This window comes from Montipora capricornis, chromosome 3 (assembly GCF_036669925.1).
Source record: "Montipora capricornis isolate CH-2021 chromosome 3, ASM3666992v2, whole genome shotgun sequence".
NCBI classification, from domain to species: domain Eukaryota; kingdom Metazoa; phylum Cnidaria; class Anthozoa; order Scleractinia; family Acroporidae; genus Montipora; species Montipora capricornis.
This window is the reverse complement of record NC_090885.1, coordinates 18,804,326-18,859,325: the sequence shown is the minus strand read 5'-3', so window position 1 is coordinate 18,859,325 and position 55,000 is coordinate 18,804,326. Positions and strand designations below refer to the sequence as shown.

At 40.3% G+C, this 55,000-nt stretch overlaps 6 protein-coding genes across 10 annotated transcripts; 2 read left to right on the top strand and 4 right to left on the bottom strand.

Moving 5' to 3' along the window:
* Positions 1 to 303: 303 nt before the first annotated feature.
* On the bottom strand, positions 304 to 6,276 carry LOC138040830 (uncharacterized). 4 transcript variants are annotated; one of them, XM_068886506.1, is made up of 6 exons: positions 6,058 to 6,274; positions 4,944 to 5,109; positions 2,390 to 2,508; positions 1,627 to 1,803; positions 1,373 to 1,505; positions 304 to 611 (listed from the first exon to the last, which is right to left on the bottom strand). In XM_068886506.1, the coding sequence occupies exons 3-6, from the start codon at positions 2,492 to 2,494 to the stop codon at positions 607 to 609; spliced, it is 420 nt and encodes a 139-aa protein (XP_068742607.1). In that variant the 5' UTR covers positions 2,495 to 2,508; positions 4,944 to 5,109; positions 6,058 to 6,274; the 3' UTR covers positions 304 to 606. The 4 variants fall into 4 exon arrangements, with proteins under 4 accessions (XP_068742607.1, XP_068742606.1, XP_068742608.1 ...); XM_068886505.1 differs by lacking the exon at positions 4,944 to 5,109 and having other exon boundaries at positions 6,058 to 6,273; XM_068886507.1 differs by lacking the exons at positions 4,944 to 5,109; positions 6,058 to 6,274 and adding an exon at positions 5,849 to 6,051.
* A 2,730-nt stretch (positions 6,277 to 9,006) lies between these two features.
* LOC138041179 (uncharacterized) lies at positions 9,007 to 14,102 on the top strand. Its single transcript, XM_068886948.1, has 4 exons — positions 9,007 to 9,173; positions 10,306 to 10,856; positions 12,331 to 12,468; positions 12,754 to 14,102. The coding sequence occupies exons 2-4, from the start codon at positions 10,320 to 10,322 to the stop codon at positions 12,883 to 12,885; spliced, it is 807 nt and encodes a 268-aa protein (XP_068743049.1). The 5' UTR covers positions 9,007 to 9,173; positions 10,306 to 10,319; the 3' UTR covers positions 12,886 to 14,102.
* A 2,412-nt stretch (positions 14,103 to 16,514) lies between these two features.
* On the top strand, positions 16,515 to 26,716 carry LOC138042500 (transmembrane protein 91-like). 2 transcript variants are annotated; one of them, XM_068888407.1, is made up of 5 exons: positions 16,515 to 16,722; positions 17,481 to 17,568; positions 20,417 to 20,565; positions 23,710 to 23,820; positions 24,202 to 26,716. In XM_068888407.1, the coding sequence occupies exons 2-5, from the start codon at positions 17,544 to 17,546 to the stop codon at positions 24,364 to 24,366; spliced, it is 450 nt and encodes a 149-aa protein (XP_068744508.1). In that variant the 5' UTR covers positions 16,515 to 16,722; positions 17,481 to 17,543; the 3' UTR covers positions 24,367 to 26,716. The 2 variants fall into 2 exon arrangements, with proteins under 2 accessions (XP_068744508.1, XP_068744507.1); XM_068888406.1 differs by having other exon boundaries at positions 16,516 to 16,717.
* A 1,460-nt stretch (positions 26,717 to 28,176) lies between these two features.
* LOC138042499 (uncharacterized) lies at positions 28,177 to 30,722 on the bottom strand. Its single transcript, XM_068888405.1, has 3 exons — positions 30,593 to 30,722; positions 29,414 to 29,787; positions 28,177 to 28,430 (listed from the first exon to the last, which is right to left on the bottom strand). Exons 2-3 carry the CDS (start codon positions 29,749 to 29,751, stop codon positions 28,256 to 28,258), a joined length of 513 nt encoding a protein of 170 aa, XP_068744506.1. The 5' UTR covers positions 29,752 to 29,787; positions 30,593 to 30,722; the 3' UTR covers positions 28,177 to 28,255.
* Positions 30,723 to 33,214: 2,492 nt separating this feature from the next.
* LOC138040824 (uncharacterized) lies at positions 33,215 to 43,530 on the bottom strand. Its single transcript, XM_068886492.1, has 6 exons — positions 43,279 to 43,530; positions 41,474 to 41,544; positions 40,597 to 40,671; positions 37,111 to 37,334; positions 35,006 to 35,158; positions 33,215 to 33,963 (listed from the first exon to the last, which is right to left on the bottom strand). Exons 2-6 carry the CDS (start codon positions 41,487 to 41,489, stop codon positions 33,805 to 33,807), a joined length of 627 nt encoding a protein of 208 aa, XP_068742593.1. The 5' UTR covers positions 41,490 to 41,544; positions 43,279 to 43,530; the 3' UTR covers positions 33,215 to 33,804.
* Positions 43,531 to 48,583: 5,053 nt separating this feature from the next.
* Positions 48,584 to 49,300, bottom strand: LOC138039917 (uncharacterized). Its single transcript, XM_068885743.1, has one exon. The coding sequence runs from the start codon at positions 49,298 to 49,300 to the stop codon at positions 48,584 to 48,586; it is 717 nt and encodes a 238-aa protein (XP_068741844.1).
* Positions 49,301 to 55,000: the final 5,700 nt, after the last annotated feature.

Here is a 55,000-nt window from a genome sequence, read left to right as displayed (position 1 = left end):
GATATTTTCACTGCACTGAATATCTCAGGTAGTCACTTTCTGGGCTCAATGATATGAAACGGGATCTAACATTTCACAGTCATCGAGTATGGCTAACTGCCGTGGGTCTTGGGTGGAAGTCGTGTGTCCCGAATGCCTTAGGCCCGACTTCACGATATCACAAACAAACTAGATTTTAGACGTACTCTCTCCAGTCCGACACGAACTCCGACACGTGAGTATGGGTGTGAGTAAAAGTCCTGGGTTAAAAAAAAATCCCCAAAAAAATTCTTTTGGAGAAAGATAATTAAAAAACAACACCAGTTCCCTATATCATTTAATGATGGTTAAAAAAATGCGTCACTGTATGACGGGACAAAAGGAAACATTGATACGAGTAATTCTGCTGACAACTGCACCACCCATCCAGCATCGCAAGCTCAAGTCTCAAATGTGCTCTATTGAATGTCTGTGAGACAATTTATGGGCCAACGCATAGGGCGAATAAGTCACGAGTCAGGTAAGCTATTTAAAGAATCCCGATCAAATACACAGCAACACCATACAGAGCTAGCCTTGTTCTAGTTCTTAACAGCATGCTTGTAATCTCCATTCCTGATAGACTCGTTAACCTGAGGAAAGAAGCACAAATTTAAAGTCATGCTGTTGCCACCAAATGTACGAGTCAAATTCTCTAGTTCGTAGGCTAAATTTGTCTGGAATCACCAGACACCACCTTCAAAGAGCAACTCTACAACCCGAGGTTCAATTAAGATATGATGATAATGATGGTGAACCCCAACCATAAATGTATTCTTAATTCCTTAATAAAAATGCCCACTGTATGTGATTGTGCATGATTAAACTAATTATGATAAACATATTTTTTTAATGGCAAACCGCTGGTCATTGACTAGTCAAACCTCGGACTCTTACATAAATTTGACACGGAGTTGACTCATAAAATAAGTATTTTCCCTGTTTGCCTGGATTCAATTAAGCCGTATGGAAAACTGGACTCTACCAAGCAATACAAAGCGCCCTAAAATGAACCAACTTTCACTCGAGTTGGCCATGGTTTACATCTCCGCTATTGCCATTTATTTTTATGTCGCTGCACGCGTCACCATTATGGACTGCTTCGACGATACGGCGGCCATTTTAAATTATATTGGTCGAATAGCTATTATGGCGTGCCGGTGGCATCCCATAGTATCTTTTTAAATGATACAAAATCAAAAAGGTTGCCGAATAGTCGAAAGAGTCTAATGTGTTCTCTACGCTGAAGAAGACACTCTTCCCCAATTTACGGACTGTTCCGTGACAGCGCTTAAAAAACATGCAAACAGGACCTCAGTGACGTAAGTGTAGAGCGATGCTAAAGGACCATTACCTAACAAGAGGCAAACAAAAACACCAAAAATCCAAAGAGCAGCGAAAAACCTATGAACAGAAAAAAAGGTCTTTGCCATCTCATCCGCAAAAGGATCCACACCACGGACAACAGGGACCGCTGCAGGTTGTGTCTGAAATCAGTTCAAGAGAACAAGAGAATGGCAATAAAAAGCCGCACTTGTGTCATTAACAGTTTAAAATACATAGTTCAAATGGTTAACTATACAGGACTGCAGATCATTTAAACAGTACCTTCACTGCAGGTGCGTCCACAGGGACAAATGTTGTGTTTGGTTGGGTGGGTTGGACCGTTAAGTTATCAAGGGACGTGTGCATTGTTTGTAAAGGCATTGCGTTTTGTGTTGGAATAAACGGAATTGCTCCAACAAGCGGTGGCTGAAACGTGACAGGGGGAGCTTGGGAAACAGTCTGCAATGGATATAAAAACGTGTGCTTGTCAGTTTCTAATAAGGGTTAATTCCGAGGATCCCAATCGTCCTCCTCACTTGACGCCAGTTTCGAGAAAGAAAGATTTTGAACCCTGAAAACTAGATTTTCTTTCATTATTCTAAATGATATTGCAGTGATGACTTCAAAAGGGGTGATCACGCTACTGGGTGAGTTTCTGCGATTTCGAGGCTTCTTAGGATTAATAAGCCTGTGGCTTTATCACTAAGTTAAGGTGAACTTGAAATGTGCGTATTGATGACGTCGAAAGCAAAATAATAATAATAATAATAATAATAATAATAATAATAATAATAATAATAATAATAAGGGTAACTAATGTGAAATAATAGGGTCTGTTCTTTTCTAGTTTGTAGGTTTCTCTTCTTATTGTCCTTTCTTTTTTTGCTTTCATTTGTGTTTTTTCTACGGTGCCTCAAACTTCAAAGTTTTTTCTTAGAACTGCGAAACATTTGCTTGTTCTCCTTATTGGGAAAGTCTGAAATTTTTGGAGGGCTAATGAAAATGGTGCACAGCCAGAGGTACCCCACAAATTATATGAACTCACACTGTAGACCGGCGCAGTTGGTGTATTGTCCATTTCATCCGCCGCAGAAATGTCAGAAGCAACTCCAAGGTCACACTGAAATCCGCCATTGTCAGCTTGATTCATCCCCACATCATAAGCTAGCGAAAAACATCAAAGAATGCAATACTATTAAATTGATATTTTGCGCGGAAACTGTGCCCTGAAGAATTTTACAACCACGAGGAGCGCATTCTAAAGCTTATGTTCATCAGGGATGGCGCAGTGAAAGCACTCGTCTTCCACCAGTGTGGCCCGGATTCGATTCCCAGACTTGGTGACATTTACACGTGGGTTGAGTTTGTTGGTTCTCTACTCTGCTCCGAGGTTTTTCTCTTGGCAATCCAGTTTTCTCCTGTCCTCAAACCAACATACGATTTTATAGAGGTTGATCTGATTTCTGTACATAGTCCTCAATTTGTGGCCCTGTTCTAAATGCAGTCATGTTAGTACATCTTGAAAAATGGGTATTTGTTCGTTGGGCAGTCATTTTGGACGTACGTCAGTTATTGGGGAATTCAGAGCGAGTCGTAAGAAGAAAAGGCCTTTTAAGTCCTTTTAATTATCAAAATAATTAACGGGCTTAATTCACACCCACTCCCTTTGGACTCTTTTCGTAGTCCAAAGATGCACAAGGATAATGAGATACTGTCATAAGGCTGGTTTACACGACATACGACGCAAGCATATTAAGCATAACCAGCATACGCGTGCGCATTAACTTGTTCTTAATTAGTGTCTTTTGTTCTAATGAAAGGTACCAATTATCAAAACGCTACTGCGTTTGCGTATGTTACTTGTGCTTATGCTTGCGTCGTATTTGTAAACCAGCCTTTATGGAATACATACATACAACTTATCCGATAAATTCCATTTGCACATCATAGGCCCACTCAACACACCTTCATTATCAACATGTCAAACAAAATTTTAATTAATTAAAACTCCTTTCCGGTCCACGTTCGGAAAAACAGGTCAAATTTTACCAACCTCGTTCCCAGGGTCTCTCTTCTCTGCCTCCTTTGTAGTTGAGGAGAAAGACCCCTATTCAGACTCGTTACATGGCACTCCTAGTCGACAAACATTTTCCCACTAGGGTTTTCGCTATATTTTGATCTCGTGACTGGACGAAAGCGTAATCGTTTAACAAAGCATTTTTTAGATAAATAGTCTTAGTTTAAGAAAAAAGTCAAAAGAGCTGGTCATATATTCTCACGGGAAATGAATTCCCAAAAAAGCGGTCAATCATTTGTGACTCTGACTCGTAATTAGTAGCTAATGTTGCTTGTACAAAACATACTCTATCATACAATACACCAAACACGACGTTTGCTAGACATAATGTCTCTTTTATTTTACCGTGACTAAACATATACTTCACGATTTGAGTTATAAATTAAACCCTAAACTGTGTGCAGTTGTAAAAAATATCTTAACAACAATTTGCACGAAGTTGTTGAAAAACTGTCTACTCCCTGTACAAGCTTGCGACTTATGAATCACTTTGTTTTACGTTCGAAAACAAACGAAAATCAAAGAACAATATATACTACCTGCACATGTTCATACTCTGAGTTGATTTGAAGTCGTTACGTGAGATGGTAATGTTTGTTGGGGTGCAGGGATGGCGCAGTGGTGAGAGCACTCGCCTTCCACCAATATGGCCCGGGTTCGATTCCCAGACACGGGCGTCACATGTGGGTTGAGTTTATTGGTTCTCTACTCTGCACCGAGAGCTTTTTCTCCTGGTACTCCGGTTTTCCCCTCTCCTCAAAAACCCAAATTTGATTTGATTTGCGTTAACTTGTTAATTTCAATTTACAGTGTCCACGAATCGTGCTCTACAGCGCGAGAAGATTAGACACTTAAATAAAGTTCCTTTACTGTCCTTTCCATGGATAAACGTTTCGCTTGCTTTCTTGAACGGCAAAACCTTCTTTTCTTTAAAAGTGTCGCAAACTATTAGCATCCTTCGTTATCAGTCAATTCGACTGCTCACTTGAGCTTCACACGGCAGAAAAGAGCGAAAATTCGAAGGATGCGAGTGCATTTTCTGCAGCTTCCGATCGATTTGACAACAACCTTTCAGTTGCCTTTCGCCTCGAATTCCATGAGGAGTACATAAAATACCTTGACGTGAAACGTTTTGTCGATGCTCGTCTGACCACAAATGTGTGCTGATTCTCTCAATCGTAACGATGATAGCCCTCATAGCCTCCCCTCCCCTAACACGTATTTGGTTTTACCTCCCACATTTTGGGAGACACGTAACCAGCCTACAGCAGGGTCTTTCTCTTCAACGACAAAGGAGGCAGAGAAGAGAGACCCTGGGAACGAGGTTAGAATTTTACCTGATAAATCCAGGGCCGTAGCCAGAAAAAAATTATGACTGAGGCAATGTCCATGATTAAATTCTCTTCGTAGGTGTTTATGATGAGTACATTTTAAAGAGAACGCTGGAATCACGCTTTATTTTAAAATATCACGAAAAAATGACTGAGGCAAGTGCCTCGGTTTGCCTCATACTGGCTACGGCCTTGAAATCCATGCCTTCCATGAAGAAATTTCAATGCCAAAGCAAGTTGTCAGCATAACATCGACGTTGACAAGCCAACTGTTATTTATTATTTAAATTCTTGATGGCCTGTAGTCCACTGATAGCGTTACAAGTGGAACTGTCCTAGCCAAGGAGCCGTGTGAACCTGTACCGAGAGAGAGTTCTTCAGACTGGAGTCCATTTTTATTCAATGTTCCACATGCTTTAATAAAACGTTTGTCTGATGATCAGTGCCTTTTCGTATCTTTAATCATAGAATGAATAACACAGAAACTAAATTATGCGACGATACTCTTATCTTGAACTTCGTCTTCGTGATATTCTTCCATTAAATGGACAGGCCATGGAAACATTCGCCAGAGAAATAAGCTCTGGGGCTCTAGGGCTGGTTGCTCGAAACTTGCTCGGTTGCTGGTTAGCGTTAACCGTTGGTTAAGACGTATCAAAACCTTTAAATTTCTGTGGTATTTTACTCTGGTTAACGCTAACCATGCTTCGAGGAACCCGGGCCTGTTCGTTAAATTATGCAGAGATTAAATTAGGATAAAAACGTTGCAAAATTCAACAATATATTTCAACGGTCTATCGGCAACGTTACTCCCAATGACCGGCTTCCATTCTCCCATCTGTCCAAGTAATCTGACTGTTTATATAATTAGGTTCATTCAAGTTCAGAAGGATTCAGCTTGTGAAATGTATTAAAAGTAAAATGAGAAAAAAAACCTCCGGTTGTGTACCGACTGGCAGTCAACTTTCATTTAATTTAGGGAATTTATCATGGACATTGTCAGTTCCAAATTTCAAGATAGTGAGCCGCCTGCATATCGTTTCTTTTCTTTCCTCTGGTATTGTGCAAACTCAACAAAGACAAAATAAAACCATACCTTGTGCAATAACACCTTATGAAGAAAGCAGACTCTGCGATAAAATTAACTGCCCGGCTGATTAAACTTCGCTTTTATGCACATTTTCATTATCGACAACCCTGAATCACAACTGGGTAATGTTATTGATTCTTGAGCTGTCATTAGGTGGTCGCACACATTTGCCGTAGAACGTTCAAATTGAAACAAATTCAAACCTAAACACTCACTGACATCAGAAGAACAGACCGACTGGAACTCAGGAGCTGTAGCGAGACACAGCTGAGCTCGTGCTATGTTGTTGCAGCTGAAGCTGGAGCTAATAAGAAGTTTTAAACTAGGTCACGGTGACGGGGAAGCGGAGGAGCCGAGTGTCATCATTTTGTCTTAGAAGCTGCTACGCGGGTGTACTTTCAAGATATTGAATGTCTTTTTTGAAGCCGGAAATGCGGCAAGTTGAACAAAATATTTCCATAAATTTAACGTTCTGAAGGTCAAGCCTTCAGTAAATGAGCCTCTTCAACGTCATGCACTCAATCATGCATCAGATATTTTCAGTCCATTGAAGATCACAGGTATATAGTTTGCCGCTTGGAGTAATGATTTCAAACGGTTTCTAATATTGCCCAGTCATCCAGACATGTTACCAATTTTGGCATCCTACCCACTCATGGTTGCTATTAGAAGTTTACTATGGATCAAAACCATCACACAAACAGCGGCTACAAACATAATGATTATAAAGCGGATTTGTGCGCTTTTTCATTATGTTTGTGTTACGTTTTTGATCCATAGTAAACTTCTAATAGCAAACTTCTAATAGCGACCATATTTCACTCTGAAGCTCCAGTCCAGGTCATAATAACACTTAACATCCTGGTATTCACTTCTAAACCGCCCCCACTGGCTTTTGAATGCACTACACAAGCCCCCATCTGCACACATTATGGGCCTGGGTCCAGTTTGTAAGGGTTGGCCCAAGTGTCCGTTTTCATTTTGCATTTTGTGTTATTATGAGGGACCACACTTTGGCTTGCTGAATTTATAATATTGATAGTCACTTCATAGCTTTCATCTATTAGAAAGGTAAGGGGAGACACTCACTGTTGGCAATTGGCTTATCTCAAACCAGAGAAAACGAATTGTCACCAAGACTTGTGCGTATATGTTGACCAAAAACGAATCCGAAAGCGTTGTTTTGAAAGTTCAATGACTCTTGAAAAGTTCCAATTTTATCTGTGAAATCTACGTTTTAGGACCAAAACTTGTACATTCCAGGAATGTGAAGCAATACGAACAAGAGTTACCAACTGTGGCGGTAATTGGTATGTTTTTCTCTTTAAAATTTGTTGCTTTGGAGCAACTAGTTATAAGATCGATGATTTCATAGGCCCACGTAATAACGATTTACCGAAAAACATGTTTACATATATATAGGAGCAATTTTCTGGAATTTAGATCTCTAACCAATGACAGTTCAAAAATCACATACTGAGTCCCTTTATAGTTCTTGTTGAAGCAAAGTCCACCTCAGAATGATCTCAAGTCGTAATTTCATTCAATCGTGCTTAAATTAAATCAAATTTATTTCGAGATTTTCAGTTTCGATGTCAACTGAAAACCAAGCACTGTACAAAGCATTTCGAGATGAGGAAATTTTGTTTGCATATTGCATTAAGGCGGCGAAATACGAGATACAAAAATCCTCAACTTGTCACGCAACATTGTAACAGTTTCGTTGCAAGTTTTGGTCGATGTTTCGCGTTTTTCACCTTGCGTGATCAACTTAACCCGCAACAAAAACATTTGTTGCGGGTTGAAGAAATGCAGGGCGCGAATTGGTTGATTTGGTAGTACACGAGCACACTTGTTGCGCGACAAGTTGTGAGCTTGATGAAAAACGAGCAACAAAGCGAAAATTTGTTGCTCAGAGTAGACCCGCGCTCTACTTTTGGCAACAACTTTCTTCAACCAGTAACAAATGTTTTTGTTGCGCGACAAGTTGATCATGCAAGGTGAAAAACGGGAAACATCGACCCAAACTTGCAACGAAACAATGTTGCGCGACAAGTTGAGGGTTTTTTAATCTCGTATTTCGCCGCCTTTATCGGTACCGACCACCAAACATTTTGCAGAACAACGAAAAAGATTCTCACTGAGTCAAAACTAGGTTCTTTGATGGGAAAACTCTCACCAGGCTTTTTCTTTATTATTTACAAACACGCTTTTTTCAAAAGCTGAATAGACCAATTTCGATATATTAAAATTCAGTCCTAAACAAAAGACATCATCTCGAGGCTCTGGGGAATAAATATAAGGATTTGTATGAGTTTCTTCCCCAGAGCCTAGAGATGACTGATGATGATGACTGAGACGAGGAAACATTGAACTCTCATTTAATTAGCTACACTGAAAACGGAATCCGTCTATTGTAATATTTTGTTTTTGAAAGAGAGAATGATCCTCGCACTTAGCTAGACAATTTAAGGACGGTGCCTACTAATTCAAAGGTATGTTTGCGCGGTTTACTGAATATGCGGGAAAAGTAGATCTTAACAAGTACTATTGAAATCCAAAAAGAGAATTAGGAGTAACCACGCATTTTTCAAAGAGAATTCATGAGCAATATTTGTAAAAAGCTTAAAATACAAAGCAATGCATGGCGTTTTTTCTCAAATTGAAGTTCAATTATCTCTAAAGAATGCATGGTTACCCCCAATTTTCTTTTTGAATACCAAGAGTACTTACGAAGATCTACTTTATCTGCATAGTTTTAAACCGCGCAAAAATATCCCTGTATTAATAAGCACCACCCATAGGAAATCCGAGTCTCTCGAGATGCGCAGAACGTATACGCAATAACAATAGTAGGTACCGTCCTTAAGCAATTGTCTCATATAATGATGGACACCTGAAAAATTCAATTGGCCCGAACGGGATTCAGTCGAACGCACAACCGCTGCGATGCCGGTGCAATTCGTTGATCTAGAAAAGAAAGGTTCAGTTCTTAACTCACTGAGGCAATTGTTCTTCTATTACCAATTCTCTTTACATTGCAAAATATCGCGAAATAATTCATTCGCAGTATTAATTAATTATGATATGGTCCGAGCTCTGATCGCAAACATCTGGTATTTTCAAAAGCTGGTAATTTGAAATTTACAGCTAGTTTTAAAAAGTCTGCTGCATCTTGCATGTGTACACCGAGTAATGCTGCTCAGTTCAGACGTTTAAAGAAATTTGTCAGTTGCTCAGTTTGAAGAAATAAGACAGCACAGGTATCAAAGTCATCTACTGGAGCTGCTGAGTTGAAAAAACCTAAACGAACCTGAGAATTCCATTAATAGTGAGTATCAGTATATTCTTCATTATCTCTAAATAAAAGAATTGTTCTCTGGCGTAAAATCACAATTGACCTTTTGAATAGGCTTCAAATTTATGTATAGAGGAACCGTTAGGGCCGATTTACACGATACGATTTTGTCGCATGCGACAAGCTCACGACAGGCCTACGACATGACTTAACATGTTTTAAAACGCTGCGACAATCGTAAGTCATGTCGTAGACCTGTCGTGAGCTTGTCGCATGCGACAAAATCGTATAGTGTAAATCGGCCCTTAGAGTTGCATGAGCCTAGTTTTCAAATGAATAGTAATTGTTATTTAGCGTTGCCTCTGCCAAATGCCAAATGTAAACTTTTATAGAAACGAAGATGGGTAAGGCGTTTTAAAACCTCGCTTATAAGCTTGGAATACAACAGTATAATCCTTAAATCAATGAAGAATTTCAATGTAGAAACAGTTGGGATGTAAGGTGTCTTAGTTTTTCGAAGGCTTGATAAAGACGATGCTTCGTCCTGTCCCGCCATCTTGATTCACATTTGTGTCAATCAAACAATCAATTAACTTTATTTCCTCACAGCTAAAATTTTAGTACAAATTATAGCATTCAAAAGAAAACAAACACACTCGATGCAAAGCCTGTAACTAGTCTATGTGCAAACGGTTGAGATTGGAGACCAAATCAACCATCCGGAGTTTGTAGATGGCCTCCATATTGCCTTTAATTAGAAGTGCAACATATACGAATGCAGCAGATGAAAACAAACGGATGACAGTTAAAAAGGGCGGGGTTCTGTCAAATTCGAGCCAAACTCGGTCTCCTCTGCATTCGTGATTTTGTTACAGGAGATAACTATTATTAAGAAAGATTGCTGAAAATGACACTAGTCCAGGTCTGAAATTCTTTAACTGAAAGTTCTTCCCAACTCAAACTTTAAACATGCGTGTCAATCCTTGTCCCGTTATAATGATCATAAAAGGTGATAAAACGTAAAAGACTGTTAAAAGAGCGTCACAATGACAACAAGTTTGTCAACATAAAAATACATGCAGCCTGCCTGAGGTTTGTTCAACAGATAAAATGGCTACAGATAATTGTTGGCAATCATTATTTGGGTCTCTCTTTCTTTCATTAGTTGTAGCTTACAAAATGGTTGACCAAAAGGAATCTGAGATCAGTATTTTGTTCTGTCACCTGGCACCATGTGATCTTCGGGTCGATCATCGGACAAAACCGTCAGATCAATTTCATCCTCAAGAACAAGCTCAAGCCGTCGTCAACCTCGTTCAACCTGATCTTAATTTTTGGCCGGGAAACCAATCAAAAGATCTTGAACTAGTTCCACGCGGTGATCACACTCATGGTGATCATAATCATCAAATTAATAATCAAACGCAGCTCTGTCACCAAACGCGATCTGGTTACCAAGCTCATTCTGGTTACCAAGCCCAGCCTTATTACCCAAATTCAGTTCAGGCTCATCTCCAGGCCACTAGCTCCAAGGAGGAACCCCCTCCTTACCAAGTTCACCCCAATAACGTTCCTGGACCTCCGCCCATTTATGAAGCCCAACCATTGCCTATTTGTTTGACACAAGACCTGTCGGCTCCAGCAAATTCAGTACCAGCAGATATCCCTGGCATTGTTCCTGACCCTGAGCATGAGCCCATCAATGTGGACCCTAATGTGAGCACACGTTTTGTTGCATTTATAGACAAAATCAGGTCTTGAGCAATTCTTATTCATAGGGCCGTACTTGGGAAGGGGTACGGGAAAGTACCCCATCCCACCTCCTCCATCCTCCACTATTGTTATTGCGCATACGTTCTGCGCATCTCCAGATACTCGGATTTCCTATCGCCGATGCTTACTAATGCAGGGATATTCAGTTTTGCGCGGTTTAAAACTATGCAGATAAAGTAGATCTTCGTAAGTACTCTTGGTATCCAAAAAGAAAATTGGGGGTAACCGTGCATTCTTTAGAGATAATTTAGCTTCAATTTGAGAAATAACGCCATGCATTGCTTTGTATTTTAAAGCTTTTTACAAATATTGCTCATGAATTATCTTTGAAAAATGCGCGGTTACCCCCAATTTTCTTTTTTGATTTCAATAACACATGTTAAGATTTGCCTTTCCTGCATAATCACAAATCGGGGCAAAAGTACCTTTGAATTAGTAGGCACCGTCCTTAAAATGATGAACAGTTTAAAGTGCCCCTGTGACCAAAAAATCAATTCATATTTTTCTTTGGATTTCAAAACTATGTTAACAAAACACTAAGTGACCCACGTTTTAAGCCTTGATTCCAAAAAGACACCTCTTTATTTTAACTGGAATTTTCCTATTTAATGGTCCGCCATTACTAACATTATGTTCTTGAGAGAGCTGGATCGAGGAGAAAATGACGTCAAAGGCTCACTAGTCTAAGAATGCAATACGTGTGTACGCTGCAAAATTAATATGCAGCACGGGGGTTTGGGGCTTTCAGACTTTTATACTCACGCTTTGCATATATAATAAGCTGCGTTCACACGCTGAAATTTTAAGCTAGTGAGCCTCTGACGTCAATTTTCCCTGGATCCAACCGTCTGAGGTCCAATCGGTCAGTTTTGAACGTGAGTAATGGCGGACCGTGAAATCCAAAACTTACACTCAAAGTAAACGGCCTTTGGATAAAAATCAAAGCTCAAAATTTTGCCAGTCAGGTGTTAAGCAAACACACTTTCAAAATATGAAAGAAAAAAGGAAGTAGTTTTTTCTATCACAGGGGCACTTTAAAAAGTAACAGTAACAGTTTGGTAAGCTTTGGTTAGATTCCTAAAGTTATTATTGTTTGTTTGGATGTTAGTTTGTTCTGTTTATGAGTGTCAGTAATTTACTTTAAGGTGAAGGCTACACGTCTAAATTCACAGTCACAGTGAGTGAGGTCTCGCCACCACTTTCCACAAAACAAACTTGGTTAAGTACTGCTCTTAGTGATCGACAAACAACAGGTGTTGAGAATCACAAGATATTCAGGCCATCTCCCAATTCGGAAACGTATTAGTAGTAGTGTTTGAAACTAAAATATATGTCATATTAGCAATAAATGGTCAGTTCCTGCTGTCTTCAGTTGCTTATTTCACGTTAAGTTTTCGTTCTGTTTCACAATTTGCAGGTCCAGCCTCGCCGTCCTAGAGCGCCTTCTTTGCCAGAGAGACCAGAACCTCGGCCCCCACCGTGGACTGGGTTTTCCATTTGTGTTCTAGTTTTCCTTTGTCCCGTCGGCTTAGTGGCTATTTTGTTCTCTTACCTGGTGAGAAACAGTAATTCTTGTCTAAGAATTAGTACGTTCATGCAGAAGACAAAAAAAAATGTTAAGTGGGGAGCTGGGTTGCGTAGAATAGTGAGAGCACAGAATATCAATGAGCTAGACCGTTATGGGGGTTATGGACACATGCCCGATGTATTTCTAGAGAAGAGACGAACGGGAACAACCCAGATTTGGATGGGAATAGAGAGTCAAGGGTACGGCGATTAGACCTCTGCCCTCCTCCCTCTTCCAATACGATGTCTCACTTGTGGTATCTTTAAATTTCAGACGAACACAACGTACGATAAGGGAAATTACCCCAGAGCCAGGTGCTTCTCTAAAATGGCCAGGTGGACAAGTGCATTTGGTATTACCAGTGTTTTTCTCGCGGCATTCTTCCTCGCTGTGTTCTTAATGTAGGGAGGATTGTTAATGACGTAATCTGTGCTTCTGGCCTTTAATAGAATAAGAACCAATCAAATCGCTAGTATCAAAAATTTATGAATAAAACTCTACTACATCAAAGTGTGGCTCAAACCTTTTGGGCGAATGGTCGTGACTGCTGAGACAGTGTTAAACTGGTAATTTATGGCATCACGAAAAAAGGGTTGTCAAGAAGAATTTTTGTCCACAATAAAATGGAAATATGGCTGATAATTTTACTTCCAAAAACCAAACGGTGAGGCTTGTCCCGACAACGCAGCGTCGCCTTGTCCAGCGGAATTCGCGTCAACGTTCGGGTGGCAGTTGATGTGGCTGCCGTAGCTAGCAACATGTCAAGTAGGTTTTTTCGCAATAAAATGGAATATGGTTGTAATTTTCGTTCAAAAAGAAGAAAACGGCGAGACCTGTCGCGACCAGGCGACATCACTTCCTCGTTCTTGTGAACCTGGCCCAAGAGGTTGGAGGGACAGATTGTGTTGTCCATGGGATAAATCACTAACTTAATTGGTGTGAAAAATACTAATCCAGTCGATATTGGTTTATCCTAGTGGATAACGCTTTCGACCGCGTCCCACTTTGCTCAAAGGCCGGAGATGACTTTATCCGTTGGTTGACTCACTATCCAACAGTTAAACTCCGTGCAAAGATTTAAGTATTTGCTTGTGCAACTTTGTATCTAAGTAAAGACGTGTTCGAAAACCTTTGTCAATGTTTAAGGCGAAGTACATTTTACACTCTGGATAGCGACTTCTTCACTGCATAAAGTTATCCAGCCTTTAAACAACTAGGGCGTGGTCGACGTCCCAGTTGTTCAAAGAGGCCAGATAACTTTACCGGGTGGATAAGTCACTATCTGATAGGTTCAGTTTGCGCAAAGATTTGATTATTTGCTCACTTAACTATGAATATGCACACTCTGAGCTCCTCTAAGTCTAAGAGGCGTGCACGAAAACCTTAGCCAAAATGTAACTTGGACAACATTTTATGCTCTCGATAGTGCCGGGTTTATCTACTGGATAACATTATGCCACCTTTGAGCCGCGACTAGGGCCTGACAAACAACTGAGGCCCGCACTGACTAAGACACCAATAAAGTAAGGCATTGAATCTTCAGTTACTTAGTCTTATTTATTAACTACATGCAATCTACAAATGTACTATAGTGCCTCATTAAAGAATATTGTTTAGCTCAATCAGAAGTCAGCCTGTTGACACTGACGGTCGCTTTTATGCAACAGTAGTCTCTGGGAGGCGCGGTGGCCTCATGGTTTGTGCGCTCGACTCCGGATCGAGTGGTTTGGGTTCGGGTCCTGGCTGGGGACATTGTGTTGTGTTCTTGGGCAAGACACTTTATTCTCACGGTGCCTCTCTCCACCCAGGTGGATAAATGGGTACCGGCGAAATGCAGGGGGGTAACCCTGCAATGGACTAGCATCCCATCCAGGGGGGAGTTGAAATACTCCTAGTCGCCTCGTACTAATGAAACCGGAGATAAGTGCCTGCCTGATGGGCCTTCTGGCTCGTAAGCATGAGACTTTACTTTTACTTTTTAGTCTCTCAAGGAAGTAACAGTTGAATTCTAGTACGTCGTTGTGGTTCGTGTAATCAAGTGTTGGCTGCACGAAAACGGAAAAGCCAGCTACGCAACCGAACAGGCGACGAAGTATGAGCGACTTCTAGGTAGGACTACGAGAATCATGACTTGAAGTAAGTGTTTTTGGATCTGAGCATGCGCATTGACAAAACTTGAGCACTTCAAACTTTATGCGCATGTTCAGGACGGAAAGCACAGCTTTCCTCCACCTTGAGGTTGAAGTAAGTTGGGGAGAGGCCTCCATTTCGTCCACTTGGCCGCGTCTCTGCTTTAGTGTCGAGGCTAAAGGTGATAAAAATCTTCTCACCCTCAAAAAATTACTGGGGCTATGCCATGGAACTGGTAATTGATCACTAGTTTCGAACTCGAAATGGCAATACAGAATTATTTTCCCAATAAAATTCCAGTTACATCACAAATACCCAATCGATCAAATTTTATTTGTGTAATAACTATTTCGCATTTATCCTGCTTGGGGATACTTGAAATGATTCTGAGCTAAACAAGCGTGCGTAGCAGGCGGTTTGGTGCGTTTTTCTATATAATGGCCGCGAGAAAACTGGACAGAGGTCAAAAGAAAATGCGCCGGGGTAGTATGGGAAAGGCAACAAACCGTGTTTACAGGCTAAAGCAAAAACGAGCTAATCCTTCGCCGAGATTTCAGCTCCAGGACACGGAGCACAAACATGGAAAAACCATTAGGTTTATTTTGGCGGTTTGGGCCGAGCACCGGGACCTGTAGCAGTAAGGTTAGCCATACAAGTACAACTGACCTCTTAGTACATCCAAGAACGCTACTAGTAACACAAAGCAGAGCTGAGTGACAGTTTACAAAAAAGGCCACTGTCAGACGGAGGCCAGAAAAAAACCTGCCATAAAAACCCCCGGTGGGGAAAAATAGGCAGGAAATCTGGGTAGCTGAGGAACTATGTCCCAAGCTCTAAGAAGCCCATCCTACGAGTCTTTACAGTCAAAACACTTTAAAATGCGAGTACAAACCGAAAATGAAAAATAACGCAATATATTGAAGGTATCGGCTTAGAATAATTTCCTACGTTATACACGTCTCTTATATATGCCTCTCTTCTACCCATGGTGTAATTCGCCTAAACTCTGGCCCACTCCCCACTGCTCTGATGCCGCAGAAATCATTTCTGGTTTATTCGTATAGACTCACACGTCAAAAATTCCTTATTAGTGTTGTACATCGAACCACTGATCACCCAAATTAAAGCTGTTTTAACCTCGGTGTCGTTTTCTCTTACTTTTCACTGTATTTCTTTTATGTTTCTCTACAGTTTGTGGAGTTTACTGCGATAATCCTCTCTCTTTTAGGAGCGTTTTGTGTGTCGAGAAATTATCGGGCTAAAATGACATGACATAGTTCTCTCAATAAAATAACAAGGCTAGACGAGAAGTTTTTTTTCCCAGCTCCCAACAGCTTACTAAATTCAAATTGTCTTTTCTAAATTCAATTTTCAATTTTTTGCAATTCTTTCTTCTTCAGCTTTCTTCCTTTTTTATCACGATGTGGTTCAGTCTATGCTGCTTTGACTCCCTTTTCCTTTTAAGTTTTTCACATGCTTCATGCTTTCGATAGACGTTACGTTCTTCAGTTACATAAAGGCATCATCTTCTGAGGTATCTCCGCTCGTGCAGTGATTCTAATGAAAGTCCTTCATATTCCGACAATGATCTGAATGATTACTCCTAGTTTTATTCTGTGTTTTCATCATTGCCTTTATTGATCTGTTGGTCGATGCATGGCATTTAGGATTCTATTTCCTCTTAAAAAGTTTTGTCATGCATATTCTGAATATATCACAGAGGTAGAGACAATTGCTCATATCAACCGAAAATCAACAGTTCAGCTGATCCATTCGCTTAATATATGCCTAATTATGTGCATCAGTTCAATGAGCGTCACGGTTGCAACATCACAATACACACACGTATCGCATGAGTTCAACTGAATAACTGATCTGTTTTTATTGTCATTACAAAGAACTGAGGAATTTGCATATGTGGATCATTAACGAGCTCGGTAGCGTTCTGGCACCGTGACTAGTTTCGCACCGGTCGAGAAACACGCGTTGCTACGAAAGCAAACAGAGTGTCTACGTTGAGATTTTATGACGATTACAATAGTGAAGGGATTTACTGTTGGCAGAGAAACGCTGCGTTCTACGAGGCGAAAGAAATTGAGAAACTGATGTAAGGTAATTTTATTTATCACTGAGACATGCGAGTGTTCTTATAATAAAATGCTACCCAGTGAAACACTTTAGAACTGGGTGGGTTTTTTTAAGCATTGTTGACAAATGCCACACAACTTTTTAGTGTAACTAAAACATCGACACAGTGCACTGGGTAAGATCTCTGATCACTTTTATGTGAATTATTTGAAAACTTCATAACCACTGAGCAAGATGGCGCAGAAGTACCAGAACGTACTAGAAACTTTAACTATTACAGCGTGATGGGAGATAAATACATACATGGGTATAAATTAGGACAGCATTCAGTGAAGAGTCCACCTTAAGTATACGGGTTATTAAATTTAATAATAATAAAATGTTCACTACTTGCTGTTATCACAAGTATTTGAAGTTGAGGTATGTTGTCGACAATACAGCAGCGAATAAATGAAGCCTAGCCATCGATCCCTTCTTCTACTCATCATAAAAAAAAAAAAAACATTCAAAAGACAAAGCAGAGTTTTACTTCGAAAATCTCTACTGCATTAAGAATTTCTGGAAGTGCCAGAGTTTAGAGACATTACGAGAGTTAACTGAAAAACAAATTACAAACATAAAAGGAAACTAAAAAAGGACCAAGTGTGGGGCAATTGTGGATATTGATCACGCATACATTTACGTCATCATTCGTCATCGCACTTAAATAGCGTCAATAAGTCAGTCGACCAAAGCAACGCTGCGCATGTCATAACAGGGCTGCTTTGTTGCTTTTTTTTCAGATTCTATCAATGCATTCCTCCTGTATCTGCTTGCGGTTGTTATAAAGATGTTGACACTATAAGATGGACAGAAATCCTCAGACTCATGGTAATATTTAACCAATTGCTTCTACCGCTGTTTTCTTAGAAAGGGTGGTCTTCAACAGGTCGTCAGTCACCTTTGAATAATGCCGTACTTATAGACTAATACCAACAACGCTGTCAAGACCAAGAATATTTCGTCAAAATGCTTGCTCATTTTAACTTTTGGTTACCATACTACGAAAACCATCGATATGTGGAACGGGCCCGAATTACTGAGTCACTGCCCCGCCCACTTTCGCTTGCAAATAGTTCAAATTCTTGAGAGGTGTTGTTTTCGACGCCACTCTTCAGGCTAAGGAACCTTTCTTTCTTTTCACTTGCACCCTCTGGACAAGAACAAATTTTGTCTCCACTTCACAACGAATGAAACACACAGCTAATAGGCAAATAAGGGGAGGGCCTGGCAAGAACCAACCCAAAACTTAGCGTGAATAAGAATCTACATAACTTGCTCAATAACTGTTTGTTGATGGGTGTAGACTCCTGTCGCCGACCACTTGTGCGAATTGTCCATGTGGAAACTTGTGAGGAGTCCATCCTCAAAGCAGATCTGAACATATTACAATAGGTATTTGACGAGTTTTTTGTTTTTGTTTTTTTTGGTCCACTACTCTGGACCAAAATCTCTCACGTATACAAATGCGAGTCAGAGAACAAAGAAACAAGCATGCAGCTAAAATATAGTCTGGTCAGTCCACAACTTTGGACCGATCCCTATATGCAAACACAATTGTGCCGTTTAGGCTGGGATATCCACTACTTTAGACGAAAATCATCCATCATGTACTGACACGTCACGCCAGTTAGGCAGGGGAGTCCACAACTTTGGACACAAATCCCCATACACAAATATATTAGGCCAAATAGGCTGGGGTGTCCACAACTTTGGACGAAAATCCCCGTACAAAACATATCAGGCCAGTTAGGCTGGGGTATCAACAGCTTTGGACCAAAATCCCCCTACGACGCATATCAGGCCAGTTAGGCTGGGGCGTCCACAACTTTGGACATAAATCCCCGTACAAAACTGATGTAGCCAGTTAGGCTAGGGTGTCCACAACTTTGGACGAAAAATCCCCGTACAAAAACATAACACGCCGGTTAGGCTGATGTGTCTGCTACTACGGACCCAACAACCCCATATACAAACATTATATCAGGCTAGTTAGGCTAGGGTGCCCACTACGTTGGACAAAAACCCTAAAAACGAGCACATTATGTCAGACAAGCTGAGTCGTTCACTAAACCTAAAATACAAAAATATCGTACAAGTAGACAACGCTAATTTAAAAGAGGATAATAATAATAATCTGAATAATAATACAGGAGCTGAGCAACCGCTTACAATAGACGTGCGATTAGAACGGAGGCCAGAAAAAACCTGCCATAAAAAACCCCTTGGGTAAAAAAAGCGGGAAATCTGGGTAGGAACCATGGCTCAAGCTCCGGCGGTTTGTAGCTTTTCCTACGCTGGCTTTACAAAGGTAAGACAGCCGATAGTGCAGTAAAAACAAAACATCTCTGAACTGGGTTGATTCAGAGGCCTAGATGACTATCACGTGCTACACTTCCCCTTATATACGGTTTTCTCTCTACCCATGATGCACCGGCCTGGAAGCCCAGGCCGCGTTGATTCCCGTGCCGACAAAATAGTTATTTCGGCCTTCTTCGCGAGTTCATTCGTCAGAAATAACATTCTTATCCATTTCCCCCCGGGACTCATGATTTTCGAAACGTATCTTTCTATTGTTGTAGTTGTTCCGGTACACCTTGACGGCGAAAGCTGGCCATGGCCACCGCTCACACCGTGGGAAAGGAATTTCATCAAAATGTTTAACTGAAGTGGGCGGGGCAGTCACTCAATAATTCGGGCCCATTCCACAGATGGGTGGTTTTCGTAGTAAATTGGCCTGGCGATAGATAGATGATAACAGCAGAGTGAAATAATGGAATGAGCCATTTACTATACGAAATAAAATCTCCAACTGTCACTTGTTACTGAAGATGACTTTTGCTCAGTTGTTGAAACGTCAGTCACTGTTAACAGCCCTTTTCGGGGCTCCTATTAGCCGGACGATCAAATTCTATCGAGGTATACAATCAATACGGGCGGCACTTTTCGCGGGAAAAAAAAAACACAAGTGATTTTTCTTTAGCCTCTAATTTGGTGTATGTGCGGCCAATCGATACGGAAAGTTGGATAACATTCAGGGAATTATTTTCGAGGCCGTTTGTTTGGGAACCACTCGAACAAATATCATTCATATTTTTACGTTTTTCAAGTCAAAGTGGCAACCGCGCAAATTTACTTTCGGCGCCCCAATAAATCACTCGTTTTGAATCTAATCAATTCACGTCATATGTACTTATTGACTGATTTTAGGTCGGGCCGGACGGGAAAATATTTGGCCCGAGGTCATGGCGTACGGACCGAACGCAGCGAGGTCCGTGCGCGATGACCGAGGGCTAAATATGTTTTCCTGTCCAGCCCGACCTTAACTCAGTCAATAAGCATTTTATCATGGGGCACTTTATACTATTCATGAGCAAGTATGGACAAAATAAATAACAAAGCTTTGCACAGAAATTTTATCTAACATGTTGTTTGCATTTGCTTTTCTGGCTGTAAATAACTTAATCATGGATGTTTAAATAGATGAAATCTTCTGAAATCGCATCGCACGGTGCAGTTCGTGTTCGTAGCAGGGTCGTACCGCTTTTTCTGGCCCTGCGCGCGCTAATGGATACGGCCCTTATAAATATCCACCATTAGCCATCTTCAGTTCAGTGAATAATTGTTAATTATTGGTCAGAAAATTCGTGACGTGACTGGTTTTTCTCTTCTCAACCAGAACCAGGTTCCCTCCAGTTTGATGGCGCAACAACAAGCCAACAAGAGCCCAATCAGAGAACGCCTCCGACAAGAAGTACAGTGTCATCTCTATACCCGACGGCACGACAGTCTGGGCATAACATGACACCTGAAATAACTCAACAAAATGTAATTCATTCAATGACTAATATAAAGGATGCATTGTATGGGGAATCTTTGCTGAGATCATTGACATACGGAGGAATTTCGTTCCAAGAAGGCGTCTTTCTCTACACATGTTGAGCTCAAAAGTTGATAGAACTTGTTAAACTAAACAATCTCCGTAATTTTAATTCGCTTTATGGTTTGATAGTCAGCAAAAAAATTGACATAAATACTGATAAATATTATGTGGGAAAAGCGCTTATGAGCCCGTACAATCTGCGTAAATTTTCAAATCATCAAAACAAACATTTTGCAAAGATTATCAATTGGCCTGTAATTTTCAAAGACAGCGGATTCTACAACACACTATCGGTATCCAGTTCTTGGTTTTTTGGTAATAACGAAATTTTCTTTCGGGAATTAAAGTTTCCCAGTTGAAGGCAGAAACCTTTCAACCTGAGACCCAAAGAGCCCATGAACTATTCTTTCCTCACTTGAATCCATAAATTATCTAATGCTTCTATGGTAAAAGAACTTAATAGGCCACTTGCACTAAGAGGTCACGTGACCAATGCTTCCCTTAAACAGTGAGTTGTAATCTTGCTGTTGCCAGAAATTGACAGAACACATAAAAATTATCTTACACGCGAAATTTGACAGGAAACGCATTTAAGGGAGATATTTTATGGTACTTTGATTTTTTAACAAAGTAGCATGATTTGTCTTGTCCGCCATGTTGGAGGGCATACTCTTGCCCTCCAACATGGCGGCCAAAACTACTTTTTGCTTATATCTTGTTAAATGTTTGATAGTTGAGTTCAGATGTGCCATAAACGTTACCACATCATCTTTTCAACATTTTCCTTGAAGTTCAAGTGCAAAATTTGTGTCAGAAAGCGGTAATTCATAATTTTTAAAAAAAAATCAAGTTTTGGTCACGTGACCAGCTACGGACTTTCTCATTTTATGTAAAGGGTGCGGGTTTGAAAACCCAAATCACCATTATTTTGTTTAAGAGATGACCCACTAATAGTGTTTCACACTTGCCTCTTAGTGCAAGTGGCCTATAGAACACTTTCATAAATGGCGACCTACTTTACATTCTTTTGTATTTATGTTAATTAGACCTACTGGCCTCATTTTGAAACAAATATTCTTTTGAAATTTGCTCGTTGTAGCGGGGCTAGAAAGGCTTATCAGCATTTAAACAAAAGAATATTTTATTTGGCCGCCATTATGAAAGAGGTCTATTTGCAACACTAAAAATGCATTTACAATCTCCTTCATTAGAGATTCGAGAATGCACTATTTGGAAAATCTCAGTTCCATGCTCCCAGCTGAAGTATTCTTGGTTTGCATTTCACGTGATGAGACGGTCATGTTGGTGTACAAAACCATACGGAAAGGAAAAACCTTAAAACCAGGTTTTCTGAGCCCGCGAAACTCAGTCCCACGAATTTTAGAAGAGTTTTTCCTCATACATTAGCATAGGGCTATCGTTTTCTAACCAGACAGCCGAGAATAAAGTACTGTATATTGAAAGTGCATTGCACAATTAGCTATACCTGAAAATTTGAACCCAATATATCAGATAATCTCTGAAAAATATTATGATGCTTTGAAAATTCGAAATTTTACCAAGAATGTGTTCGGTCATAAGCGCTTTGGCCACCCACGAATTTAAGCTGAATTTACCAGTTTTTGATGGCTAATAATTGGATCGTCATCAAAGTTAGTTTAACAAATCCTTTTACCTTTTAAAGTCAATTTGTAAATAGAAAGATGCCTTCTGTGCGCAACTGAAACAAAATGAATTGTAAACAGTGACGTCCGCAAAGATTCCCGGAAGCGGATTTAATCGAATCCTACAATGGAGCATTCGGATTTTTCTCGAGTATTCCCGAATCATCAGCGACAAATACATTTCTTCATTTCACTCACCGAGGTAAACATTTAAGTACATCCGCAAAAATGCTCCATTTTGATAATTTAGATCCTAGCAGCAGTTACGGCAGGACAGTTGTCTCATGAACCTTGTTTAATGTTCTACCATGGTTCAATGGTAGAGCATCCGCACTAGAAATCGAAAGGTCGTACGTTCGACTTCTGCAAATTAAAGGAGCACTCGAATTTATCCGAGTATCCCCGAGTCACCGCTGACGAGTCTCCTATAGGCTTAGCTCGGTGGTAGAGCATCCGAACTTGAAATCGCAAGGTCGCACCTTCGACTTCTGCAAAAGAGTACCTGGATTTTCTCCCGAATGTCTCCCATTTCCCAAGTGACATATTCGAACGAGAGAAGTGATCCTTGCACTTAGCTGGACAATAGACCATACTTTTATTCTCAGTATTCGACTGGAACTAGCTTGCAATGGAGGCTAACGCGGGGGAATATATTCAAAAGCATTTGCATGTGAAAAGATTCCCCCGCATTAGCCTCCTTTGCAAGCTAGTTCCAGTCCAATACTGAGAATGCGAACATGATGGTCTATTTAAGCAATTTTCTCTTAGATAAACAGCTGAAAAGTCAGGCGGCTCCAACAGGATATTGGAACCCATCACCTCCGCGATGCCGGTACAATGCTCTACTATCAACTGCGATACGAAGCCACACAGTCGCGAGCAGGGACTCATTTGTTTCTATTTATTTCATTCATCGAGTTCTTCACGGAAACAAATGCGCCCAGCAAATTGACTTGCTCCCAGCCGCGCGGCTTTGTAGCTCAGTTGGTAGATCATTGCACCGGCATCGCATAGCTCATGCCGTGGTTCGAATCTCGTTTGAGCCACCGAAATCTATTGGGTGTCTATAAGAGACAATTGCTTAAATTTTGTTGTCCTAAAGTCGCGAACAAAGAAGACACGTCTCTTCATGTCTTGCTTTCCGATTTATTTAAAGATTCCACTGCAAACAATGTAGAGAGCGGGTGAAATGTCAAAGGTAAATCGGATTTCCTGGCCCCAGTTGTTCGAAGGGTGGACAGCGCTATCCACTGGATAAATCACTATCCACTGGATAACTCAATTAGCTAGTGTTTATTCGGTAGATAGTGATTTATCAGATGGATAGCGTTATCCACCTTTTGAACATCTGGGGCCTGGACTATTCCTTTCGTCTTTTGTTTGTTTATTTTTGGATGATAATAATTTCTAATTTTCTTTTTTCAGGGAAGGATCATCGACAGCGATTTGCCTCCAAATCACATGGTATTAGCTGTGCTCAGTACCATATTATGCGTATGTCCGTGTGGGTTGGTATCCCTGTCTTATGCAGTTAAGGTAAAATAACTCTCCACCTAGTAGTGCCCTATACGATATTCGCAAATGAAGAGTACGCATTTAGAATATCAGTAATAATCCCCCTTATCTATATGGATTATGCATGTAGAAGATGCATAGTGAAGAAGATGGCATGAAATGCCGGAAAGTTAAAGTGGCTTTGGTTACCAGTTAGGGAATCTTCTTGAAATCCGACTGCTTCCCGAAGGCGAGCTCCTTCATGGAACAGTTTCGTTTCGCGCCTTGGCTTTTCTTGATTGCGAGATTTTGAAGGGTGGCGTAACGCCATTGGTGGGCTCGCGGTAACCGTGAAAAACAAGCTTGAAAAGTTGAATAAGAAGCCTTAGCTGAGTCCGTGGGATTTTTTCTTACTTTTGACAGGTAAATCCTGCATACGTTGCTGGAAATCCGGCAGGAGCCCACTACAACTCAAAGAAAGCTTGGAGATGGGGCATCGCATCGGTAGCATTTGGTTGCGTCATTATCTCGATTGTGATCTGCTATTTCCTTGTCCTGATTTCTCTTCGAGTTAATGATTACCGGTAACAATAAAAGACATTAACCACTTAGGACCATTTCAAACGCCGGATGTAATTAGAAATGAATATGTAATAACAATAATAATAATAATGATTGACCGTTTCCCTTGGGACCTTTCAGAGCTAATGAAGCAAGTATCACAAATATTAACACACCAAATCTTTAAGAATCGGCGAATGACACACAATATTGTCAAGCTTAGCCAAGACAACCTACGAGGTCGGAATAGGATTTGAACACAGGATCCTCACTACTCGGCTGTATCACCCCAAGAATTGGGAGGAGTCGAACAAAATTACGAAGATCTAGCCTTTCCAACGTAGATTTTCTTCTTAGAATTGCTTCATTTTAGGAGTTTGCTCAATTTACGCTTGAAAGTTCGAGTTATGAACAGTTGCGCTAACCGAAGCCTATACGCAAATGTGTCACAGTCGAAGTTTAACGGAGTGCTTTGATGGAAAGTACAGTACCACTGAGTTGTTTCACACTGATTCGGACAGAAGAGGAAGTCTTTTATCCTTGATTCAAGTGATTAAGTTGGGTTCACGAAAGCAAATTTGGAAGGCAGGTTGCGGAAAATCCTGTACTATATGCAGAACATTTTAGGTGGAGCAACTGAAGGTGTGAACACAGTAAAATGGGCAAATCAAGTTAAGCAGCGCAGCCAGACGAAATAACTTATTTTTTAAGTGGTACTATGATCAAATTTTTACTCCTTGATTTTTTGAGTGTATCACATAGAATTCCATGAAAGAACTAAATCGCCATTTACCGTTTGCAAATATCTGTATTGGTTCCGGAGATATTTAAGTTTGAAAAATGGGTAAAATATGCAAATGAGATGACTGATGATGTCATACACTCAACCCAATATTATCTTGAGTATATAAATAGAGCTGACTTGGCCAATTTGCAGCGCAGACATTAAAACTTGGTAGTCTAATAGTTCTACAGGAAACACACCTATGGCTATGAACAATTTTGTTCCCATGGCAACTCACTCTTTTCCAGTCCCCACCCACTTGATTTCAATATGTTACAGATTTTCAGCTTGAAAAATGTTAAACAAGGCCACAAACTCAAGCTAACATATCTATATGCTTGCTGGATCATGCATACGAAGTGCTGTTGGCAAATATCAAAATGAAATGCCAAAGGTGGCCAGGAAAGCTTTTAATATGGGGGAGGTCTGGAACCCAGTATGATGCCATGGTAACAGAACTGTTAAGCTCATATTGTGGAGGTTGTGGAGAACATTTAGTTGAATCTTACTGCAAAAAATCAAAAATTCTGATACAAATTGGCTGAGAAATCTCTTTTCATCAGATTTGAACAAAATTCGGTTGAGTGTATGACGTCATCACTTGGCTAATTTGCATAGTTTAAAAACTCGAATATCTCTGGAACGAAAAGAGATATTTGAAAAAAGTAAACAGCACTTTTCTTCTCACGCAGACTACTTGTTTATGTTACAAAATGGCTTAGATAGGAAAGATGTGATTTTCGTCATAGTACCACTTTTAACATACAAGAGTTTACGCAAAAGCCTCACAACAATTTACGAGCATTGATGCCTCAAATTTTGAAATAAATCGGAACACAACTTGCACGAGCATGTGTGTGACTAAAAGTATTGTGCGTGTGTATGCTGGAGGAGGGTGAAAAAGGAAAAGATATCATACCTTATTGGGAAGATATCTGTTTACAAACAATTACGTCAAATTTCTTTTGATATTCAAAATTGCCAGCCACCGAATAAACCCTATGTTTCGGCATCCAACAAGGCTCTGGTTGGCACATTAATATCAATAGGTGAACTCATGTGTTCAGTCACATAAAAATTAAAGATAATGACGGAGTTACCCTATAACATTTGGAGAGAACGGTAAAAATAAAGAATATTTTCTATGGAGCATTTTTTGAATGATGATTGAAAAACATATGCAAACAGGATCCTCTCTTTTACCTTTGTCTCGTTCTCAGCCATTTTGAAAAACTAAACCACGATGAATCCATGGTGTAACTTCGCCCCCCTAAACGCTACTACTCGTTCATTGTGCTTCACGCATTCACAAGTTACAAAGTAATTTCATGCCGTAAAACGTCGTATTTTGAAGATACAGAGAGTTTAATGGCTCCCCAAGGGTTTCTTTGAAAGAGACAATCCCATGATTAGGAGCGAACAACTTCAATATTCAGCCGAATGATGTCACGGCATTTTAACAGACCGATCTATTTTAAGACTAGCGCTGTTGTTCGCTCCAAGTCATGGGTTCCTTGTGTTAGATAAATGCCACTGCCTTCAAAGCTTTAGAATTGCAATATAATTTTTTAAATAAAACTGCCATTTAAAATCCTTCATTTTTGCCTTCATTTGGCAGAATTTCAATATCTTTTTATCAATATTATAATTTCTGTGCATATTGCACATTAATAGGCCATTTTAGAGTTCATGTCTGCCTCCTTTTCAAAGCGAGTCTAAGTGGGAATTTTTTTTTGTTATGAAAATTAGTTTTAATTCACAAAAACTTCGCACTTAGACTCGCTTTGAAGAGGAGGTAGACGTGAACTTGGAAATGGCCCATTAAAATGAGACTGCCACAATCATGCCTAACTCTTTAGTGTTATTACCCTCATTGCACTATCAGTGGTGACAACCCTTATGGGTTTCTGATTCAATAAGACATCCACCTGTACAATGTCAAAAAATTATCCTTGAATTCCTCCTTAGTGATAGACAGGATCTTTGAGTTTTCAAGTGGTATTCTTTTAACACTCCCACCCCTGAAGCAGCCGCCAGTGTCAAGTAAAATCGTCTAGCGTTAGACAGAGTAAAATCTATAAGTATCTCTCCAGGGTATTACACTTGAACTCACTGGCTACTTATCAATCCTTAGAAATTACCCAAAGTTTTATGTAAGTTTTACTGAATTTCCAAAAAAAATTAGAGTATTCATGAACCCTCTCTTAATAAAAAAAAAAAGCCAAAATTTAATGACATTAGTGTTCTATTCACATACCCTAATGCGTGCTCCAGAATGCAAGAAATGCATGAAGAGGCCCAAATTTCCAAATTTTCAAGGGGGATGCCCCCGACCCCCCTACAAGCTCTTGCCTTTGGCCCTGGAAAAGTGCCCCTTTGTGGTGCACTGTCCATTCTCCGCCTAAAACTGGTTTTGCTGCCTACTAAAATTCTAATTGAAAACCCTGATCTCTCTTAGGAGGGAAAGGGTTGACTGTTGTTACCAGGTAGAACGTTGCATGTAAATATGAAGCTGAAGATGGAAAAAATCCTTGAGGATGACAATCCTTTACAGATCTTTGAAAGTTCAAATAAAAAATGACAAAGGTTTTTGCAGCATCTTCAAAAGAACCTCAAAGGATCCTTCAAGATCTTAATAGATCTCCGTTTTCAAGAACTTTAAGGATATTAATACTAAAAAATGAGAATCCTTGAGGATATTGGCCAGGATCTGGGAGGTTTCTTAACTACTTTCTCCAGGGGCAGATCTAGGGGGAGGGGGAGGGTGCCCCCCCTCCCCCCTGAGATGACCTACAGCTTTCTTAATATACAACTGGTACTCTGTAAAAGAAAAACGTCACCAATCAGCTACGCCATTCCTTAGTAGTGCACTCCCTCCTAATAAAAATCCTGGATCCATCCCTGTTCTCAAGGATTTAAGTTAAGAAGACATGACTCAGATCTTCAAGATCGTAATGTTATGCAAACCTTCATACATCTTTTTACCAAGATCACACAGTAATACTCATGGAACTATTATCAAACTAAATGCAAGCAAAAATAATGATATCATATCACACAACACCCTGTTTTATTGAAGTCCAACCTAATACAGACAGGACCATCACAAGTAGTCTTTCCACAAGCTGTCTCTCAAATGTGCCTTTCAGCAGAAAATGCATTGTAGATCCCCATGGTAACTGTTCCACCAACAAGCCCCACCACAGCACCAGAAACAGCAGAGCCCCCTAACAACAGGGCCACACCAGCACCTCCTAACATCCCTGAAATGGAGGCTCGGTCCACTCGTACCTGGTTTCGGTTGTACCTGGCAGACATAATAAAAGATTTTATTAAAAACTGAACTATGGATGTCAGATTTCCAGCATTTTCATTGGCTCGGCGGGTACAGACCATCAGTGCATATACTTCTGTACCTGATATGGCCAAGGATCGCATCAGCAATAAAGCAAACTCAAAAGATTTCTGTAGCTCTGAGGCAGAAATCAATGCATTAGTCAACAATACTACCCCCAGGAACACCAACGAAACAATCTTATTATTCTTCTCAGGTTTGCTGAATACGAAATGATTATAACCAACTTGGCGCTACATATAGTACCTTGTTAGAAATCTATCACTTCATATCCAGCACGCCCTCTTAGAATAATAATTATTGTTAAATATTATTTAGCTATTATTAACCGAGCAGGAGGTCTGTATGGGAGAATCTTGACCGAGGTGGTGAGTACAGACCGAACGCAGTGAGGTCTGTACACACGACCGAGGTCAGTTAATAAGATGTTTATTATATGGCAAACAAGAACAATTTAATTTGTTTAATGTAACTGGTTTGTACTAACTGACATTTTGCTTGCGAACGGCGATGAGTGGCGATGAGCTGAACTTAATTCTGTCAAAGTTTGCTCGTCATCCTCTCTTTTGTCATCATGCTGTTTGGCACTTCCATAAATAAATATTGCTAGAAGAGAATATTCAATGTTTTTACATTTTAGTTTGCATCTGATCACCGCAAAACATTGCCGGTCTAGATGCAGGTCTAGATGGGAAAATCTAGACCGCGGTCAATTTCGTTTTTACCCAATCAAATTCGTGAATTTTGTAGTTCCCAGTCCTCGTGAGACAGAACCATATAACAATTTAGGATATTAACCTTTCACCCAGTTAGCCAAAATTCCATTTCAAAATGCTTGCAACTTTTAAGGCCAAAGTCAAAGGAGAGTCAAGGATTATCATTTTCATTATAGTCTTATGATACAATAAAAATTAAACACAGCTTTCACCCTATACCTCAGTCTGTAGGCACGGTCAATGAAGCCATCCTCGTCGATTCCATCACCACTTGTGGCTCGTCCATAAGTCATAAGAGATCCCAGTGGAATGCCAATAATTGCACCATTTCTACCATAACGAAGAGCTGTTTCAGTGACTGCCTTTAATGTACGAGGCCCTGCTGCAAGACGAACGGCTGGAGCTATCACAATCATTCCCAACAACGCCCCTGCTTGGATGGTCTTGAAAGTAACATGTGAATAGAGCTCCACCCTTGGGTACTTTATATTTCCCATTTCTTCATCAGTAAGCTTTTGTCCCAATATGTTACGAAACCAGCAAAACTGGTGGCTCATTGTGATGTAGCACTGTTGTTTTTTCTTACTATAAACCTTAAAAATTAAGAAAAATGTACCGGTACTTTATGTAACTCCGTGGTCTTATTCAGACCGAACATAAAAGCATTGATCATCTTTCATGCAACAACAATAATGTTAGTCGGGTTCATACTTGGGATGTAAGAAGGCTTTAAGTATACCAGAGTTCTACTTTAAAATGTAAATGACGTTAATTTGCAACCTCAGAAACGAGTTATGTTCAGAGAAGCCCAAGTATGATCTAAAGTCTAGTTTTATCACCCTCGAATGCGAGTACTTGAGCAGATCAAAACACGAGTAAGTCTCAAGTTGGCCTGAGTTTCTGTTGCACTTATGGCCTACTTGGGCCCCAGTATGAGCTCGCCTATTGAAAATTTGTAAACAAATATCATTAAAAGTCACGCATTAAGAACACATTTCTTATGAAACGCCTTCATGTACTACAGCATTTTCTAACAGAGGTTTGCTTAAATATAGGCTGAAGCTTTAGATTTTAGAGTATTAATTATAAAATGTCAGGTGAAATTGGGTTTTGGAATACAATTAAGTTTCACTGAAGCATGCGTCATTTGAGCGACAGCAGTTCGAGATCGTGCAGTTTATCCGTTGCTTCTAAAGCTAATTTCATTTCAAATTTACCGTTTATGCTGAATGATATTTTCTTTTTGGTTTCACCTCGTGGCACACGCACAACATTTAAAATACCGTGCAGCCCTGAGCACGAAGGCCTACGGTACGAGTTTCTATTGAAAAGCTTCTACACCTTTTAAGTACAATGCTATTAACTTTGTTACAACCTACAGTAACGCTGGCTGCTTACCTGAGGAAGATTTGAGAGGCTTTACTTAAGCAAAAATTAAGCTCCAACCCGACAAAAGAGCAAATGAGCCGCAGAGCGGATGTGTCGAAAAGTAGGACGAGGACGCGTGGACAGGGGACGTGGGGACGTGGGGACGTGGGGACTCGGGGACGTGTGGACGTTTCAGAAATGGGAGAACATCCCCAAGAAAGTTGAATTGTTATTTTGCAAAAAAATGATCAACTATATATGCTATTCAAGTACCAGCTAAATACACAGCGAAATTCAAAAATTGGATTCTCGAAAAGTCAATCTCGCCACCCGTCACAGAGCTCGACTGTGAAACAAAGCTGAAGACCTAATGGCCCAAGGCTGACACTGCAGCTGAAATTTCACCTTGCAGCGTTTGTTGTTGTTGTTGTTGTACCCTTGTGTAACTTGACCCTTGTGACTTCTTCTCTGTAACTGAAGTTTAAATACTGTGCCAATGTCCTTGTTGGCGGCATCATAGTTTTGACTGCATCTTTTTTGGCGCTTGTTCAATTTGTTACCTTTGATGAAAAATTATGGTTGTCACCGTTGATATTGTCAAAAATGTTCGTCATCACAGGGCCATAAGCCCCCCCCCCCCCCCGGGGAGGGGGGAGGGGGAAGGGAGTACTGCCATATATGAGCTATATACACTGTATATAGGTATGTGCCGCTGCGAAGGGTATGGTTTTTAAGCAGTTTACTCTAGGATAGGGTACATGAATCAGAGCGTTTTTGTCTAGAATAGTGTATAATTTTTCACGGAACTGAAAATTTGGTTGAGGATTTTATCTAGACTAAGGAAACCAGAAAAGGACTGAACGAACTGAACAAGTATAAATAATTCCTTTTTTCGGAGAGAAACGATTGTGGTATAGGTTTTGTTTTGGCTAAACTGTTCTAGTGACTTCTGCAGTTTCTGAAAAACAGCCACTCTAGGATAGGGAGGATTTGGGGCTTATGTCAGCGGTATATGGGATACTACCCTGTGTATAAGTACACATTTTGTACCATGAATCTTGCTGCCTACTATTGTTATTGCGCATACATACTGCGGATCTCGAGATACTCGGATTTCCTAAGGGTGGTGCTTATTAATACAGGGACGGAGAAAGCAGATCTTAGCAAGTGCTCTTGGTATCCAAAAGGAAAACTGGGGGTAACCACACATTTTTCACAGATAATGCCGTGCATGCGGAACCCGCGCCCGCAGTGCGCGCGGCATTCAAAACTGTGTTATCCTGTCAATCATTTCCCTTTCACTGGAAACGGTGCATTTCTGTGCGTTGGCGATCTACCTGTCGAAAGGACACCATCAAAGTCTTTTGCACAGGTAAATACATTATCAATACAGTTTTAACGTCTTCTTACACTTTATTCCGAAATACTACACTGAATTCGTCTTAAATTAAGAAAAAGCGCAAATGACAGCCAACGCACAACAGCTGACGTTCGAATCGCCGCTTTCTGGCAACCCAGTTTTCGCACCGATGTTTGTTCACAAAAGGTTGCCACAAAATCTTTTCAATGGTTTTCTGGCCCTTTAATTGCGAACAATTGACGAGACGTCGGATAGCACAGTTTTTCCCGGTCGTTGAATTCTGATTGGTCAACTTAAATTTCAGTAGCTCTCGTCGTATGTGAGGTGAGGCTTCACTTTGGAAAAGAACGCCGTACATTGCGTTGTACTGTTAAAGCTTTTTCAAATATTGTTGATTAATTATCTTCGAAAAATGCGTGGTTACCCCCAATTTTCTTTTTGGATTTCAATAACACTAATTAAAACCTGCTTTTCCCGCATATTCAGTAAAACGCGCAAAAATACCTATGAATTAGTAGGCATCGTCCTTAACTGCAAAACTTAATGTTGAAACTGTACAACAAAGCACTGTGCGCTGAGGACAATATCTCCATTTCTTGTCCTTTTAAACTCTGCAAATGTCGAGCAACCTTATCAGACTTGCAGATACAGTAAATTCTTAAAATCTTGAAATTAGATATCAAAAATAAATTGATGTACAACGTTAACCAAATTTTGGGAATTGGGTAAAAACTCGATTCTGTCATTTGGGATTGCACAAGCTAAATTATAAACGGGGTCGAAGGTGCTGCCAGCCGCCGCAGGGTCGAGAAGAAAAAAGCAAACAAACAAACAAAAATAAAGGGATGGATCTCTTTCTTAAATTAATTAAACTATGTAAAAAAGCGAACCACATTGGAATGAGGTTTCGATACAGTTGCGGAGCCTACACAATCAGGGACTAAAGGCGCTGTTACGCTGCAACGTTTCGTGCAATTTGGCAACGCCATTGCAAAACAAGTTGCACGAAACACCACCCAATGTAATATACCTTGCACCGGCTAAAAACGTTGCGACAACTTGCAGAACCCTTTTTCGGATAGCAGAATAGACCATTTCCGAGTTCATGTCTGCCTTCTCTTCAAAGCGAGTCCAAGTTGCTGTAAAAATTAATTTTCGTTCATACGTAAAGTAGATCTAATTATCATCACAAAAACGTTGCACTTAGATTCGCTTTGAAGAGAAGGCAGACATGAACTCGGAAATGGCTTATTGAGTTCACAAGACTTAATTCAAGGCAACGTTGCAACGAATTGTCATAATGAACTCCTTTGATGACATCCATTTTTTTAGACGCATTTCTTTTTTACAATGATCCTCAAATAAATTTAACAACATAGAGTATTCAAACGTTAGTCGAAACTGTTGTAGGGTATTTTCCACATAAGCCCCATGAGTCAACCTTTGCGCCTATCCTTCTATTTTTAGAACGTTCTATCTTGGATATATTTTTAACTTATTTTCAGGGTCATAGTTGGCACCCATTGTCGACTGATATAACTTTTTGCTTACGTCATAAGAATGAAAGACCGCAACGTACCACGGGATGGTCTTAAAAACCGTGGCTTTTGTGCTATCTTTTCATATTACATCTCGCTGGCGTATGATTGGTCAAAATATGTCAGTTGACCTAATGAACCTCAAGCACTTTGATCGGCGATGCGTAATACGTTTGTCGCTCCAAAAGAGAAGCCATTTGAATGGCTTTAGCTGAGTCGGAGTTAAGAGAAACGTTCGATGCCGTCACGAAAAGAAATTTTTGTTTGTCCTCTGTTGATTGTCCTTTTCAGTTCTCTGTAATTTAAGTTTCTTTTCACTCTCTGTTTTAACACACAGTCTCCATTCATGACAACGAGGGCACGAGGTGATAAAATATCAAGTAAAACGAGGCTCCAACAATTCCTAACATTCCAAAGACCACTGCCGTTAAACTCAAGTATCTTGCGTTTCTAGATCTCCAGGCTGCTCCCTCCCGATTGCCGTCATCATATGCTTTGTCAACCTGTTTAAAATTGAAACCATGGCAACTTATTACGGTACACGATATTTTTCAAAGCAGACTCAGGTACATGATTCAGTAATGGTGACTTCGAGCGAGGGACCGCAAAACCAGGAGTTCATCAAGGAAAGTCTCCCACAGTTGGCCTTCCAGAGTAAATTTATTTATAGAACGCCTTCCTTGGGAGATTCAGCACGCTCACTGATGTAAAAGCCAATAGGCCACTTTGGAAAATACCATAATACTTTTTGTCTGTCCACCCATATTTTGCATAAGCATCCATAAGCATTGTTTTTGTTTTGTCTTGGGACCATTGTAAGTCCCAAGAGAAACTGGGAACAATGTTTATGCAAAATTTGGGGGAACAAACAAAGAGTATTATGGTAGTTTCCGAAGTGACCTATTAAAACAGAGCTATCTCTGTGTCAAGGAAAGTATGATACTTTTCGCGGAAAAACCTGTTCCTAAAAATAAATTTACCCGGGAAAGGGTTGACTCGAGGAATAAATGGAGATAAAGACTCCTGTTGATGAGCTCCTGACAGAACCTAGCGGGGGCCGGGTGCTTGTTTGTTTGTTTGTTATTTATTTGTTTGAGCAGGTTGAAGTTTTGGCAGCTATTCAGCTGATGTGGACCTGCTACAACACCGAGAACGTCATCCCCTACTCTTCTCGAATAGTGTGTGAGTTCTTTAACGTCCCACAGGAAACTAATGAACATGTGAGACGGGGCCTACGGTTTCTAGTCCTTGGACTTGAAAGTCTAACCATTTGCGGATTTAATTACAAAGGCAGCACTTTCTGCTCAGTTATTTAAAAGCCCTGAGTGTTGGTCCGGACGGAGTCGAAATCACGACCTCATGGCAGCCCGGTGCTCAATCAGCTGAGCCACCGATGCCCGGTCCTTTTGCGTCCCAGGGAGAAGACCCTCTTATTATTACGTCCACGCTGACTTTTGACTTAAACTGGGCAAAATTAATTACGGGCACAACTTAAGTATCAATTGGCCTACACAGTCAATTTCTGAGAGCCGTAATATAACTTACTTGCATTGCGCAAATGAAACCAACTACACCAAGCGGAAAGCAACAGCATATCATGCCGGTGATTGCCAAACAAAGATGATTATCTGGCCTTGGAACTAGCTGGCTCCTGTTTTGATGCTGTGTACTGTAACGAGATGGTTTTCTCGCATCATCCTACAAAGGACATTAAAATCAAGAATTCAGAGAGAAGTTAAAAGATCGCATCCACATTTTTTATGTCTTTAGGCAAGGATTTTATGAAAATAGTATCTTTTTATAGAAACTCGCCTCGATGTTACAGGATAATACCGAGAAAACACAACTATGAAACTTCAAAGGGAAACTCCCAACGGCAGACTGAACGCAAGGCACCCTGGGATGTCCAATAACCCTGTTTCCGATCCGTAACAATTTCCGGTCTAATACACTACAGATAGATTCACAATCATTTTTCTGGCCTGGATAGTTCAAAATTAAGTGGATAAATTAATATCCAGTCGATAAGCTATCTCAAAACGTATTGTCTGGGTTATCCGCTGAACAGTGAGCGATTTATCCATCGGGTACAACAATGAGGTGCACCCTTGGAACATTATGAGCTTTCAGGCTGGTCAATCAGGATGTAACTTAGAGTGCTCTATATTTTTTCATGAAATGTATCTGGGTCCAGTTGCATCAAAACCTGATTAAGGTAATCCTGGATTACGGGAAACTTAAATTGCAGGCTATTCTATGATGCGCCGATCAAATGGAAACTTCAACATCCCCACCCCCATCCCCGGCAAACCCTGGGCATATGACTCTGTGCCCGCGGAGTGGGAAATTTGACGGGTAAGGCCCTCCCAGGGTTAAGGAATTTGACCTTTTCCTGGGTGAGGAGGGGAAAATTGAATCGGAAGTGTCAGGTTTCAAATGATTTTTTTTTTCCTGGCCCTGAAGTTGCTAACAGCTATAAGCACGTGTTTGGACGAGATGGGAGAGTTTAAAGTGGGTTGGGGGAGGGGGGGGGGGGGGGAATGTTGAAGGGTCGAGTTGATCAAAGGTCTTCATGAGACTTTTGGGCTGGGCTTTAGCTTTACTTCAGTGTAAAATCACAAGATTGGGGCCTTATGACACAATTTTTGGATACTCTGAATCACACCCATAGCGCCGTGAGATTCACTATGGAGGTAGAGAAAAATGAGATGCTCCCTTTCCTTGGGGTGCAGTTTTTAAATCGCGCACCATGTGTTGAAACAAAGCTTTACGTTAAGCCGACAAACACTGCGCTACTCCTGCACTATCATAGCCATGTGGACAGCGGCTACAAGCATGGCTTGCTCGTCACTATGCTTGATCGTGCGCACCAGCTATCATCATCTTGGGCGCATTTTTCAGCAGACTGTGAACGTCGGAGAGAAGTTTTCCGTAAGCTGAGGTATCCGAATACCTTATTGATTCCGTCATCAACAGGTTTATCACGTCCAGAGTCGCAGTGGACCAGCCTAAACAGCATGCCGATGACGCCATCCGGATAGTTATCTCCTATAAAGATCAGGATGCTGCAGTGTCTGTCAAACGACAACTTAGAGATCTTAGCAGCAAGGTGCAAAAGACCATTCAACCCGTGTTTACTAGCCGCAAGCTTAAACAAGATCTAAGTTTGCGTGAGCCCAAGCCTAACATCGTAACCCAGCAATGCGTTGTTTATTTATTCAAGTGTGACCTGTGCGATGCAGGTTATGTCGGGTACACAAAGGGCCACCTTCACACGCGCGTTGAGGGACACCCTCATAAGGCGTCATCTATTTACAGGCATTATTGCAAAGAACATAACACTGCGTTCCGAACAATTTCTTAGCACGCTTCAATGTAATCAAGAAATGCACGAACAAATTTGACTGCCTTGTTAATAAAATGCTGTGTATTCAATATCTTCGTGCTAAAGTATTCATGTAATTAGCTTGGCACCCCTTTATTGAAAATTCGTTTCAACTTAGCCTTTTCACAAACCGCATTTTATCTTTGTAACCTTGATAATACCACAAGATGCGTTATATGTCACTTATATTTCTTGTTTCACGACAAATCATAAAAATGGGAAACATTTCCAAGGGAAGGTATATATGTAATCGTGACTGACTGACCTTTACTGCAGGTACTGCAGGTAGGATAGTAACGCGAACTTCACACTGGGAATCATCGTCTGTTGGCCAAGTCACTAAATCCAGTTCCGCGGTGGATCCTGGTAGAGAGGTAGCCCGGTCTTCTTCTTTGATGTTCTTTTCGTCACATGACGACGTCAGTGATGTTTTAGAGCGGACTTGTGGAGGATCGAGCTTTTTTAGTTCGAAAGTTCCATTGCGCAGTGCTTAAAGTTAAAAAAATCATCGTCAATTAATAACCTAACAAGGCCAAAAAAAATCATCGCAGAAAATGCTTGATCGAGATGTTTAATAGACATTTAAGTACGATAAAAGTGCAGAGATGAAATAAAAGGGAACGCTGGTAACCAAAAACCAAAACTAAGGCCATCGAAAAGTCAGGCGTTGAGAAATCAGTACAGGTCTCTACTAGAAAATTTGCATTTACCGGTACATCAGATTTTTTTTTTAATAAAAAAACGTATTATCGTGACTAGCTGTTTACAAAATACATTACACAAGTTACTTACACTACTAACATTACCAATTACCAATACTTATTACAATGTTAATAATTATTTATTTACACGCAAACAAAAAAGGCCAAACAGCCGCGCAACTGCTGATGGCATGTATGATTCTTAGTATTGATTATAAAAACTTAATATAAATATAAGCGTGTACGTTTACAATTAAGTACGTTCTAACACCTTAAACAGTTACTTTTACAACACAACACAAACTTATTGTTCTTAGTATAAATGTATTTTTCTGTTTGGTATTTGATCTTAAGCTTAGATTTGAAACCTTCAATACACGGAAGTAAACGTTTCCTTCTGCAGTTCCACAGATAAAGTTTACCAATTAATATTAAATAGTTAAGTAAGGGACATGACGATGAATTTATGCTACCAATTATGATATCCTGTAAATTAAGGACTTTGTTTTGTTTTGTTATTGAAAAGGCGTATTGCTCGCAATCTTTCCAGAATATATTCGAGTGCGGACAATGGAAGAGAAAGTGGTGTAATGTTTCAGGTTCTGTGTTACAAAAAGTGCATTTATCTTGCTCAGTATAGCCAACTTTATATAATTTTGTGTTTGTATAAAGTATCGAATTTAAGACCTTGTACTGGAAGACCTGAACATAACTAAAGGTTCAAGAGCCACTGTATGGGAGTGTAATCAAGTTCAAAGTCATCTTCGGATAATTTAAATTCTTGTTTCAGTTTATTTGCATTGTTTGGAAGTTGGGCTTTATCGCTAATAATCAAGCAATAATAACCTTTTGATTTGTTTTTCATTAATTATGTCAAAAATATTTCCATTATGCTTGAAGGAAGACACACCTTTAGTGGGGCCACAAATCTTCTTTAAACTGAGAGGCATCGCATGTCTAAGTCCAATCCACGTAAGTACATTAACTTTTTTTAGTTTCTTATTTATTACATTGTAGGATTCGATGTTGCTAAGGTTAAATAAAAAATCACTGACAGAATATATTCCGAAATCGAAGAATGTCTTATAAAAAACTGGTTTTCCATTTATTTTTGTATCCTTATTATTCCAGATCACGGAACACCAGTCTTTCTTGTCTGCAAAATCATTGCGGAATTGTGACCACCACTGTAACAGTTCTCAGTAAAAAAGTGATGTTATAGAGAGGTTTTCGATGTTATAATTGCAACTGAAAATTAGAGGGCCTCCTAAGAGGAACATTAAATAGGTTTTCCATGTGGCTCTATTATTACTGAAGATTCCGACGCTTTAACCAGGCGAGTCTTAAATCTTTAATCAAGCTATCTATATCTATCATTTTTACACCACCTGCTTCGTAATTATTGATGGCGGACTGCAGCCTCGTCACCTTGTCTTTTCCATTCCATAAAAAGTTATAAATTATATGATTCACTTTCTTGATAACATGGGAAGGGGTTGGTAGTAATGATGACGTGTAGACCAATTTAAAAATCAGCTGGGATTTAATTATAGCTACTTTCCCATAAACAGAGAGCCCTCTAGAACACCAAATATTGGTAAGCTTCTTCATAGTATCAATTTTATCTTGGAAGTTCTTTTCATAGAGTAGCCTCTGATCATAAGTGAAGGAAACGCCTAAGGCTTTAATTGGTTCACTTGGCCATTTTATTCCAAGCGGTTTTATGCCGTTTCCTTTAAGCGTACCAATCCAAAAGCCTTCAGTTTTTGAGTTGTTAATCTCTAGGCCGCTCAGCGATTTAAAAAACTCAAGCTGCTGAAATAAATATTGAGCCAAATTTAGATCCGAAAGAACTGCCGTTGTATCATCCGCATATTGGAGAAGTTTAGTTTCCTCCTGTTCAATTTTTATTCCTTTAATGTCTTTATTTTCGCAAATAGCAATTGCTAACGTCTCAATTACAAGAAGAAAAAGATATGGGGAGAGCGGGTCTCCTTGTCTGACACCCCGCTCCAGCCTAAAGTAATCCGAAGCTGATCCATTATTAATCACGCAGCTCTCAATATTTGTGTAGAATATTTTCACATAATGTATAAAGTCCGAACCAAAATTGAATGCTTCAAGACATTTGAAGAGATAATTCCAGTCTAAAGTGTCAAAAGCTTTTTTAAAGTCAATAAAAATCAGAATGCCGGGAATGTTTTCGCTATTTGTAAATTCCATTATATCAAAAATAGACCTCACTGTCTCTCCAATAAAGCGATCATTCGAATTGCCCATTAAAACAAACCCCAAGGATTTGAGTTCGGTAGGAAATCCAAGTTTGCGTCCGTCTACCGTAGTTAATTCCTGATGGACACGGGTAGTAACTGGATAGGTGACAATTTGAAGGTACCCATATTGTCTCCTTGGGGATTCAGTCTATTTTTTTAGAACATAGTGGTCATGGCCCACGCCTTTCTCCTCTATGACTGCACGATGTATGTGGGCAGGAGCCTACACCTTCAATTCTAGGTTCATGTAATGGCATTTGCACATATCAAGCTTTTTTTTTAGACGAGTTCTCAAATACGATTTGGTTTGCGCTTGTGACCATTCTCAATCCCATGGGTATTCTTTCTCAGGCAACACTTGTGACTAGATTGGAAAGGTCTGGTTTCTCAGTTTAATCAATCTAAAAATAACTCGCGGTCTTTAAAAACGCCGTCCCACAAATACAATAAAGTTGTATGCTCCTAGTCATTACTTTGTCGAACTTCATCCTTTGAAGTTCATTCCCCGATACCGCCCGCCTGCCCACGTACCCGCCCTACACTCGGCGAAGAAAAGCCCTGGGAACCAACCTCGTTCCCAGGACCTCTCCCTCGGCCCTAGCCCAGAAGCTAAGGGAGAGTTCCTGGGAATGAGGTTGCCTGGGAACGAGATCGCGATACCACAAGAAGGGTTTTTACCACTTCCTTTTACCGATCGGGAGAACCCCTGAGCTCAGCCCCTTCCCTGGCCATATGCCAAGTCCAATTAAGCACAACTTGTCGCTCTTCACAACTCACAATCAGATACTGTTTCCCAGGCCTTGATGTCCGTAGATCGTTTCCGCTCCTGGTTATCAACTGGCATAGGTCCAACTGAAAAGAAAAAGAAGACACTTCGATGTTAGACATAAAAACAGCACAACAGAAGAATTACTAGAGAAGGAGGAAAGGAAATGGCCATGGTTGTATGTTATTGATTAATAACAGGAGCCCATAATCAGTAGCCCACAACTCCAATGCTAGGTCTTTGTAAAGATATTTTGACAGATCAAGCTATTTTTAGATGAATTCTTAAATAAGATTTAGCTCCACGCTCGACCATTCTCAATATCCTCTCTTGCCATTCTCCGTGATCTCAATCTGAAAATAAAATAAATTTCTTCTGCAAGATTTGTGGTTAGCTGGAAAGGTCTGGTTTCTTAGGAAAATTAATCTAAAAATAACTCGGTCTATAAAAATGCCGTTCCACAAATACAATGAAGTTGTACGCTCCTAGTCATGGGCTCCTGTTAATGATAATAATAATAATAATAATAATAATAATAATAATAATAATAATATTATTATTATTATTATTATTATTATTATTATTATTATTATAAATGTGCCGATCCCTCATTCAACACAGACTAACAGTGAGAATGGCTCACAGAAAACATGAGCACACAACGGTTGATTCAAATTTTCCTTTTTAGCTTAAACAATGTTCATCCTCAATCAGTTCCAGAATAGCGCGGATAGAATATAAAGTTCAACGAAGTTGAACCATCAATAACTGGAGCTCAGGTAGGCGTTTTTTTCTGTGAGTTCTTTGTTGTAGTTCTTAAGGTCACTGGTGACCCCAAGAAAGAAAGGATAGAACATATATAAGTAGTGTCAAGATAGAAAGTCTCACCTCCATTTGGTTCCATTCCAGTTTAATTCACCAACCTTAAACCCCTGGAGCCAGCTCAGGCAGACAAGTTCCTAAAATATAAGCAGTTTATTATGATATGTGGCAGGTCTGAATGCCAAAGGAAACTAACCATGTCGGAAAGCATGACTAGACGACTTGCTTCATCTCTACTTTTCTCTTTTTTCCTCTCTCCTCTTCCCCTTTATCCTATTCTTTGTTTGTTCCTCTCAAAGTTTAAGCTTCATTCAATTTCTGTGGAGGGCGTCTGATGCTTTGAAATGGAACTGTCACATTGACTCCATTAATAAAATTAAAAAGCGCTGCCATAGTTTATCTCTCAAGTTTAACTCTCTGTCGTGGGTATTCGTGAGCTTGTTTTCAGTTTTTCCGGCTGCACTTGGCTGTGCGCTATTATGGTGTATGGGTATCTCGTCTTTCATAAGAAATTCCCGAGTACCTCTTTAACTAGCATGAAGGAGAGGCATTGGTTGAGTCAAGCCTAACATAAAGTCTCACAGATAGTCGACTGAAACTAGTAGATAAATTACTAAAGGAAGTTGTTCTAATCGAAAAGAGAAAACAATATGTTTTCAAGAACATGTCGTAATAGTTTTGTAATCTGTAATGCTCGCGTCGATGTTACTTCCATATTTTTTTAACGACTATTCCTTTTAAATTTTTGTCATATAGAGCTTTATTTTCCGCAGAATGTGTATAGAGAGTGTATACTTTTGTACAAATTAACTCCTAATTATATGGAGCTTACATCAGTTCTTGTACACAGTGATAATCGCCGATAATTCAACTTTGTCTTGTGTAGTCATTATAAATTAACTATCTATATATCTACGAATCTACCAAAACTCAAGTTGCACTTCACTGGATGTATGCCCCCAGCTGTTTCTAAGGCAGCGCGTGAAGTTGTTCAAAACAGAACAACTTTTGAATGACGTTCGCTCTTAGGCGGTCAGATAGGGGCAGTATTGATCATCTTTCGGGAGGTCAATATCGCCTTTATTTTTTTAAGTGCACAATGTAAACAACGTTTCTAAATGAGAATTGAATTCCATTGAAGTTAACTTGTCTGCACTTGCCTTGAGGTTCGTTGCACTTTGTGGTTAAAGATCGCAGCTCCTGTTCCTTGGCAAGACTAGACAAGCTTCGTTAATTAATTAAATACAATTTATATCCGATCGGATGTCAAGTGCGAAGCTCGTGGCGTCTGGTCACGCTCAAATTTTAGTCTTTGCCGCGCGGACAACTAAGTTCGTTGATAAAATTAAAGAGACAAATAAAAAGAATGACTTCTTTACTAAGTCAAATTACTAAACAAATCATGGTTTCATTTTATATTTCTTAACACACCCGTTTTTCACTGACCGGACCATTCGGGAATCCTGACGCATGTCATGGTTTTGTTAGTTGTATTTACTTTTCATTAGGCTCGATAACCACACGATTGCCTTCAAGATCATCAACAAAGAAACCATATCAGTGAAACACCTACGATCCAAATTTACAAGCTGGCTGTGTTATTCCAGTCTTCAAATTTCGAGCTTGTCAGAAGAAAAAGTTAAGGATTACGTCAATGTTGATCTGTGTGAAACTAGGGGCAACTCCCATCTTTCTCGATGTCCTTCACACGTTTAAGGATCAAGTTTTCTTTGCTTCGAGGCAATCTTGATCATTTTACATAGAGTTAACGTTAACTGTGTTCGCGTGACTGCTTCGAAGAGTAACGGCTGTTTACAAGAACTGCGTTCAAACTCTCAAGTTTGTTTATGTTAAAGTGTAACCGACAGTACCTTGATGTCATCTGCGACGGTTGTCTACGTACGGCTCACGCCACTGTGACTTAGTTCTATCGATTGCAACAAATGTCTTCTCCTTTCAACGTAAAGCTGTTTTCAAACCAGTCTTCATTGTCAGATAAGCTCCATTGATCACGCAACATCACGCATCAAGGACTACCATTCATAACTTAAATTCGTGACGTAAGAGTGTGCTCTATTACGCTACTGGCGGCGCGTTAAAAAAATTCGACAAATGAATGCTATCTTGCACGGTTTGAAACCTTCTTTAAAAGTCTTGAAATAAAATCACCTTGCTGTCATTTGCAATGATCGACTGAAAAAAAGTTGGTGTCATTTCAGATTGCACTGTTCCTGATGGCCTGGGACTCAGCTGGCGGGATAACTTATCGCGGGATCATTTAAACACGCGGGATTAAATCGATGGTTTGGCCGCGAGTGGATTTCAAAACTACTCGTCGCAAGCCAGTCGCAGTCCACTCGCGGCCAAGTTTAAATTAATCCCACGGTTAAATATATCCCGTCAGCTACCATGAATACTATTCAAAATCTAACTTCCACTTTTTTGAGCAAAAAAGCTATTTAACAATTAGACCCGTAGCCCGCAAGGGCTACGGGTCAATAGCCCATGAGGCGAAGCCGAATTGGCTATTAACCCGTGGCCCTTGAGGGCGAAGGGTCTAATTGTTTTAGTATCACCCAACTAGTCGGACAGAAGAGGCAATAATAAAGTTAACAAATGCAAGTTGAATAAATATTTATTTGGGAATAAAACGAAAGGAAACGTCACGCTTTTCCCTACTCGAGGACTATTACTAATAGTCGTCTAGTAGCGTAGCCAAGGATTTGCATTAGTCCACTAGTTGGGTGATACTAAAATAGGTTAGCATTGCCTTGTGTGTTTAATTTTTGCATATGGTCTGGATAGCACAAGTGTTACAATTATATCCCTTAAATTCAAAATATTTTTTAAATTAAATTTTTAAAGAGTGATTGTCAGTAAAAATCAAAGAAATCTTGGCCCCGGTCAATAAATTGGTTTCGCTCATACTTTCACAGTTTGAAGGACTAGGTAAGTAACCGAAGGTATGAAAAACGGTCATCCTACCGGAGGCTAGGATTTCACGCTCGCCGGAACTCGAAATTTTACACTTTTAAGCTTCTCGCTACACAGAGGTTTACATAGCTGTGAATGTTTCATTAGTATAATTGAATACATTGATTCTATTTAAGTCAAAATATAGCAATTGTTTATATATCTGTTCTGCTCGTTATATTTCTGCACGTGCTCCCGCGCCTACTCTACTCAACTGAGACCCTGACTCTCTACCGTAAGGCACATAAAGTTGCTCACAAGAACACAGTTTCGTCACTTGGATCAATTACTTCACATCAGCTGGAAAGACCGAGTCCCTGGTGTCGACGTTCTCAAGCGTGCCGGAGCTGATAGTGCAGAAGCCATCATGACAACTCGCAACCTAGATGGGCAGGGCATGTGAGAAGAATGCCTGAGGAGCGACTCCCCAAAGGCCATCTTCTATGGTGAGCTGCAAAAAGGAAAGAGAAAGCATGGTGGTCAAAAACTCCGCTATAAAGACGTACTCAAACGAAACACGAAAAAGTACTCTGTGAATGTCAACACGTAGGAGGACCAAGCCATGGATCGAAAGCTAGAAGTGGAGAGGACTGGTGAAGAGTGTTAAGAAGAAAGTGGAGGACACTAAAAGAGAAGAATACCAACAGTCGTTTATGTTCAGGTGTCCGGATTACAAGAAGTTAAGACGGAGCCTACTTATTGAAAGGTATAATTTTTGCACGGTTTACTGAATATGCGGGAAAAGCAGATCTTAACAAGTATTATTGATATCCAAAAAGAAAATTGAGGGTAACCACGCATTTTTAGAAGATAATAAATCAACAATATTTGCAAAAAGTTTTAAAATACAAAACAATGTATGGCGTTCTTTACCAATAAATTGAAGTTTAATTATCTCTGAAAAATGCGTGGTTACCCCCAATTTCCTTTTTAGAGACCAAGAGCACTTGCTAAGTTCTTCTTTCTTCGCATAGTTTTGAGACACGTAAAAATATTCCTGTATTAATAAGCACCACACATACGAAATCCGAGTATCTCGAGATGCGCAGAACGTATGCTCAATAATGATAGTAGGCACCGTCCTTAGCCTGGCTTGAGCCTGAGACCCAATCGAAAAACCAGTACCTCAGCTCGTCAGCGGTCAACTTAGAAGAAAACAGCTGACCTCGATGAGCTCTAAACTTGGGCCCGCGATATGGTCAGAGGTTAGCGGATACCTTGTCTTGACAGGTGCCAATTGAGACAGTCGCCAATTGACCAAAACATGGATGTCCGATATCAAACATGTACGCTGTAAACGGCCGCCATTATTATTATTATTATTATTATTATTATTATTATTATTATTATTACGATATTATTACATTATTGGGAAACTTCGTGCGTAAGCGCCCACGAGCTATACCGCTAGCCATGATTACCATGAGAAAAGCAACTTTCCTTACCAATGGTGCTCCGCGCGCTCTTTCTAGAAAAAGCAAGAGAAAACGTGTTACTAGTATAGAATTGGGCGATGAAATCTATGCCATGGAGAACCGCAGTCCGACTGGTTTGCTAAGCGCGGCCGTTTAACATGGCATATAACAGTTGCTATATATTAGGAAATGGGAAGAAGGCCAGCAGTTTGAGTACGAAACATTCGTACATGTCTTTCAGAACGTTTTACAAGACAGTGCTGTAGTGCCATCGTTACCGCACGCAGTGGATGTACTATCGTTTCAGCAAAATATGCAGGCGAAAATATGGAGTGGCGCCCCGAGGAACGGAACGACTTTTCCGATCCTCAAGGCGGAAAGAGAACGTGCGATCGCCAAGCATAGACTATTAAAGGCGACATTGGAAGATATCTTAACGAGGGCAATGACTTGAGCTCAAAACCGCCGTAGATTCTGGTCCAGGATCTTGTTCTAAAGCTATTGAGTTATGTCACTTTCAATCCGTCAAGCATTCTGCATGTCAAAGCTATGGGGATGTTGTTAGCTTGCTTAACCGAATTTCAAGTATAGAGAGAATAGAATACGAGCCTACATGGAGACAATGAAGTGTGGGTCCCAGAAAGTTGATACCATGGTCTCAATTTGAAGGGGTTTGCAGGTCCCGGAAACCACTTCATCAGAAATTGAGTACTAGGCCATCTTTCAAGAGCATGAGACACAGACATGTAAAGAAAAAATTCTCAAGTGATCGCCGAAAAGCAGCCAGTGATGCCAATAGGCAAGAACAAGATCATGATAGTGAAAACGAGGAAGGCTCGCTACTTTTCCCGTGCCCAGAGGAAGGGTGCGTAAAAGCGTACAGGCGCGTTGTATCATTACAAGCACACCTATAGACAAGGGAAACACAAGTAACTACTTGAACAGGAAACGCTGTACGACAAAGCAAAACGAGGATGCGCTTCAAAGCGAATGGATGAAGGAAGCAGGATTTCCAGTGTGCAGTTACAATGTGAAGAACAGAGCATCCAATGCTCAACCCCCCGTCCGATGGGATGGGCACTAAAGACAATCACAAAAATAGAGAATGACTTTTTTGAAACAACAATTTGAAATTAGTGAGCAGAGTCGAAGGAAAGCAGATCCAAATGAAGTGTCAAAATTAATGAAGTTTTCAAAGGACGAGTAAAGAGTTCGTCGATTTCAACCAGAAGACAGAAAATTACTGGATTCTTCTCACGACTGGAAGCAAAGAAAAGACTTCCTTCCAGTACAACGAACAGGGAAGAGTCGGACGATGAAAATTCTAGAGACGATGACAGAGCAGCAAAGCACAGGTAATTCAATCCGAAGTCTGTGCTCACGTGATGAGAGAGGTTTGCCTTCAGCACCCAATTGTTTCATCGTAAGGTTACAACATGCGCACGGGAAAGAAGAAGTTGATGTCCTCACTGATGAGTGTGGACATGTTGCGCAGTATTTGGGGTGAACTGGGTGTGTACGTATCTGATATAGCGCAAAGAGAAAGGAATCGGTTTACTAGTCGTCTTTCACAGCTTGTAGGCAACTGCGGCTGTACCTTATAAGCCGCTTAATTAAATGTTTTCTTTTGACAACAACAACAAGATTGTTGTTGTTGTAAGCAGAAAACAGACTTTTTTCCTTGCGCATAAGGTGTGCTTGACTTTCTACCTAGCGCATAAATTGTATAAAGTATAACAATGTATTTGCTTTTGAAAAATCATTTTACTTGTTCAAGTTATCCTTTGCAAAACTGTGTTTGAAGAGGTACATACATGTACAGTAATGATATGGCGTCCACCTAAAGACTGCCACTGAGTTAAATTAACCATCTTCGGTAATGTAAACTAATCTGCCATTACATTACACTTTTTTGCTTACCCTGCATCAAGTGAGCTACCAGTCCCATGTTACTTTGAACATGACGAAGTTGGAGTACCAGTTTGGAGACTGTTGAGTATAAATTTAGGAAAAGTGACATCTTGATGTAAATAATCAATTTAAACGAGGTTTGACGATGCTTTATCCTCCCTGGTAAATAATTATAAAAGTACCTTAATTCAAAGTCGGAGGGAAAACAGTTTCAAATCACAGCAGTCTCCGTAAAAAGTAGTGATATTCAAAATAACACAGCTTTCATTCAAATCATTAAAACTTGCTTGACTGATAAACCATCTGCTAAAATTTAGTTTTGTGGGGCAATGGTAACATTGGAGCGATGAAAAGGATCTGATTGTGCTCTCAGTCGCAAACATATATACATGAAGTTGTGCAAACTGTGTATTTTGTGGGGGGTGGTTGGGGGGTGGGTTTCATCGTAAAATGAAAGTGCCCTTAATTTATTCTTTGGTGCATGCTTTGAAACTGTGTGAATATTTTTCATCGAACTTTATCAGAATTAAACTTTTTTTTATCAATGACAGACTGGAGTGTCTGTTAAACAAGCGCAATCAGTAAAGATGGGAATCATCAAACATAGAGTGTTATTAATAGTTGCGTTGGACAGCAGAATGAACAAAATCTGATACAAAACTCATTGGACAGGAGACAGTTCCTGCTTGGCAATACATTTTATACTTGGTTATTTACCTGAGCCCACGGGGACGAGCTGCTTTAGAATTTCAAATAACTTCATGAATTGTAATAAATATATTCCTTTTCTATTTCAATATGGGTAGCTGCAAATCTTCATCTACGTAAGACAATGGGCGGCCACTCAGGGCTACTTCTACATCCAAAATCACTTCTTTCAGCTTATTGAAGGCAAGGCTGACATTGCCAATAGTTTCCTCATAGCTGCTTTCACGAGGCCAACCATGCGTTCAAACTGGCCTCCCCACCAGGGCGCTCTGCTTAGATTAAACTTCCATACAATCTGGTGATGGGCAAGGAAGTCGTTCAGCTTTTCATCCTGTTTCACTTGACGAATCCAAGCTGCTGCTCCGATAAAGGTGCTCCCATTGTCGGAGTATATCGTGCTCGGTCTACCACGTCTGGCTATCAGGCCTTTCAAACTTAGGAAAAAGTCAGCAGTTTCCAACTTGCTCCATTCGAGGTCAAGGTGTAACGCTGTCGTTAGACTGCATGCATACAGGATTATATATGCCTTGTTTTCTCGCTTGGTTGAAGTCTTGAACTTTATGGGACCGGCAAAGTCTACGCCCACAACTACGAATAAGTATGATCCTTCAGTTCGATCGTGTGGTAGTAATCCAGGGGGTGGTGCGGCTAGGGCTACTGCCTGAAATCGCTTGCATCCTGGACACTTCTTCACTAGGCGTCTTAAGCGTGGGATCCAGTGTCGTTCTCGTATCTTCGTCATCGTTAAACCCACACCACCGTGTAACGTAGCTTCATGGGCCTCCTGAACAAACTTTTCATTGTACATACTCGTATCTGGGATATACACTGGATAGACACCTTGTATCCGCCCTCTACATTCCAATAGCTGTTGGCAGGAGCCCATCACCCGGAGCGTGCAACTTCCATACAGCGTCTGTGAAACGGCGTTTTCACAAGTAAGGTTAATTTTAGATACGTCTTTCCCGCGAATTAGTTTTCAAAAGCCAATCAGAAGCGGTGCATAATTAATAACACTTTATTATTAATTATGCACCGCTTCTGATTGGCTTTTGAAAACTAATTCGCGGGAAATTCAATCTAAAAATAACCTTACTTGTGAAAACGCCGTTGCACGAAAATAGGTAAGTTGCACGCTCCGGGTGATGGGCTGCTGCTGTTGGTCATTCTGTTGCAAATTCAGTTGAAGACAATCTTGTTGAAAATGCTTCGACTCCGTCCCTTCTTGTTGCGCTCTTCTTACCCAGATTCTTCGCTGCTCTCTGAGTTCTTCGGTCGTCAGTGGCCCAGTTTTCCTTTGCTGGTTCGGACTTCTAGTGTTGTGCAAGAATCTGGCAATCCAAGCGGTAACTCGCAGTACTCACTACAGGCTGACCTTGTCAAGAATGCTGTCCAAAACGTTCACTTTCTCTTCAGATGCAAGCTTGAATACTTCCTTTATGGTCTTTGCTTTATTCAGGGACTCAGGAGAGGAGAGGATGGTGCGCCGTTCCAGGCTCTGGCGGAAACATCGTAGACAACTTTCAGCTTGGTACTTTCAGCGGATTCGCGTATAACTCCCTTATGGGGTATGTAAAATTCTCTTCCATGGATTAAGTCGGGGACGTGTTCGACTACTCCAGTTTCCAACTGCTCCTGAATGATTTCATGGTAATCACTGATGGACTTCGATGAATCTAGCTTCCTTAAAAGGCTCCCAAGTCTGCGAAGGTTTCCTTCTTTGTTACTTGGCAGAGAAGGGTGATTTCCTACCCACGGAAGTCCGGTCTCGTTCCGTCCTTCCTTGTTTCGCCACAATTGCTCCTTAAATTCCTCATAGACTACACCCTGATCTCCTGTCGGTTAATCTTCAAGCCCGAGAACATCTAATCTACAAAGTTCTTCGTAGTCTGCGACAGGTTGTTTGAGTGAGGAGCATATTGGTGGTGTCTAAATCACGACCAGGTGAAGTAATGGTCCAGCCCAACTTCGCGTAACTTGCGGCTGGGTCCCATTCCCTATCAACGCGTTGTGGCTCTGAGGTGCTGATTCCAGGGCACTCACTATTTCCAAGGATAAGGTGCACTGGTAGACGGGGTTTGTCTGAAACAAGAATTTAAATTATCCGAAGATGACTTGGAACTCGTTTACACTCTCCCCCATACAGTGGCTCTTAAACCTTATGTTAAGGCCTTCCAGTACAAGGTCTGAAATTCGATACCATATACAAACACAAAATTATATAAAATTGGCTATACTGAGCAAGATAAATGCACTTTTTGTAACACAGAACCTGAAATATTACACCACTTTCTCTTCCATTGTCCGCACTCGAATATATTCTGGAAAGATTGCGAGCAATACGCTTTTCAATAACAAAACAAAACAAAGTCCCTAATTTACAGGATATCATAATTGGTAGCATAAATTCATCGTCATGTCCCTTACTTAACTATTCAATATTAATTGGTAAACTTTATCTATGGAACTGCAGAAGGAAACGTTTACTTCCGTGTATTGAAGGTTTCACGCTAAGCTTAAGATCAAATACCAAACAGAAAAATACATTTATACTAAGAACAATAACCTATCTACATTTTATAACAAATGGACCAAGAATTTTCCTTTTTAATTAAGTTAGGTTTTGTGTTGTGTTGTAAAAGTAACTGTTTAAGGTGTTAGAACGTACTTAATTGTAAACGTACACGCTTATATTTATATTAAATTTTTATAATCAATACTAAGAATCATACATGCCATCAGCAGTTGCGCGGCTGTTTGGCCTCGTATTTGCGTGTAAATAAATAATTATTAACATTGTAACGAGTATTAGAAATTGGAGATGTAAGTAGTGTAAGTAACTTATGTAATTTATTTTGTAAGCAGTGTCACGAATAAATGTTATATATATTTAAAATATATTGACCAATTAAAAAAGACGGGGTTTGTCATCGGTATCATCCATGACGACTCCTTTAAGGTGTGGTGTTTCTTTAAAAGACTTTTGTAACGGGGGTTTTCGACCGTCATCAGCTGCGGTTTGTCAACTTTCGTCACGCCTGCTTCCATCTCAAAGTCACCTGTTGCTGACTTAATCTTGATCCGATAAACTTCCATGATACGCTTGACTGTGCCTAACATCATCTCGACCTTTCGAACACCGGAACGGTGAGGTTTCGCAGCAATTTTTTTGTGAGCTGGGCTGCATGCCGACGCGTAGGAACTTCCGGCCCCTAAGTCTAATAATGCACGACACCGGATCCCTGCAACCTCCACTACGACAATAGGGAAAACTACTGGCCCCGCACCTACTTGCGCGGCCGTCATAGAAGCCTCAACAGTTTCTCTATCACAGATGGAATAGTGATGGTGCCCCTTACAATTCAAACACGTTCTTCTGCTCTTGCATTCCGACGCTCTGTGATCGGGTTTGGTGCAACTAAAACATAAGCGCTTTTGGATAAGGATCTTTCTCCTTTGAGTTGGGTCAGTGAACTTGTTGCACTCGAACGACTTGTGGTCAGCGTTTTCGCAATAAACACACCCATGGGAACGCCCGTTCTCTCGTCGCGCGTGGTAGAATGAGTCACGCGTGGTTCTTCTCGGAGGATGATTTTCCTGGCTCTTGTCGATCGACCTGACGGGAACTGGATTTCTTTCGGTCCACTTGCGTAGGGCGGTCGCGAGTTTTATCCCTAGCTTATCTAGCGACATCCTTACGTACCCATCCATTAAAGGGGCTAGATCACGCAATTTCAGGCAATTTTAGCACTGATCGAATGGTCATAGAATTAACTAAACTATCAATATAACTGTTCAAAACTATAGAAGAACTCTAACAAAACACAGGGAAGCCAATAAAGGACATCGATGGACAAAACTGGAGAAGATTGAAATGGATTGAATTTGGGTAAATTTGAAAAACGTCGGCCCACCTTTTTTCAAATTTATATCAGTCTATATCAAAATGTCATTTACAAAGCTAGGAAATCATTCTCAGTTGTTATGTGGCCGTCATTTTGCAAATGAAAGACTATTGCTCTGCCAATTTGACGTTTAGAGCTCATAATTAACAAAATTAAGCAAAATTACCTAAAATAGCGTGACTAGCCCCTTTAATATCCTGTAATCTCCTCAGTGTTCATAGCGCTTGTACATTGAACAACAGCTTGTCATGAAATTGGTGTATTTTTCACTGGGTTAGAACCACTAACACTCGGTAATGCCATGATATTCTGAACGTAAGCATTGACTATTTCAGATGTTCTCCCGTACTTGTGTTTCAAAATACTTTGGGCTCGCTCATATCCCTGACTTGAGAAAGGAAGCCCATCGGTTGTCGCTCTTATCTTTGGTTCCAGAAGGTCCTTAAGATAAGCGAATTTAGTTACACCTGCCAAATCGCTACATTTGTCAACTTCAGCTTCAAAAATATTCCTGAAGCGCAACCAATCCGTAGGGGAACCATTAAATTTAGCAATATAGTTAATTTTGGGAGCTTTGTATGCCTTGTCTCGCTGCCTTTGGCTTCGGCTAATTTCGCTGGCGCCTGGTTCTTCTTAGACTCTTCTATTTTCTTCTCAAATTCATGTTTCTGCTCTAGCTGTGCTTGCTCGAATTTTAGCAGTTCTTCGTGCTCTTTATTCTTAACAACGTTCTCCGCTTCCTTAACTCTCAATTCTTCTTCAGCTTTAAGGTCATTTACGCATTTAGTCAATTTAGTGATCATTGCATCGCCTTCGGACACGCGTCCCTCGATGGTCGCGGTCCACGTGGAAATTTCTTCCTCTGCTTTGTCAATATTGAACATTTCTTCCACCACTTGGAGCTTAAGTTGTTCTATACTTTGAACTATTGTATTCAGGGAATCACGATGCCTGGTGATTAAGAGCGCGCTTCCAATGTTTTTAATTTCTTGCGATTTCCCTAGGGTAAACTTAAGGAGTTTCACTTTACCTTGAATTCCCTTTGATATGTCTTCCATGATCCACGCTGTTTCTTGTCAAAACGACTTCAGGTCCGGTCGGAGGTGCTACTGTTTCGCGAATGCTATGATTCAACAGGCCGTTCTTCGCAAACTTCAACTTTTATTTAACTGATGTCACTCGTCTTCAACCTTTCTTCTCACACAGCTCAGCTATCTGACAACGAACAGAACTTTTCGCAAAAAAAAAAACATCCTAGCACAATGAATCATTTTTAGAACAAGACCCCTACCCGAAAAAGCGGCATAAGCATACTTTTACCAATGCATGAACACCTAATCAACTTGTCAGTCGGTTCTGACGATAAACCACTAATTTCCGATTTAAATACAATTTAAGGAATGACAAATATTGTTAAAGAAAACTACCGTCACAATACAACTCTACTTTCATAACGCAATGACTGTATTGTCGCTCAAAGGATTTGAGGCTCCCTCGCTGAGTTTGGATTATCAGTAGATTGTTGGGTAGCAGTAGCAGTAGCAGTAGCAGTAGTAGTAGTAGTAGTAGTAGTAGTAGTAGTAGTAGTAGTAGTAGTAGTAGTAGTAGTAGTAGTAGTAGTAGTAGTAGTAGTAGTAGTAGTAGTAGTAGTAGTAGTAGTAGTAGTAGTAGTAGTAGTAGTAGTAGTAGTAGTTTTCTACTACTACTACTACTACTTCTACTACTACTACTACTACTACTACTACTACTACTACTACTACTACTACTACTACTACTACTTCTACTACTGACTGAATAGTAATTTGTTCTCATTTAGATTATGGTAGAGTAACGTTGTTTGTAAAAAAATTGTTCAAAAACTTGAGAAACTTTCGGAATTACAGTAATTGGCCCATAATTGTTAGGATCCCATTTAATACCCTTTTTAAAAACTGGAGTTACTTTGGCCGTTTTCCATTCGCTTGGGTATATCCCAGTGAGGATGGACTTACAGAATATGGCGGTGTGCGAAGGTGCGATAATCCCGGCAGCCTTCTTTAACAGTTTACTCGGAATCTTATCAAGACCATGCAGTTGCTTTTTTATCATCACTTTTGTTTAAAAGGTTTAATACAATATCGATACTCGGAGTTTGCAGAGAAAACGATTTATCAGTGGTTTCCAGATAAAATTTAGGATTTACGTCTACAGCAGGAATATCTTCTGCTAGTACTTGCGTAATATTTGTATAGTGTTCGTTAATAGTTTCAGTCTGCTATATCAACCGGATCACTAACAGTTTTATTGTCAGCTTTTGGACGTCTTGCCCCTGTCACGGGAGCCAGGTTAGCTCGTTAATTTGGTTCCTCGTTTTGCGAAAATTACCGTTGTTAGCTTGCAGGTTGTCAGAAACATAGAGTTTCTTTTCGAGCTCAATAGCGTTATTTGCCTGGTTTCTTGCACGCTTATATAAATATGCGGCTGAATCATTTGAAGAGATTGCCTTCTTTTTAAGGAAATCTCTTCTTCTGGATTTACAGAGTAGATCACCAGTAATCCATGGGCATTGCTTTTTACGGACTCTTCTCGATTTTAGTGGTGCTTGTTTATCAACGCAGCTAAGAAACATTTCTTTCCATTCACACCACATGTCGTTTGGATCAGAATGCACATCGACATTGTCCCATGGCATTTAGTTGAGA

Coding starts and splice junctions, on each gene's coding strand:
- LOC138040830 (XM_068886506.1), bottom strand. CDS start 2,494: ATGAATCAAGCTGACAATGGCGGATTTCAGTGTGACCTTGGAGTTGCT. Junction 1,804..2,389: donor CAACTGCGCCGGTCTACAGT/GTGAGTTCATAT, acceptor TATCCATTGCAG/ACTGTTTCCCAAGCTCCCCC. Junction 1,506..1,626: donor TGGACGCACCTGCAGTGAAG/GTACTGTTTAAA, acceptor AACTGATTTCAG/ACACAACCTGCAGCGGTCCC.
- LOC138041179 (XM_068886948.1), top strand. CDS start 10,320: ATGGTTGACCAAAAGGAATCTGAGATCAGTATTTTGTTCTGTCACCTG. Junction 10,857..12,330: donor CCATCAATGTGGACCCTAAT/GTGAGCACACGT, acceptor CACAATTTGCAG/GTCCAGCCTCGCCGTCCTAG. Junction 12,469..12,753: donor CTATTTTGTTCTCTTACCTG/GTGAGAAACAGT, acceptor TTTAAATTTCAG/ACGAACACAACGTACGATAA.
- LOC138042500 (XM_068888407.1), top strand. CDS start 17,544: ATGGACAGAAATCCTCAGACTCATG. Junction 17,569..20,416: donor CAGAAATCCTCAGACTCATG/GTAATATTTAAC, acceptor CTTCTCAACCAG/AACCAGGTTCCCTCCAGTTT. Junction 20,566..23,709: donor CTGAAATAACTCAACAAAAT/GTAATTCATTCA, acceptor TTCTTTTTTCAG/GGAAGGATCATCGACAGCGA.
- LOC138042499 (XM_068888405.1), bottom strand. CDS start 29,751: ATGAGCCACCAGTTTTGCTGGTTTCGTAACATATTGGGACAAAAGCTT. Junction 28,431..29,413: donor GACCGTGCCTACAGACTGAG/GTATAGGGTGAA, acceptor TATGTCTGCCAG/GTACAACCGAAACCAGGTAC.
- LOC138040824 (XM_068886492.1), bottom strand. Junction 35,159..37,110: donor CTGCAGTACCTGCAGTAAAG/GTCAGTCAGTCA, acceptor TGTCCTTTGTAG/GATGATGCGAGAAAACCATC. Junction 33,964..35,005: donor GTTTCATTTGCGCAATGCAA/GTAAGTTATATT, acceptor AATTTTAAACAG/GTTGACAAAGCATATGATGA.
- LOC138039917 (XM_068885743.1), bottom strand. CDS start 49,300: ATGGGCTCCTGCCAACAGCTATTGGAATGTAGAGGGCGGATACAAGGT.